General features: G+C 38.9%; 2 protein-coding genes across 2 annotated transcripts; one reads left to right on the plus strand and one right to left on the minus strand.

Moving 5' to 3' along the window:
* The first annotated feature begins 22,133 nt into the window (after window positions 1–22,133).
* On the plus strand, window positions 22,134–24,097 carry LOC122052190 (protein PLASTID TRANSCRIPTIONALLY ACTIVE 16, chloroplastic-like). The gene is made up of 4 exons (XM_042613598.1): window positions 22,134–22,601; window positions 22,678–23,217; window positions 23,309–23,367; window positions 23,456–24,097. Exons 1-4 carry the CDS (start codon window positions 22,194–22,196, stop codon window positions 23,976–23,978), a joined length of 1,530 nt encoding a protein of 509 aa, XP_042469532.1. The 5' UTR covers window positions 22,134–22,193; the 3' UTR covers window positions 23,979–24,097.
* Window positions 24,098–49,080: 24,983 nt separating this feature from the next.
* Window positions 49,081–57,285, minus strand: LOC122052191 (serine/threonine-protein phosphatase PP1). Its single transcript, XM_042613599.1, has 4 exons — window positions 56,849–57,285; window positions 50,980–51,539; window positions 50,693–50,907; window positions 49,081–49,317 (listed from the first exon to the last, which is right to left on the minus strand). Exons 1-3 carry the CDS (start codon window positions 57,024–57,026, stop codon window positions 50,719–50,721), a joined length of 927 nt encoding a protein of 308 aa, XP_042469533.1. The 5' UTR covers window positions 57,027–57,285; the 3' UTR covers window positions 49,081–49,317; window positions 50,693–50,718.
* Between the last annotated feature and the right edge of the window lie 14,804 nt (window positions 57,286–72,089).

The following is a 72,089-nucleotide window of genomic DNA, read 5'->3' on the forward strand; positions in this document are numbered from 1 at the left end:
TGCACATCACCCAACTTCACCTCTATCCACATTGATCATGGCTTTGGCACAACAAATCAATGCTTTAAGTTTAAAACCAACCCATTAATCATGAGATTGCATCTCTATGGTTTGAATATGTTTAATTTCAAGTTGAGCTTGACCTTGGCCAACAACTCAAACAAGAACTTAAACTCTGGTTCTTACCATATTAACGGAAGGTGTAGGTTTTAATATTAAGGGATTTATGTCTCATCTATATCATGCAAAATTCTATCTACTTGACATTACTGTTGGACCCCATGGTTGTTTTGATGTGATCAACCAAGTTGGTTAGGTTTTGCTTTGTGTTTGATCCCTGTGTCTGAGTGTGCAGGAGCTTAGGAGGGCAGGAAGTCAAGCAGAAGACGCAGCTAGCGAGAAGGACGACACAGGAAGGGAGCTGACGGGCTCGGTACGTCCGAAGGATGAGAGAGCTGCGGAAGAGTACACCAGTGGGCGAGAAAAATGTGCACGGTGTTCGAGGGACGTTAAGCTGGGGAGGAATGCTGCTCGAGGAGAAGGCCAGAAATTGGGTTCGAGTGAGCCCTATTTCGGTTGGTCGTAATCACCTAAAAGAACGGAGCTTCAGAAGTCAAAGCGAAGGAAAAAGTGAGCTGGAATTCAAGCTCAAGGCGCCTTCATCAAAGCTTGAAGGCGCCTTCATCTTGAAGGCGCCTTCATCTTGAAGGCGCCTTCAATGCTTGTTGGAGGCGCCTCGGACCTAGCCAAAGTGGTCGTTGAGCTTTCGGATAAAGTTTTATCCGCCCACTCGATGGAGGCGCCTTGAACATCCGAGATAGAATTTCCAGAGGCTATATAAAGGCCCCTGGAGCTAGGAATTAATCATCAATTGTTCAATCAACTCTGTATTCATTCTTAGTAATAGTTCTGAGCTGTTAGAATGTAAAAGGCTTCTCCGCCTTCAGTAAAGGAGACTTTTTCTAGTGTGCTTTTCTTCGCCCTGGATTAACAACTTTCTTGGTTGTAACCAGGTTAACTATTGAGTCTCTGTTTTATTTCAGCTTCTTTATTTCAATTATTTTATTATTGCTATTGCATTTTTGAGTTGAAAGCATGAGGAGGGTATAGTTCTTTTTTCAGCCAATTCACCCCCCTCTTGCCGGCCTCCGCTGAACCAACAAGTAGTATCAGAGCCCAACAGCCTCAGAAGGACTAACCGCCAACTGAAGCACAAAAATCAGGACGATGGCCGGCGTGAATATTCATCCCCCGAAGTTCGACGGAGACTTCGCTACTTGGAAGCGAAAAATGGAGGTATTTTTTAAAACTGAATTTGATATACTTTTAATAATGAAGTATAGATATGCAGCGCCAAAAGATAAAGAAGAGTGCAACTAGACGAAGAAGGAGCAGGCCGATTGCGTGGCCAATGGAAAGGTCGAATTTCACCTGCTCAGTGTTCTGCCACCCCAGGAGGTAAGTCAGATCGGAAGTTAAGACTCCGCCAAAGACCTCTGGGATAAATTCCTGGAGCTCCACGAAAGCACCTCAGAAGCAAAGCTAGCAAGGTGTGACATGCTCCGAACCTAGCTTACGAACCTCCGGATGAACAATGGCGAGAAGGTAGCGCAACTCCAAGCAAGGATTAAGGAGCTAATAACTCAACTAAGCAACCTTGGAGAAGAAGTAACAAACCAGGACTCGATCCGGTACGCGCTCAACGCCTTCCCGAGAACTCCTAAGTGGGCCTCCTTAGTAGATGCGTACTACATCTCTAAGGACTTCGAGGTAAGTACTTTAGAAAATTTATTTTCAACTTTTGAACTTCACAAATCTCGGATTGCAGAGCCCAATGAAGTGGAGAAAACAAGTCAGAACATTGCCTTAAAGGTAAGAACAAACGATAATGACTCCGAAGCCTCGATCGACCAATCGGGAGCGGCACTACTGGTAAAGCGTTTCAATAAGTTTTTTAATTCTAATAAATTTAGATCGCAGACAAAGAGGCATGAGCGAAAGAGAAGAACGGTTCGTAGCTACAACTGCAACGAAGAAGGGCACATCAAAGATGACTGCCCAAACTTGAAGAAAAAGGAATAAGTAAAGGAAAAGCGACAATCTTTCTCCAAACACAAGAACCTGAAAACCACATGGTCAAACTCATCCTCCGAATCAGATGTCGAAGAATTCTCGGAGTTAGCGCTAATGGCTAACCATCAGCTGGAAGAAGAGTCAAGCTCAGAAATGAGCATAGATGAAGGGGGAGGAACATCAGAAGAGGAAAGCTGTAGTGAAGGGGGAGCATCACCACGTTAGGTAAGTCAGGTGCATAATCTTACCCCTACTTAGTCCTTTCGCTTTATTAAAGCCCTTTCTAAAGAGTTAGATAAATTAGAAAAGGAAAATGAACATTTGAAATTAGAAAATGCAAAATTGAAAGATGAAATTGAACAAACGAAGACTGATGCATGTTTTAAAACAAATATCTTTCAAAAGTCAAAACTTAAGATTTATGGAAAATTAAACTGGTATGTTAAACATCATCAAGGTCAACTTAGGAAAATTCCCAAGAATTATATACCCCCTAAGTTTCTGACTAATCTAGTAGGAAGGAACCTCTATTATGTTCCAAAAGCCTTATTAGAATAAATTTCTTTTATTAAAACTTCCAGCAAGAAAATTAAACGTTAAAATTTCTTTATGAAGCTTTATCTAAGGAAGTGGTTGTTGCTCCAATAACCAAGAAAGCCTAGTACCTCACCACGATCTGGAAGCTGAAATATTCAAATAAAATGTTTAATTTCTGAAAAAGAATTAAAACTAGAATTAAATAATGCTTTGAAAGTTTTTCAAATACTTTCTTGGAAAACTCTAAAAATTCATTTTTGCTTAGAATTTTTTTTTGAAAATTCTAAAAAATTCAGTTTACGTAGAAATTTTTTTTGGAATATTACAAAAATTCATATTCTCTTATTTTTTTCTCCGTTTTTGCTGTGATCAAAGGGGGAGAGATAGGTACAAGTTTAGGGGGAGAGAGAGTTTAAACTCTGAGTTTAAAAAAAATTTAAAAATTCTGTTTAAACTCTTAATTAAATAGTTGCAATTGTATTTATTGTAAATTTATGCTTAATATGTTACTTAATTACTTTTTGTCTATTTTTAACCTTAACCTGAACTTGAGTTGATACACATCAAAAAGGGGGAGATTGTTGGACCCCGTGGTTGTTTTGATGTGATCAACCAAGTTGGTTAGGTCCTGCTTTGTATTTGATCCCTGTGTCTTAGTGTGCAGGAGCTTAGGAGTGCATGAAGTTTTGTGGAAGACGCAGCTAGCGAGAAGGACGGCATGGGAAGGGAGTCGACGGGCTCGGTGCGTCCGAAGGACGAAAGAGCTGCGGAAGAGTACACCAGTGGGCGAGAAGAACGTGCACGGTGTTCGAGGGATGTTAAGCAGGGGAGGAAGGTTGCTTGAGGAGAAGGTAAAAAATTGGGTTCGAGTAAGCCCTATTTCGGTTGGTCGTAATCACCCAAAAGAACGGAGCTTTGGAAGTCAAAGCGAAGGAAAAAGTGCGCTGGAATTCAAGCTCAAGGCGCCTTCATCAAAGCTTGAAGGCGCCTTCATCTTGAAGGCGCCTTCAATGCTTGTTAGAGGCGCCTCGGACCTGGCCAAAGTGGCCATTGAGCTTTCAGATAAAGTTTTATCCGCCCACTCGATGGAGGCGCCTTGGACCTCTATTGGAGGCGCCTTGAACATCCGAGATAGAATTTCCAGAGGCTATATAAAGGCCCCAAAAGCTAGAAATTAATCATCAATTGTTCAATCAACTCTGTATTCATTCCTAGCAATAGTTCTGAGCTGTTAGAGTGTAAAAGGCTTCTCCGCCTTCAGTAAAGGAGACTTTTTCTAGTGCGCTTTTCTTCACCCTGGATTAACAACCTTCTTGGTTGTAACCAGGTTAACTGTTGAGTCTCTATTTTATTTCAGCTTTTTTATTTCAGTTATTTTATTATTTCTATTGCATTTTTGAGTTGAAAGCACGAGGAGGGTATAGTTCTTTTTTTCAAGCAATTCACCCCGCTCTTGCCGGCCTCCGCTGAACCAACAATTACACGCATGGCATAAATGATGATATGGCATGTCGCACGCATGGCATAAATGATGACATGACACATCACACGTATGGCATAGCATGACACATCGTACATATGGTAAGATCTAATCACATCACACGCATGACAAAATCTAATAATGTCATAATTAATGCATCTACATCGTATGTATGTTCTCGACATAAATTTACATATGTTATAATTCTATTTTTGAAATAAAAAATATTATAAACCTGATTTTAATAAATCAAGATTTATCTAATCAAATTATGAAACCAATTTTCAAATTTAATTAACATATCTCATCTAGAATCTTTCTATAAATCAAGAATTTTTAATTATTTTAGAAACAAAGTTCCAAATTAATTTCCTAACCATTTAAAAAATAATTAATTAATATTTCTTAATGTATTCCAAATAATTCAAATATGGATTTTTTTGTGATTTTTTAAATCTTTCTAATATTGGCATTTCCTCATAATTTTGGAAATTTTCTAAAAATAGAATATTTTAATAAATCTAAAAATTTTAGAAAATATTAATTCTATAATTTAATTTAGAATATCTCAAATCTATATTTTTTATGATTTTTAAATATTTTCAAATTTGGTATTTCCTAACAATTTGGGAAACTTTCCAAAAATAGAATATTTTAATAAATCAAAAAAATTTTAAAAATATTAAATCTATAATTCAATTTAGAATATCTCAGATCTAGAGTTTTTTTTAAAAAAAATCAAAATCTTTCTATATTTTTGGTATTACCTAACAAATTAGGAAAATTTTCAAAATAGAATATTTTTAAAATTTTATAAATGATAATTTATAAATTAACAAAATATTTCTAAATTTAATTTTCTTAAATTATAACAGAAACTTTCTAAAAATGGAATTTTCTAACAATTTAGGAAACTTTCCAAAAATAGAAAAATCTTAATAATTCTAGAAAAAATCTAAAATTAATTACAACACATATTATGAACCATAAAATAATTTTACTATTATGTCGAAGCATGATAAGGCTCTAATACCACTGTTGGGATATTCTCGATGTGGTGTGTGCTAAAATACATTTCATGAACATGCGCAACAGAAAATAAAATAATAATAATTCCTAAATTATTACATCACACACACCACACATATACAAGGATACAACATGTCAAACATGATCGTATAATTAAATTTTTATGGAGAGTAAATTTACGCTAGGTGTACCTTACGGATGACCTGTAATGAGAAGAGCATCAACCGTAGCGATGTTGTCAAACCTTGCCTCTATTCGTATCCACGCTGAGCTCCTCAAGACAACTCCTTGAGTACAAGTCTCTCCTTCAGAAGTTACTAGCCACGATCGAAGAAGAGGGATCAAGAGGAAGAGGAAGAGAAGCACACAAGGAAGAGATTTCTTCCTTGGGGTGGTCACGGCAGCAAGAGGAAGGGCTTCCCCTTGTTGGCGGCGGCAAAGAGAGAGGGGAGAGGGAGAGGAGAAGAGAAATTGGGTTAAGGTTTTTCAAAAACTTTACAAGCCAATTAATGATCTCATGTATATAATCTTCTCTCAAGCATATCACTATATAGCCCTCATTAATGAGTTAGATTAGAAAGTCCAAATCCAACTCATTATCCCTTAATAAAAAATTAGTCCATTAATCCCTTAGTTTGGTTCACAACTAAACCAAGTTGGTTCATGACTAATTTATGATTAAACCAAATATGGTTCAACTCTTCCATAAGAGATGTGGTCCATCCGTGCTTCCATTGCAACAAATATTTCCATATTTGTTTTATGTATGGTCCAACCAAACATTTATCTCTTGATCTAAGAATCGTATCCTTTAACTTGTTTTACATCTTTTAGAGATTCGTTAGTGCGTGTGACCCAATAGGTTCCCGATTTTTCTTGGTCATCCATAATTAACTACTTAATTATAGAACGATCATGAGTGGCTCCTAGTAGTACATTATGATCTCCAATTAGCCGAAAAAATCATAGTTGATCTTAGAATTAATTCTAAACCCTTCAGCAGCTATAGTGAATCGTGCCTCGTTCTTTTTAGTCATCTTATACTCACTTAGTTCAGGACATGGTCTATGTGGCTTGTCCCCACTAGGTTGACTACATCACACCTAGCCCAAGTAATACTTTCTCATTCTACGGATTCAAATTACTCGTACATGTATACAAGAGTCTCGCATTCTTAACATGTGATGCTTTGGCCAAAGACTTTGAGTAATAATCCTAACGAGTGGTCATAGGATATACGTCTCTTCACAAGCAGTGATGAATCCTCTGTGGGTTATCCAAACACCTTCAAGCACTTCAACTTATACCCAATCATTCCGGGTCCACATCTCAATGAGATACTTGCTTAAGATATCAAAGTATAAGTCTCCATGACCAAGATGACTTGTATACCTCAAGTCAAAGGAAACTTGCACTAGTGTTGTAGTAAGAACTTCACAGACATATCTATATATATAGAGAGAGAGAACCATATAAAGTCTTACAGCGAGTCACTCCAATGAACTATTTACCATAACCAGCATCCATGTTTAACTCTCGACATCCCAATGTCTCCAGCAAGTGAGAAAATAGTTGCTTGGCTGAACCAAAGAGTATAACTCGTGCTAGTCTTACAGAATTAATGCTGTCTAAATACATCAATTTGACGACTAGGGAAATTTCAATATATTTATAATTGTACATGTAGAGATAATCACTAGTTGCGATCCAATCACAAATTCTCTCATACTATAAATTACATTATGGACATTTAGTAAATGAGTTTAAGACAATCAAATATATAATATGCACTTAAATAGTAAATCTATACTTATTAAATAAATAAATAAAATGTAAGAAGATTGCCTTAAGATATCCCTCAAATTGTAACAGGAAGAACACTAAGCAGATGGAACTCTGCTTTCCCATTAGCCACGAAGTCAACTTATTCCTTCTTCGTCCATGTGTAGTCTTCTTTCTCGACTCTATGTTGATCAATAGGTGTTACAAAATAGTATTTTATAATTAGTAATATTTCAAAATTGGTTTTGAAAAATACCTCCATGCGCTTTTTCCACATCGTGAAATCTCCCTCAAATTTTGGTAGGTAGATGTCTGATCCGATCATTTCTTTTGCTTCGGATGGCAGTTAGTCCTTTTGAAGCGAGTCTGGCTTTGATACCACTTGTGAGGACCCTGTGGCAGACAAGAAGGGTTAATTGCTCTAAAAATAAAACCAAACCTTTCTCGATCTTATAGTTTGATTAAGATAATCACTTTATTAAAATAAACTAAAATGCATAAATTAAAAGAAACTATAGATTTTTACTTGGTTTCAACCAAGAAGGTTGTTAATCCAAGACGTTGAAAGTACTAATCAAATTATCCTTTCATTGTAGGTAGAGAAGCCTCTTACAAGCGTTGGAAGTACATAATTAAAGTAGTAGAACAGAAAATAAACTCGTGTACAAGTGATTGTCTGAACTACTGAGACCAGGGCTCTATTTATAACCTACTGGTTGAATCTGACCTTTTGCTTATGTGGCAGCTCAGGGCATTTGGAAGGCCTTCGGGCACCTGAGTGTGGATAAAATTTTATCTACATCGCAACAGCTGCTCTGGATAAAACTTATCTGGTCTGAGCGCCTGGAACAGCTCCGGGCGCCCAGACCGTGTTGACCAACCTTAGAATAGGGTGCATCGAGGAGGCACCTTGGGCTGCCTGTAACAACTCAAATTTCCTCATTTCGAGCCCTAATAGTAATTAAAAATATTTAGAAATGTCTTAGAAATATTCTAGATATTTTTAGAAATTTTTAGAGTATTTTTATGTAATTTTTGGAGTTCGTTTAACATTTTTACCAAGAGGAGGAAGTTTCAAAAAATAAATAGGTTTAGCCGAGGTTCGAACCCGCGACCTCCGACCGAACCAAGTCTTAAGCGAATTCGGTTGACCAAGTGTCCAAGCGGACGATGCTGATCATATAGGTAGCAAAATATATTTAAGGAATAGCATTGAATAAGAACCCTAGTTATAAGAAGAGAACTTAGGTATTAACCCGAGACCTAATTCCTTCTCACCTCTTCTTCCTCGTGTGCGACGGTGGCTCAGGCGGAAACAGAGAAGAGTTTAGGGCATCGTCTCCGGCGGCCGGCGAGGGTGTTCTCCGAGGGATTCTTCACACGGTGGTGATCCTCTCGTCGAGGAGAGTCTGTGGGCACAAGAAGAGGTCAGAGATTTGAGCTATCCGAAGCCCTAGTTACCTCTCGTTCGGTTAGGAGTCCAAGAAACCATTGTAAGTTGCTACTCACCTATAGTAGGATTGCTCCGAGGTTTATTCCTTGTTCCCGAAGCTTTGCATGAAATCTTAGAGCTTGCTTGTAGGTGAATTGATAAGGTATTGTTGTCTCACAGCATGCCTCAAGAGTTGTATTTCTTTTGTTGTTATTCTTTTTGTCAAGTCAGGACAACCCTTATATTTAGCATACGATTTTGGATTCCTTGTTTCTGCCGTGGGTTACATGAAGGAAACGGGAAGGGGGATTATTTAGGTTTTTCTGTTTGTTTCCAAAACATGATGTTAGAATTTTGGTTGCTAGAAATATAGGTTCCTTTTGGTTCATTGCTACTGTAAAGAATGTTTAATTCCAAAGCTTTCTTCTTTGGAGTTTGCTGGAATTTTCGATTTTCTTCCATGGCAGATAGAGAGCATGAAGATATGTTGTTACTACCTCTTTAGTTCCTAGTAGAAAATTCTTCCTCTAGTTGCATTTTTGTATAACAGTTATATTCAAGTGATGACATGCATGGGTACAGATTTAATGTATTTTAGCGTGAAGAATTGATATGTATATGTGTACAGAACTGAGCATGTGATTTTAGATTCAATTTCATTGCTATATAAGGAATAAGAACAATTTTATTAGATTGTTTTGTTTAGAGCCTTAGTTACTGCTGTGAGCTTATATTAGCCCTTTCAGATTCTGTTGGTTATTCCAGTAAGCACGAAGTTTCATTTTTTTCCCCTTAGCTGCAGTTTAGTGTCTTTTCTTTTGTGGCTACCGTGAGCAGGATAGTCCTTGATCATGTTCCAGATTTTGATATATATGCATATATGTGTTCATCTGCTTCTAATAGCTCTTTAAATTGAAGCATACAGTTAGCTTTCCTTGCTATTTTAACAAACATGAGCAGCCATGTATTTTAATGGAATGATTATGTGTTCTATTAAACTGTTTAGGGGATTATGAGTAGCTATAAGTAAGAAAAGACCAAGGTCTTGATAGGATTTCTAAATTTTAAGAATTGGGATCAGCAGCACACCAAGTGCTCAAGAAATGCCAAGGCATTTTATTATAAGAATATTACAAGATAACAAGTATTTTATTTTAAAAAGGCTAGTACCCGACTTCCAAGGTTGTCGTTAAACAAATCCAGGTGATCAATTCCAAGGTCTTGGCCCTGGTAAGACCAAGGTCTTTACCCTCGTAGGACTGGTGACTAGCTACCACAGTCTCTATTAGGGAGCACGCATTGGTACTAAGCCTGGGCCCAAGAAGAGATTGATTATTATTTTGAAGTAATAAAGTATAAGTTTTTGGAACAAATGAAACAAGCTTCACTTATGTTTAGAGTCAGCAAGTTTAGTTCCTTTTAATTCGAAGCATGCAGTATTAGTTTTATTTGTTTCCTGATTAGTTTATTGAGCATGATTAGTCTTGCCTTCCAGCATGCAGTTTTATTCTTGTATATCATGAGTATGCAAATTTTAGTGCTTTGCTACTAGATGAGCATGAATAGTTTTCTTCTTACAGATTCAGTTTTAGCATTTCTGTATTTATATGCACATTCGAGTTTTTGTGAGTTAGACAACGCTTACTAAGCATTTTGCTTATAGTTTGCATTTCCTCTTACTGTAGATAAAGGAAAGGAAAAGCTATAGAAAAGGAAGGCGCTAAGGAGGTGCAGAAGGATGTGTGATGCCAGGACTATGGGAGAGACTTGGGGCATTATTAAGTTTCTGTGTTTTAGTGGTTAAGAAACATTTGAGATTGTACCTTAAGTTCCATGTCATTTGAGATTATTTTTATTTTAGATTGCATGCTAAGATGAATTCAGTTTAGTAAGTACCTTCTTTTGGTGTTTGCATGGAGATATAGTTTCATATGTTTCTGTTATTATGATATATATGTGCATGTTCATTTTTGGAGTATTGTATTGTATTTTAGTCCTGTTGAACTGCATATACTCTGCCGAAATTTTATGTTTTCTGAACAAATTAAGTACAGTTTGTTACACTAGTTAAGTAAGAGTCTATAGTAGTTACGTAACGGACACCTTTAGAGAGTAGTGAGAAGGGTGGTCATTACACTGCCCCTAGGGGGTTCAGGCGCTTGGACTTGGTCCAGGCACTCACACAGTCAACATCTTGTTAACTGTCCGGTTCACCTTCGATCTGGCTCATGTTCGCTTGGGTGATTTCGGCCATCCGGAATAAGACTTACTCGAACCTATTTTTCGACCTTCTCCTCGAGCAACCTTTTGCTCCGGCTTCTCATCAGTAAAAAATGCAGCACGCTTCCTTCTTATCCACCAGCATACTCTTACATAGCACCTCTTCCCTTGGATGTACCGAGCCTGTTGACTCTCTCCTGCGTCGTCCTTCTTGATAGCTGCATCTTTCGCTCGACTTCTTGTGCTCCTAAGTTTCTGCATACTTAGACACAAGGTATTAAATACACACAAAACTCAAATTAACTCGATTAACTATATCAAAACTACCTTGGGGTACCTACAGTGAAATATAGTTAAGTCAAAGTTGGCAAAATGACTAGTAAGGAGAAGTCTAGTCAAGATTGATGACTAGCAGAGGAAGTCCTAAATAAAGGTTAGGTAAGGAAAAGTCCTAGTAAGTGAAACTAGGCTTTGGTGAGTGAAGTTAGCAAGTGAAAGTCTTAGTGAGTGAAGCTAAGCTCTGTGAGTGAAGTCAGAAGGTCAAAGTCCTAGTAAGTAAAGCTAAGCCCTAGTGAGTAAAACTAGGAAAAAGTCCTAGTGAATGAAACCATGGGAGGAAGTCCTAGTGAGTAAAGCTAGGCAGTGGAGATCCTAAGGAGTAAGCCTTAGGTGATAAAGTCTCGGATGTAGTCCAAGCACGAAACTTAGTAGGTCGAGTAGATTTATAGGAGTGTGGTTTGATTATAAGGGATTGACCCTTTGGTAGTGTACTTAGAAGAGGAACCTTCAAGAAAAGGTAAGTATATTAGGTCAAGTAGACTAACATGTAAGTACTCCATGATAGTTTTTATGTGATCAACCAAGTCAAGTTAGGTCATGTTGTCTTTTAATGTCTTGTGTCTAAGTGTGTAGGAACTTAGTGTTGGTGCAATCAACCCAAGTTTGATCGGTATGATCATGGTTTTGATGTGTGTGTCAAAGAGTTTAAGTTAGACTTTCATATGTGTTTGAGTCTTGCAGGACTTGGTAAAACACATGAGGAACTTGGTGCAGCCAAGATTGGAAAGCTTATCCTAGGGCTCGGATCCTTGAGTCGGTGAAGGATGGTGTGGAAGACATTTGATGGACCGTCGGACGAGGAGCAATGGAGTGGAGCCGAGGGAAGCGGACTTCAAGGCAATGTGAAGGATGGCACGGAGAGGAGTCGTGGGCTCGGGTGCATCTGTGGGATGAAGGCCGAGGAAGAGGGCTTCAAAGGCGACTCCGAATAGGATGAGTGGGAGTGAATGTAAGGTACCAGTCGACTGGTACTTAGACCAGTCGACTGGTCCAAATTCACAGAAAGCACAAAATGCTTCTGTGCTCGTCGGCTAAGGGGACCAGTCAACAATGGAAGTTTAAAAAATTCTTTAAAGTGAATAAATTTAATCAAGTGTAGGTTAAAAGAAGAAAAATGAAAGTAAGATGTTATCACTGCAATGAAGAAGGATACGTCAAAGACAACTACCTAAAACTGGAAAAAAAAAAAAAAAAAAAAAAAAAGAAGATAAAGACGAGGACAAAAGACTGACCTTGAAGAAGCACAAGAACCTAAAAGTGACATGGGACGAAACATCAAAATCAGAAATTGAACCCTACGTCAGACTTGCGCTGATGGCAAGTCACAAAGAAGATGAAGAAGCAAGCTCATCCGAGATGAGCATTGTCGATGAAAGGAGAGCAATATCAGAAGAAAGTAGCACTATAGGGGAGCATCAAATAATGAGATCGACAAGGTAAGTCAGGTACGATCTCTACCTTCCGATAAGTTATTTAAATTTATAAAAAAATATTGTCAAAAAATTCTTGTAAATTAGAAATTGGAAAAAAAAAATTTAAAAAGGAAAATGAGAAATTAAAGATAACCTTAGCAACATCTTGTCAATTAGAAGATTTTGACAAGATAAAAATTGAAAAATTATGCATGCTCACATGTTTAACAAATTTGAAATTATCAAAGACTTAATTGCCATTTTAGATATCATATGGGCCAAATTAGAAAATTATCATAAAAAAAAATTCTAAAAAAAAGTCTAATTAATCCAGTAGGTAGAAACCTATATTGAGTTCCAAAATCATGCTTAAATTAAAAATTATTATACATGCTTTATTTTTAATTTAAATTCATAATTTTTGCTTAAAATTGTCTAACATTTGTTTTTTCATATGATCTCTCTTCAAAATTAATTTGATATTAATTTTTCCGAGAAAGAGGGTGCCATTACTTATCAGTATAAAAAATTTTAAATTTTGTTTACTGTTGAATTAATTTTTATGAATTTTTTTAACAAAAATTACATTTTTTTTAATTTAAAAATATATTGCAGCATTATTTTTGTAAACTTTATTTTTTTATGAAAGTTTATTGTGTTCTCTGTCTAAAAAAAATATTTTCAAACATTTTTTTAACCGTTATTGAATTTTCTATGAATTAGTTATCCAAATACTAATTTTTAATATTAAAAATTCCCAAAGATCTATTTTTTAAAAATTTATTTTGTTACAAAAATACTTGCTCTATTACATGAGCACAGATCTCTTGGACCACTTTTTGTGGTCCAGGGAATGTGTCACTCGTATTTGCGATCGGATCGTGGTTGCGATCCGACCGCAAATTGTTGTGATCCCTTCCTAGGTTTACCGCCCCCACCAGGTTATAGTTTTTGTTCGGAGCAGATAGCCAGAGGTCGTCCGGAGGTCTCCGGTTGTGGATAAGTGGTCAGGTTACTGGGTGCCAAGCGAGGGTGTCCTCCGGACGACCTCCAGCCACCCGCTCTGAACAAAAACTATAACCTAGTGGGGACGGTGAACCCAGGAAGGGTTCGCAACCATTTGCGGCTGGATCGTGGCCATGATCCAGCCGTAAATACGAGTGATACATCCCCTGAACCACAAAAAGTTGTCCAGGAGATCCTGCCTCCTATTACATTCTCAAAAAAAATTTCATGATTTTTTAAGCATAGAAACTATTTTTAAGCATTTTTTTTAGAAAATACAACCTTATGTAGAAAATATTTTATTATTACTTAAATCAATTTTATTTTTTTCAAAAATTTTATCACAAAAATTTTATCACAGCTTTAAACATGTCATCTTAACGGTTATAAACTTTTCAAAATTTTTGAAGAATTAAAAATAAATTTAAAATTATTTTTCCAAAACTACTTCATAAAAAGTTCAGATTTTCAAACTTTAAATTTTTTTTTTTTTAATGTTTGTCATTTTTTTTACCCCTACATGTCATCTTAACTGTTATAAACTTTTCAAAATTTTTGAAAAATTTAAAATAAATTTAAAATTATTTTTCCAAAACTATTTCATAAAAAGTTCAAATTTTCAAACTTTAAATTTTATTTTTTTAATGTTCGTCATTTTTTTTACCCTTAAAGATTAATTCAGATTTATTTCTAAATTATTTTATAATAATTTCACTATTTTTAATATGATCAAAGGGGAAGAGTTAGAGATTAAGTTTAGGGAGAGGGTAAATTTTTTTAAAATATTATAAATTACATATTAAGTACTTGTTATTTCATTGTTATTTATTTTTGGTTTACCCTAACTTAGTTTGGATTGTTCACATAAAAAATGAGGAGATTGTAAGTACCACGTGATAATTTTGATGTGATCAGCAAAGTCAAGTTAGATCCTGTTGTCTTTTGATGGCTTGTGTCTAAGTGTGCAGAAACTTAGGAGCACAAAAAGATGAGCGAAAGACATAGCTAGAGAGAAAGACAGCACGGGAGAGAGTCGACGGGTTCGATTCATCCGAGGGATGAGGCACTGTAGAAGAGTACGCTGGCAGACGAGAATGAAACGCACAACATTTACGAGGGACGAGAAGCTGGAGCGACAAGTTGCTTGAAAAGGCCAGAAAAAATGTTTGGGCGAACCTTATTCCGGATGGTCGAGATCACCCAAGTGAGCAAAGCCGAAGCGGACTTCCTGGATAGAAAGTCAACCTTGAGTTGACTGGAGTCCGAGCGCCCGGAGCTATTCTAGGCGCTCAGACCACTTTGGTCCAGGCAGGGGCGCCTCATGGGTGCCCTTGTTTGAAGGCGGCCCGAGTGCCCGGAGCTATTCCAGGCGCCCGGACCAGATAAAATATTATCTTTTACTCATTGTGTAGTCATTTGCGAGGAGATAAGATTTGCCACATTGGGCACTCGGAAAGGATCTGGGCCCCTGGACCGTGTCATTTCAGCAAATGGTCGTTTTCACCCAGTGGACTATAAATAGAGCCATGATCTTCTTATTTTTGAAAAACACACTTTGTACTTCAAGTTCTATTCAGTTTTTCAGTTTTGAGCTTCATTTTTGTGTACAAGGATTCTCCGCCTCCAACATTTTATTCGAGAAGAAGATTTTCTTACTGAGCCTACTTTCCTTGGAGTAGCAATTGTTGGTGCAATTTGCGCTAATGATCTAACTAAGGTTTTGATGAATGCAAGTCAATTAAAGTTAGAGTGTTTTATGAGCTAATTGCTTTACTAAGTATGCAAGAGTTAATGGGTCCGAAAGACCTGACACCAGGCTTAAGACCGAATAGCTAGTGCGAAGTCTAGATAAGTCTATGAGACCTGATATCTAGCGGAAAGTCTAGTTGGGTCCATGGGACCTGACAACTGATCGAAATCCAGTTGGGTTTGTGCACTTGACAACTGGCGGGAAGACCTGGTAGGTCAAAGGCAAGTCAACAAGTTATGTTGGTAAGTAAGATGTAAGCAACTGGAGGAGAGATCCAATGAGGACGCATTCCCGGTTGAGGAAAATATAGGCGTCGGTCCAACTTAAGTCCATTTGAAAAACTTAAGTTGTGACCTTGACTGGATCCTGGTCTCGAGGAGACAAGATCTAATTACTACTCCTATTCTATTAATGTTGTGCTAACTCTATTTTACAAGATAAATATATTTTTATTTACCTGGACTAATTCCTTTTTGCAGGAATTTAAAGGTTGAAAAAAGGGAGTTCGGGCACCCGAAGCTGTTCACAAGCGTCGCCTGGGCGGAGGCCGAGAGTTGGTCCAAGCGCTCAGACCAGAAAAGTTTTCCAGAAGCTGAGTTGGAGTGTGATGACTGGACAAACCCATGTCAACAGTCCAAGTGCCCGGAAGTGGATAAACTTCATGGATGAAGTTTCAACGAGAGATCACTATGTCAGCAATGGTCCAGGTGCCCGAAAGGGTTCCAGGCATCCGGAATGGGCCTATATAAGGGCCTTCAACCAACAACTTCAAATCATCATCTGCTACAACTTTCACTCTTGTGTGATGCTCTAGAGAAGCTCCTACGACACTGTAAAGCTTCTCTGACAACCGGCGATCAAGATCTATTTAATTATTTTCTCTTTTATCGGTAACATTTTCTTATAATTCTTGTACTTAAATTTTGTAATCATTCGAACTATTAGTTGATTGTCCAATGAAAGCACTCGATGAGTGCAAACCTTGGAGTAGGAGTCGCCAAAGGCTCCGAACAAAGTAAAAAACTACTTGTGTTAGCGCTCATTTTTTTTCTTCATATTCATTATTCCGCTATGTAACTCATTTTAATTCATAATTTTTTATGATCGCTACTAACCTCTTACTAAGCTTACTATTCCTACAACAATCTTCTTATTGCCAACCAATTAAAACCTTGCTTGTCTCGTACTTATTTTGATTCTATTATTCTATTTAATTAAGGGTGTAATTGTGTTAAGCCCGATTGTTTGAAAAAGGTATTGGTTTGTTTTATTGTGTAGGGCAATTCTCCTCCCTCTTATTAGTTGCAAGGGATCTACATTACAAGAGTGTGGCTTGATCCTAAAGGATTGACCCTTAGTTGATAGACTTGGAGGAGGGACTTTCAAACAAAAGGTAAGTCTAGTTGGTCAAATATATTTACAGGATTAAGGCTTAGGTTGCTTCTTTGTTGTTATATGATTGTTTTACAAGAACCTAGAGCTGGAAGAAAAACAAAAAATAGACAAATGTAAATGGATGAATCGAACTTAACTCGTGTAGAATCGGATCCAAACTGATTTAGTAGACCGAACCAGCAGTTCGATAGACCGACTGGGTTTGGTCTAGATTGTTGAGTTGCCAAAAATATTGACATGAGATGATGTGGTAAAATATTTGATCCATCTTTATGGTTTGGATGAAGATAAGGATAAGCCAGATGATGTGGATAGAGATAAGGCTTGATCCAGATATGACTTTATTCAGATAAGGATATGATCCAACTTTATAAAAGGAGATGAAGACTCTAAGTTCAAGATCAACAATTCTTCTACCACTCTATTTCTGTGTTCGAAAGAAAAGACAACAAGGTGAAGCTTTGCGACCAGGGAAGCTCCAAGAGGAGTGCACTGCGTTACACTTAGGACTTCTGGATCGACCGCTATCATTTGTTTGTTTTTCTATTTACAAGTTGTGTTTTAATTTATAATATTTTCTTGTGCTTTTTAAACTATAAGACGAGTTTTTTCACATTCGGAAAGTTCTAAAAAGGAGACCACTAATGGACGAACACCTCTCATGATTAAGCCTTGGACATACTGACCTTGGGGTTGGGAACCAAGTAAATCCCATGTGTTCTTTCGTTTCTATTATTTATTTATATTCAGTTGTATACTAACCTAGTAGAAAGAATGAATGATGAAATTGAAAAGAAAGATGGTTGATATTCACCCCCTATCGATGTGCGATCCTACAACTGTGACCATATGTAGAAGGGCACATGACGAAAAACAAGCAAAACTTTCCACCTTAGTTTCCCCTCATCTTCTCTCTGTCGTGCACCCACTAGGCAGTCTACTCATGATAGAACTGGATATTCTATTAGTTCACCATAAACAATCTATGATAGGTTATGTTTGTAGTCTAGTCATTATATCTTGGGAAATAGACATCCAATGTGGCCTCATAGCATCACCGAAGGAGGATGAATCTGTTTCAAGAAAACTACGTCAAACACAAGCCTTGACATCTTCCTACTCGGGTGACTTATATCTTGACTCAGCATCACTTTGTGTCCTCTTGGGAGCACTTGGGAAACACGGCAACTTGGGCAGTTAGATGAGTGGGAAACCCACTTGAGTGACTTGGCACTCGGGTGACTCGGTAGTTCGAGCATTCAGCTAAGTTGACAACCCACTCGGGCAACTTGTCACTTGGGTGACTTGGTACTTAGCTTCTCACTCGATGTCGGGAAGCTTTAAGATGCTCAGACCTAGTGGCATTTGGGAGCACTCTGCATATGGCCAGCGGCATCCCACTCATGCTCGGACAACCTAGCAGCTTGACCTAACCTTCAAAGCTGACGGACGGAGATTATATGATTAGGTCATCTAATAAATAAGTCTGAAGTTAAATTTTTGTAATTTTCAATTTAGAATATCCCCTATAGCTCCAGGAAAAATTATTTAACAATCTCTTCTCTTAACTCGCCAAAAGTGAAATCCTCAAGAAGCTAAAATCTTACATGCAACTCATCAATTGATAAAAAGGCTAAATTTTTATCCAAAATCTTTATACATGTTAAATTTTTGTAAACAAAATATGCACAAATAGAAAGGTACGAAGTTGAGGTTTTAGGACATGGTGAGACTCAGGAGCAATACAGAAATCTCCTAAACTTAGATTGGGTCTAATCAGAACTAGTTAAAGCCATCAATGGATTTTGGTTGAAATTTATTGATGGACATAGAGGATTTAAAATGCTAAAATCTGGTCATAGAGTAGAAGAGAGAATTGTAGAGAATATAGAGATGGTGTGCAACACTACTTCTAATCCTTCTATATGAAGTTATGGTTCTATCTTAATTGGCACACAAATTAAATTTTTATAAATAAGCTCCGCACAAATAAGAAAGTCATGAAGCTGAGACTTTAGAGTATCATAAGAGTAAGAGGTAATGAAAAACCTACTAGACTTAGATTGAGTCTGATCAGAGTTGGATAAGGTCATTAATGAATTTTAATTGAAACTCATTTATAGACCTAAAAAAAATTGGAATAGTAAAACTTAGACTTGAAGTGAAAGAGGGGAGTGTAGAGAAAGTAGAGATGGCATGCAACTTTAGTTTTGAGCCTCCTACATAAAGTTTTGACTCTGTTTCAATTGACACACCGGCCGAATCTTTTTTAAATAGGTTATGCACGAATAAGAAGAATATGAAGTTGAAGACTTTAGGGCATAGTAGGACTCAGAGACAATGTAGAGAACTATTAGACTTGGATTGAGTTTATCAGAGATGAATAAGACCATCAATGAGTTTTTGTTGAAACTTATTGATATACCTAAAAATTTTGAAATATTAAAACTTAGGAATGGAGTGGAAGAGGGGAGTATATAGAGAAATCTAGAGACGATATGCAACCCTACTTCTGAGCCTCCTACATGAAGTTATAAGTTTGTGTCAATTGGCATATAGATTGATTTTTTATAAACATGCTATGTAAGGTAAGAAAGGCATGAAGATGAGACTTTAGGGCATAGTAGGACTCAAGGATTTGGAATACTAAAACCTAGACATAGAGTGGAAGAAGGGAGTGTAGGGAATCTAAAGATAGCATGTAACAATACTTCTGAGTCTCTTACATGAAGTTATGACTCTGTGTCGATTGGCACACAGATTGAATTTTTGTAAATAGATTTTGCATAGATAAGAAGGCCATGAAGTTAAGACTTTAAGACATGGTGGGACTCAAGGGCAATGCATAAATCAACTAGACTTGGATTGAGTCCAATCAAAGCTGGATACAACCATCAATGGATTTTAGTTGAAACTCATTAATGGACCTAGAAAATTTAGAAAACTAAAACTTAGGCATAAAGTAGAAGAGGAGTGTATTGAAGGTAGAGATGGTGTTTAATCCTGGTTCTGAGCCTCTTGTATGTGTAAGATTGAAGAAAGCGCTAGAGGGGGATGAATAGCACGCGTCACTTTTTTTTACTTTTTTGTCAAACTTCGAGAGTACACAACAGAAAAGAATAAACATAAAATAAACAAGCACAAAGTTGACATCGTTTCTTTTTACTTGGTTCACATCCCGATGACTATTGATATAAGACTCACACTCGTTGAATGCTTTCATTGGTCAATTCACTAATAACATAAATGTTTACAAAAGAATACTAAATTATTTAAAGTATTCTCAAGAACTGACGACATAGGGTTTACCCCACCATGCGTCTGATGCCTGTGTACCTGCATGAACCTCCCTCCATATCCGTGGGGCCGACACTAGGGGGGTCGTTAATGTAGTGGATCTACATTGAGATAGTCGTCGAAGTAGCATTTCAGCATTGTAACAGAAGTTTAGAGCAGCTTGGAAGTTGTTTGTTTGTAGAAGAAAAGTGTATGAGATGCTAGTCAAAGCCTTCTTTTATAAAGCATTCCGAGCGCCTAGATCCCTTCCAGGCACCTAGAGTCGACCTAATTTGATCCGACTCTGTCGATGATTATTCATCTCTAGGCTCCTGGATTCCTTCTAGGCGCCTGGGCCGCTGACATGGCTGCACTTCGATGAATCTCTATCCAAGTTGCCTCTATCTATTCCTTGGTACCTGGATCCCTTCTAGGTTCTTGGAGTCTAACATGTGCTAGCCAATCAGGGTATGCCAACTTAGCTACTTGCGTGGCTGGATTCGGGCCATTCTGAGCGTCTGGATTCTTTCTGGTCGCCTAGACCTTTGAGCATCTGGAATGCCCTAACTCCAGCTTTGATTTCCTATATCATAAAGTTAGCATAACAGACATAATTTGAAATACAAGTACAAAAATATTTTTGACAATCTCAGAACTATCCGATTATGACTTTCAGATTACACTAAAATCCTAACTCAAACCTACGCCTATTGTTCCCTTAATGGAGAATGCGTTCTCATCTACTCCTCTTAGGAGAGTTTGTCTGTCGCTAAACATTCGGTCCTCCTGAACTATTTAAACTTTTTCTCAGCATCTGATCTTAACCTTTGAGACTTCCCGCTAGACATCTGATCCTCGCCCACCTAGACTTCTGCCTGATGTTCGTGACCCTAGGGGTTTTAGGGGTTCTGCCCGATGTCCTCGATCTTGCAAGACTTCTGCTCGGTCCCTTCGATCAGGATTTCTTTACCTAACCTCAACTAGAACTTTCTTGTATACTTAATTAAGCTTGTTAGATCATAATAACTCTAAACTTTAAATCTTTCTTAATATTAAAATATATATTTGATTAGCTAGTGTTTTGGTACCGACAACATGAGTATGAACTTATGGCTTTGTGTCATTTGGAGCTAAATACTTTAAAATAGATTCTACCCATATAAAAAAAACATTAATATGGTGGGACTCATGGGTAATGCAGAAACTTAACAGCATTGGATTGAAGGTCACAATATTTTGGTGTTGATTTTTAAATTTAACACCACTATGTTTTTGAGTTGGAGAAATCATAACACTGTGGTGTTAATTTTAAAGGATCTAGCACCATATTTGTGTTGATTTTCAAAGTTCAATATTATTTTGGTAGTTCGAGAAATCATAACACTGTGGTGTTAATTTTAAAGGATCTAGCACCATTTTTTGTTGATTTTCAAAGTTCAATATTATTTTGGTATTGATTTTTAAAGTTCAATATTATTATATTGCTAGGTTTTGGAAATCAGAATATTATTGGATTGACGTAAACGGTTCAACATTATTTTAGTAAATCCTAAAATATGATGGTAATAAGATGAATATATTTATCCTAGCGTTCTCCGTTAACTTATCTTATGGTTAATACAGAGGACGTAAATCATGAATGACTATTAATATTTAAAATAATGACTAACATATAAAAAAAATATTTATCTTAATTATGTCAAAATTCTATTAAATACTAAAATAAAATGAGAAAGAAAATGGACGATTTGACTTTCAAAGAATTTCACTTTGAGCAAAGAGATGTCCAAAGTTACATCCGAAAATTTATTTATTTTTTATCTTTAAAAATTGTAAATGGTTAATTATTACTCAAGTTATATCTAGAAATAAAAAGAATAAAATATCTCTCAATTTTGCAATGATATTTAGAAAGGATATTTTTTAAAATATCTTTTAATCGCAAGTAATTAAATCTCCGGTCATGGAATTATATTTAGTAATTTTTTCCTTTACTTTTTAAAATAAAATTAAAAATTAAAAATTAAAAATATATATTTAATGATAGAATTTAGAAATATTTAATAGGGATCTTATAAATATTTAGTAAAATATTTAATTATAAAATATTAAATAATAAAATATTTAATTGATGACGTGAAATATCCTTACTGTGTATTGTGGATACTAGTCAACAAGAATGATAATTTAGCTTTAAATATACGTGTTGATTAAATTACGATTAAGGATTAGATTAAACGATGAAGTGAAACAACTGTTCATGATAATGAAATTGGGGTCCACGTAATTGGAAATATCAACCACTTTAAAATCCGGATTCGACTCGATCCAACGTCTGGTCTCCATACTCTTCGTGAAGATAACGCTGACGTGGACTCATTCCATTGGCCGATACACTCGCACGACATCTATACACCCAATCTATCTCCCGCCATCGCCGGAGAAGCCCCCCATTCCACCACCATGGCTCCCGCCCTTACCTCCAACTCCTTCCGCCTCTACTCCAAGCCGACGAGGCCTGCCACCGTCGCCTCTGCGCAGCCCCGGCCGAACCTCTTCAGCTTCGGACGGCCCAAGGAAGACCCCTCGGCCCCGGGGGACGAGGCGCCCAAACCCAACCGGTTCTTCGTCGACTTCGGGAAGCTCCCCGACGCAAAGTCGCTCGTCCCTGCCATCGCTACCGGCCCCTCCACCCCCCTCTTCGCCGGCGCCCGCCGCAAGGACCCCCGCTCCGTCTTCGTGGCCGGCGCTACCGGGCAGGCCGGCGCCCGCATTGCGTGGGCCCTCCTCCGCCAGGGATTTTCCGTCCGCGCTGGCGTCTCCGACCTCGCCGCCGCCCAGGACGTCGCCCGCCTCGCCGCCGCCTACAAGGTCCGCCTAGCAAAATACCAACTTTTCTTTTCGATTCCAAAAAAAGGAAAAAAAAAATCTAATTTTTACGCCGCAGATCATCTCGCCGGAGGAATCGAAGCGGCTCAACGCGGTGGAGTCGCCGTCCGACGACGCGGCGGCCATCGCCAAGGCGATCGGCCCCGCCGCCAAGGTGGTGGTCACGGTGGGCGCAGCCGAGAAGGGACCCACGGCAGAGCTGACTACGAACGAGGCACTCGAGGTGGTGCGCGCCGCGAAGCTCGCCGGAGTCGGGCACGTGGCGGTGGTCTACAACGCGGGGCCCGGCGGGTTCCCGGTGCAGTCCACCGGCAACGTGCTCGACGGCGTTACCTCCTTCTTCTCCAACCTCTTCGCGCAGGGGCAATCGCTAACGCTGGGGGACTTGCTCCGGAAGATGGCGGAGCTGGACCTGAACTACACCGTGATCAGGGCGGCGCTCACCGACGACTACGCGGCCGAGAGCTCGTACGCATTGACGGTGGCGGAGGAGGGGAAAGCCATCGGAGCTACAACCGGCGAATTCAAGGTATCGAGATTGCAGATCGCCGGATTAGTCGCAGATGTCCTTTCCAACACTGCCATTGCCGAGAACAAAGTACGGAATCTGCTCTCATCTCTTTCCCTTTTCCTTTTTTTGACAATCAAGAATTTTCTCCAACACTGCCATTTTTGTTCATGATCTTCAGGTTGTTGAAGTCTTCTCGAGTCCGTCGGCGACATCGAAGAGTGTGGAAGAACTCTTCCGGTAGTTAAACTCCTAAAAAAGCAATTTTGATGGTCGATTCTGTCGTTTGACTCGTTTGTTCATAGGAATAATGTGTAAATTTTGTCAGTGTGATACCGGAAGACGGCAGACGGAAGGTGTATGCGGAGGCGAAGGCGAAGGAGGAAGCAGAGGAGGCGGCGAATGAGAAAGCCCGGGAGGCGACGGCGAAGAAGAAGAAGATTGAGGAGGAGGCGCAGAAGCTGGAGGAGAAGAAGACGCGCGCCGCCACAGCGAGCAAAGAGGCCCGGCAGCTGGTTGAGGACGCCGGCGCGTCGCTCGACGGCCTGCTTGCCAGGGCCAAGGGGCTCGCCGGCGGCGAGTTCTCCTGGGACAAGTTGAGCTCGCAGCTGGCGACGGTGGTGGCGGTGACCACGAATGGCGCAGCGGAGGGGAAGATAAAGACGACGACGCAGGTCGCCACCGTGAGGGGACAGGCCAAGGCGCGGAGCCTGCCGCCGAAGAAGGCCGTGGTGAAGCGACCTCCCCCGCCGGAGAAGCCGAAGACTAAGCAGCCGGAAGCGTCGCCTGAGGTGAAGAAGATCTTTGGCGGCCTCTTCAAGCAGGAAACGATTTATATAGATGATGATTAATGGAGAATTTGCGTCGTTTGTACCTCGTAAATCGAAGAGAACAAGTTTATGCTAAGAATTGTTTTTCTCTTGAATTTTGGGGTCCTCTGTGCAATAATTAATGGTGAAATTTGGATGTCCGTTGTCCAGCGTTGCTCGTTGTCGCCTAGGCGTTTGATTTTTCTTCTGTCTGTCGTAGTCTCTTCGATCTCCAAGTTTCAACTGAAGAGAAAACGTAGAAATGCTTTTGGAATGAAAGTCGGACTGTTCCGACGTAGTGCCTCCCATGTTTAAACGGTGGAAGAGAGAAGTAGGAATGCTTTTGGAATGAAAAAGATTATTAGAGAAAATCACCGTACCCAGGGCCGTCTCAAGATTCCTTGAGGCTCTAGGCAAAAAAATTAAAAAAACAAAATTTTTTAATCTATTTTTAATTTTTTTTTTTAACATTTTTCATTTAGATTTGGGACCGAAAATAATAATTTAAAATAAATATTTTTAAAATTAGTTATTAAAAAGAATTAAATATTTTAAAAAAAAAGATAATTTTTTATATAAAATTTAGTTTTCTGACGGGTATTTTGATAATAATTTTATTTTTTATTAATAAAATTATTAATTATTTAATCTTTTTAGTTAGAATGTCAAATAGACTTTATTAATTTTAATTTTAAAAAATTTATTTTTGCTAATGCATTTTACTTTGAATTTTATGATAAAAAAATCTCTAATTCATATTATTATCGAGAAATAAAAAGAAAGAGCGAGGAAGAAATATTATCGACAAAGGAAGAGAAGGACGTTCTCTGCAAGTGTCATCGGTGAGGAAGGAGAAACATGTAAAATCGCTGATGAAAAAAGAAAATGGCACAATGCACTGATGATAAAACTATTAAGATTTTTAAGAAATATTGAGGAGAAAAGAATTCATTAGGTTTTGTAAAAATAGTATTACTAATTGTAAAATAAAATGGGAATCCAAGTAATAATAAAAAAAGAAAGAAATATGTCAATTTAAAAATGAATTATATTTAAGGTAGAATAAAATCTCATATAAAATTATGGTAGGCAATTAATGAGAAAATAAAGATAAGTACAAGGTATAAATAGGAAGTGGAATCGATAATGAATTAATTGACAAGGTGTCATTAATGAAGTAACAAGACATTTATAATTAATTAATATTAATGATGCTAATTTAATTTTTTTTAATATCTTTAATTAATTAATCAATGGGCCCAATGGAAAGTATAAATAGGAAGTGGAATCGATAATGAATTAATTGACAAGGTGTCATTAATGAATTAGCAAGACATTTATAATTAATTAATATTGATGATGCTAATTTAATTTTTTTAATATCTTTAATTAATTAATGGGCCCCAATAAAATTGGGGCCCTAGGCATAGGCCTTAATGGCCTATGCCTTGAGCCGGGCCTGACCGTACCTCGTTGATATGGTGAATAACATAGGACCTCACCAGTAAAATTAAGTTTACTAGGTGACATGGAGGTTAAATTCTAATAAAGGTCAACTTAAGTATCTGGGTTTCAAGCTAGCTCCTGAAGTTCAATAGGACAGACGAGCAGAACCCTAGAAGGGAGAGGGGCGCAATTCCCCCGAGTCTGATCGGATGAAGTCGAGCAGACATTAGACATTTGTAACGACCATGAAGCCCAACGTATGAAGCCAAGCGTCCCAAGTCCTCCGATGAGCATACAAAAAGTTTCATTGACAATACAGATCGGATGGTGTTAATCGGACGTTCTATGGGTCCAATGGGTCTAGCCTCTCTCTGAGACTTTCAAGGGGCATAATTTCCCAAAGTCCGATCGGACGTTGTGTGGCACAGATTTCTTGAGCCGCCAAGTGGCTAAGACATGTCAGGTAGTTGAGTCGTCAAACATCGCTATAAGTCTGTTAAAAGTTCTACCTCTCCACAAAAACCTCACGGACGCTCAACCTCCCGAAGCCGATTGGACATGGTGGTACGCCAGGTCCAATTGGACTCCAACAAAGGTGATTCCACTAGGGGTCCATTAAGACCTCAAACCCCTTGAAGGCCCATCCAAGTTCAAATTTCTCATTTACGGACCCACAAGGTCTTCTTTTAAATGACATGTGTTCACTACTAAAGGATATCAACTAAAGGTCCATTAATCTATTTGGCCCATCAACTCATTATCTCATTTAATGTCACACAGAAGTTTATCAGAAGATTTGGGAAGTGTATCTTTGTAGTCAATATAATATACATCTCTATCATCCCTATGATGGGCTATAATATACATCTCTATCATCCCTACGATGGGGCTATCAGATACCATTTAGGCATAATGGCAGGATGGATTACCTTATTGTGATCAGATGCCTTGTTACATGAGCCAAGAGTAATGGTGTTATATAAGGGGTCCATTCTCCAAGTACAAAGGGGCTCTCCAACTATTTTCACTATACATGACCACTGTTTTCACAGTTACTTGGATTTAATCTTAAAACTAACTTAAATGTTGAAATAACTATGTTGGGGACTCATCCTTGTCTTATGTGACGTGGCAACTAGCTCGGAACTTTAGACTTCCCCACTTCGAGGTCCTCCAGTTCAGCGTGCAAGCCACCTTATCAGCAGAGTCGTAACTTCCATGAGGCCAGAGAGGCAACCGCTTCAGGGCCCAACCCAATGAAGGACCTTTTTTTTTTAATTATACTAAAAAAAATGAGAGACATGGACCTTAAATGGTCGTTAAACCTATTCTCACGACTCCGAGGCACGCACCGACGCATGACTCTTCTTTGCACGCAATTTCTTCTCCGGTGTTGCTCTTCTTTGCACGCGATTTCTTCTACGACGTTCTTTCTACCAAGGCACAGATCTACATAACAAGAGGTAGTCATAATCTTCTTCTTCGATCATCTTCTTCGTCTTGCAACACGTGGCACTAATTGTAACCTAATTGTGCAACAAGGATCATTTGTGTGACTTAATCACGTCGATTCTCGCAGTGGTTATCTCACTTGACACGGGCTGGCGGTTAGCCTTTGCTTGTGTGACCTAATTGCGTAACACGGGGCTGTCGCACGCTATCTCAGTCGCTTGTGCGAACTGCGACCTAATTACATATGGTGGTCACTACTTTTTGCCTTGCTACTGCCTGTGGCCACCGCATTGGTTTCAGTGTTACAGGATACACTAAATGGACTATCAATGTTATTGATTGAGAAAGAAAGAGTTCGACAATTGAATTATGTATATTTAATAAATATTTTTATCTCTAAAATAGTTAGACGAGTAGTGTTTATATAATTATTTTAAATATTTATTAACTTTTTATTGATGTAATATATTTATTTTAAGTTTATTTATATATTTAGTAAATATGTTATTTGTAAATTGAACTTTATTATTAGTTATCGTAGCAAAAGAGTCATTTTTTAGTATACGCTTCAGGTCCTGTCGAACATAGATACGGCTCTGCTTATCAGTAATACATCTTCATCGAATTCAGATAAAAACACTCATCCTCGGATTATTAATCTTCTTTTATATTCTTTACCAAGTGATACGGATATATCCCTCTGCTTAAATTTGGAATAGGAGAAAAGAGAAGGGCAAAGAGGTCTTTTCACATAAAAAGGGCTTTTGTTTTTAAGGAGAGCACTGTTCTTCGTGTAGGGGGCGGTTCGTGCTTTTGGTTGTTCCACCGCCAACACCAGAGTGTGGAGGGGTCTTCTGTCGTCGACACCAGGGCACGTGCGAGGGGGTTTCTTTTCGGCTGTCGGCTCCTCACGATCTCCTCCTTTACCTTCCCCACTGGATGCCATGATCGGGGGCACCATCGAAGTCGTTGTCGCTCCTCTCCTCTCTCTGATCTTCTCCACGCCGACCACGCCCTCGACACCGCCTCTCCTCTTCGACCCAGGCCATTGTCGGCAGAAACCCGTCGTTGCCTCGAGGAAGGCCCGCCGCGTCCTCCTTCATCGGCCGCCAATCGCTGGAACAGAGGCGATGCCTCTCCTCTCACTGGAAGCCTCCTTCGGCGTGGGCTTCCTTGCGCCTAGCCACAAAGGTAGAGGTGTACACAGATGGTACCTTCGCCGCCTCCGATGTCGGTCCTGCCTACTGCCGGCAATCCTTCACCCTCGTACACAGGGGTTCTCTGCCATAGCATCTCCATTCTCCGTCAGTGATCTCACCTCTTTTCGCTCTCACCGTCATTGCTGGTCCTGCAAGCGTCGATACCCCTGTGAGCGTTGTCGCCCTTGCCAGCTGTCGCCATCCTTGGCGTTGCTTCCAACCGCCGCTGCCTAGTCTAGCGGTGGCTACCAACGCTTCTAGTGGGCATTGCCATCCTCCGATGCCACCTCTAGCGATAGCCACCGATCGACCCACGACCTTCATGATTTGTGTTATTCCTTGTATGTTGTGTGCCAGTCATCGAGCCGATGAGTTATTGGTATTATCCGGCCTGCGCGTCGTGTCTCGGCCTACGAGCCGCTGTAGTATTCCAGCTCAGAAGCTGTCATCATATTTTGGCCGGCATGCTGCCTCTCGGACCCATGCTGCATCGGATTCCATATCGTCATCCCCAGAGCCGGCTCCTCAGCTACCTCACTTTCGTCTACTCTGCAGGGTCGCGACAACTCAATCTGCATCGCGACCAATTCACCGATCCATCCGAGGGCGTCTCCCCCCGGGGCCAGGGTACGTCACTGTTTGCATTCGTTTATTCATTTCATCGTCCTACTATTCGGTTGCTTATATATTCGTGGGACTCACCTCGAGCATCGGGGTACCAGGGACCGGGGCAACCCGATCGCTGGTTGCAGGTGGCGTTGACCGGAGGTCCTCCGATGACTTGGTCAACACAGAAGACAGCTCACCATCCGGGTCATGAAGATGCGGTCAACATTCCAGACACGTCACACCGGCAGATTCGTCTTCTCAGCTTCCCGACAGGAACATATTTGGCGTCGTCTGTGGGAACTCACCTGATCTGGAACAAGAAGATGGACGATGCCAGAAAATTCTGCCATATTCATGACCTTGATGGGTTTTGACGAGTATATCGTATTCTCCACACCCCACGGGTATTCGGGAGTCGAGAAATTGAGTCAGATCCTCTGCTGGTCGGCAGGTCAGTTTTTCCGTTATATTCTCTTTCGGTCATAGAATCTAGCATAGTTTCCCGAGCGAGGAATCCCGTGCCGATCAGTTGGGTTTCTATCATATTAGAGCCACAGGCTCATTGTCGAAGACCCCGTGCCGATCGATCGGGATTATATCTGCGCAGGCTCTCGAGTCGATCGGCCGGGATTATTTCTACGAAGACTCCCTAGCCGATCGGTCGGGATTATATTTACATAGACTCCCGAGCCGATCGACCGGGATTATATCTGCCAAGACTCCCGAGCCGATCGATGGGGATTATATCTGCGAAGACTCCTGAGCCGATCGGCTGGGATTATATTTGCAAAGACTCCAGAGCCGATCGGTCGGGATTATATCTGCAAAGACTCCCGAGCCGATCGGTCGGGATTATATCTGCGAAGACTCCCGCGCCGATCAGCCGGGTTTATATTTACGAAGACTCTCGTGGCGATCAACCGGGTTTATATTTTACTAGAGCCACAAGCTCATTGTCGAAGACTCCCGTGCCGATCGACCAGGTTTGAGTTATATTAGAGTCACAGGTTCTAGAAGTCGAGCGGCGACTATAAACCTCAGAGTCGAACGGGCGACTATAAACCCCTATCTTAGAAGACCGTCGAGCGGCGACGTTAAATCCCAGAGTCGAAGCGACGACTATAAACCCTCGCCTTAGAAGACCGTCGAGTGATGACGTTAAACCCCAGAGTCGAAGCGGCGACTATAAAAATCCCGCCTTGAAGAACGTCGAGTAACGACGTTAAACCCCAGAGTCGAAGTGGCGACTATAAAAATCCCGTCTTGAAGATCGTCGAGCGGCGATGTTAAACCCCAGAGTCGAAGCAGCGACTATAAAAACCCCACCTTGAAGACCGTCGAGCGACGATGTTAAACCCCTGAGTTGAAGCAGCGACTATAAAAACTCCGCCTTGAAGACCGTCGAGCGGCAACGTTAAACCCTAGAGTTGAAGCGGTGACTATAAAAACCCTGTCTTGAAGATCGTCGAGCGACGACGTTAAACCCAGGTTTCCACCAACGGTCGAACGGTGACCTTAAACCCGTGTCTCCACAGTCCAGCTTATCAGAGCATCTATCTCCCCCATTCGGGGTCGAGCAGTCTTCACTGGTCACGGACCAGCATGCCAAATATTCAATCTCTCCCATTCTGGGTCGAAAGATTATCACTGGTCTCAGACCAGCTTATCAATGCATCGTACTTCTTATCTCCCCCGTTCGGGGTTGAGTGATTATCACTGGTCTCGGACCAGCTTATCAGTGCATCGTATTTCTCATCTTCCCCATTCGGGGTCGAGCGGTTGTCGCTGGTCTTGCACCAGCTTACCAGATGTTCTATCTCCCCCGTTCGGGGTCGAGTGATCGTCACATCGGATCTTCTATCTCCCCTGTTCAGGGTCAAGCGATCGTCACATAGTAGATATTCTATCTCCCCCGTTCGGGGTCGAGTGATTATCACTAGTCTCGGACCAGCTTATCAGCGCATCATACTTCCTATCTCCCCCATTCGGGGTTGAGGGATTATCACTGGTCTCGGACCAGCTTATCAACGCATCGTACTTCCTATCTCCCCCGTTCGGAGTCGAGGGATTATCACTGGTCTCGGACCAGCTTATCAGCGCATCGTACTTCTTATCTCCCTCATTCGGGGTCGAGTGATTATCACTGGTCTTGGACCAGCCTATCAGCGCATCCTAGTTCTTATCTCTCCCGTTCGGGGTCGAGTGATTATCACTGGTCTCGGAGCAGCTTATCAGCGCATCGTACTTCTTATCTTCCCCGTTCGGGGTTTAGTGATTATCACTGGTCTCGAACCAGCTTATCAACGCATCGTATTTCTCATCTTCCCCGTTCGGGGGTCGAGCGGTTGTCGCTGGTCTTGCACCAGCTTACCAGATGTTCTATCTCCCCCGTTTGGGGTCGAGCGATCGTCGCATCAGATCTTCTATCTCCCCCGTTCGGGGTCGAGCGATCGTCACATAGTAGATGTTCTATCTCCCCTGGTCGGGGTCGAGTGATCTTCACTAGTCTCGGACCCGCTCATCGGATCCCATATCTCTCCTGTTCGGGGTCGAGAGGTCTTCACTGATCACAGAGCATATCGGAGCATTTTATCTCCGCAGTTCGAGGTCGAGCTATCGCCGATGGACACGGACAAGAGTATCTCCACTGGTTTCGGACTAGAATATCTCATGGGCTCTGAGCTTGCCCGACTCACGACTTTCATTTCCGTGCGCATTCGATTTCACGAGCTATGCTCCCACTCAGTTTTCGGGCTCCACTCCTGCCCGGCACTGCTTCGTCGCTCGCACAATATTCACTTATACGCTCACTTGGCGTTCGCCCGAGAGCTTGCCTAGCGGCCACTCGGCACTATTTCTCGTCGCTCGGTCGACACTTTGGTGGCAGCCTAATCCTTCACCCAATCCTCCATCTAGTCGCGTGCTTGTTTCACTCGACATCCTAGTGGTCGCCAGGTCGGCATTTTACGGTCACCATGTCGACATTTCGAGATCGCCCGATCACATCTTACAGTCATCCGGTCGACATTTTTCGGGGTTCGATTTCCATCCAATCACCCGGTCGGTATCTACTCAGTCGCACGCTCGCCATCATCCGCCCTGCATCTATCCACCCGATCGACATCCTTCAGATCGCCTGATTGACATATTCGCGGTGGCGTGCTCAGCATCGCTCGTTCGCTCGGTCTACTCATTGTCCCACGTGTCGCTTGATCTACTATCATTTTATTCGTCGCTCACGTGACATTCTACCACTCGCTTGGCAGCAGTCCGATTGTCGACTTGGTATTATTTCTCGGCATCGCTACCATCTCTCGGGCGACGCTCTCTCGATTACTCGGTTCGCATTTTCTCGATTTCCTGAGCGGCATCTTCTCGATCACGCGCTCGGCTCGATCGCCCGTCTTTCTACCTGATCAACATTATCTCCGTTGCCTGGACCGCACTATTTCTCGTCACTCGCTCGATACTACTTGAGTCACTTGCTCGGCATCGTCATAGCTACTCGTTCGATGTGATAAGACGAGCCCAATGATATAATTTCGAGTTCAGTAGCGATTCTGCTTTGGGCTTGGTCTAGTCAGTCGGACTCACACCTCCTTCGACTAGACTTGAGGGGAAGGCTTATGATACGGATATATCCCTCTGCTTAAATTTGGAATAGGAGAAAAGAGAACGGCAAAGAGGTCTTTTCACATGATAAGGGCTTTTGTTTTTAAGGAGAGCATTGTTCTTCGTGTAGGGGGTGGTTCGTGCTTTTGGTTTTTCCGCCGCCAACACCAGAGCGTGGAGGGGTCTTCTGCTGTTGACACCAGGGCACGCGCTGTTAGGGTCAAAATGTAGCTAGAGGGGGGAGGGGTAAATAGCTCGTCGCGCTCTTCGTGCTTGTCGTTGCTTGCTCCTTGATGATGATGTGCAGCGGATAATACAAGAAACAAAAACTACAACGCTAACGCTAAGGATTTACTTGATATCCACCTCAAAAAGAGGTGACTAATCCAAGGATCCACACACTCACGCACCCTCCACTATGAAAACACTCCTTTACGATAACTACCGAAGGCGGAGAAGTCTTACAAGCTCACAATACAACAATAAGAAAGAAAGAAGTAAAATATGTTGGATCGAGACGCGCTAGAGGGGGGGTGAATAGCGCTCGTGGCTATTTGTTCGATTCGTAAAACGTAAGAATTATCGGAGTAATTAAGCAGCGGAATAAACCAAAGTAAGCACACAGAGACAAGAGGATTTTTACTTCGTTCGGAGCCTTGATCGACTCCTACTCGAAGGCCCGCGATCCTTGATCGCTTCCGGTGGGCAACAACTATAAGCTCGTTAAAAGATTACACTTATGAGTACAAATAAAAGCTATAAATATTATACCGACAACAAGAAATGCTAAATCTGAAGCTTCGGGTCGTCGGACACTTGTAGCAGCACTTCGGAACGTCTTTTGGAGCAGCACGTTGATGAAAGATCACTTGGAATTCGTTGTTCTGAAGTGCTGGTCGAAACCCCCTTATAAAGGGTGTTCAAGGCGCCTTGAAGGTTGTTCAAGGCGCCTTGAAGGTTGTTCAAGGCGCCTCCAAGCTGCCTGGTCTTCCGCATGGATCAAACCTGACCTGGTCGAATTTCATCAATTCAAGGCGCCTTATGGCCCTCTCAAGGCGCCTTCCAAGGCGCCTTCTGCCTGCTTCAAGGCGCCTCCAATGGTGTTTCGCAGCCAGCTCAGCCTTTGCACCCGAGGCACCTCCAAGCTCCATAGAGGCGCCTCGGACACTGTTCATCCGAGGCTTTAGGTTGCTCCTTTGCTCCTGCAAGATACGTTAGTCCCAAACACTATCCTGCAACACAAAGTTAGCACAATAAACATTATTAAAGAGGTATAGACAGTCTCCGAACTGTCCGAGTCTGACTTCGGATTTCCAACCGGAAACCCTAGGTCGACCCGACACTCCACTCAGGAGATTTACCTGTTGCCAGTCGATCCTCCAGATCGACTAGACTTTTGCTCAGCATTCGATGCTTCCGGACTTTCTGCTGGACATCCGCTTCCCCGGCTAGTCCAGTCTTTCCCCTGGTTCGCGACACCAGGACTTTCCACCTTGGGTTACCACCCCCTGGGACTTTTGCCTGAAGTCATCGACCTGCCAAGACTTTCCGCATAGGGTTACTACCCCCTATGACCTAGGGTTACCGCCCCCTAGGGTTTTCCCTTTGCCTAACCGCAGCTAGGACTTTTCTCCACCTAGGGTTACCACCCCCTAGGACCTAGGGTTACCACCCCCTAGGGTTTTCACCTGCCTAACCGCAGTTAGGACTTTTCTGAAACCTTATTCAACATGTTAGATAACAGAGAATCTTAACTTTGAATCCCTTTGTCATTATCAAAACTTAGGTTCAATCGTCGGGTCGGATGCTTCCTGCACCAACAATATACAAGTAAATCTTACAAGATTACAATGAAACCCAAGCTTCTTCTTCTTGTTGTTGTAACTCACCTCTTGACTTGGATGTGCCTCCAAGAACTTTCAAGAACTGGCGGTGAGAAAGAAAGGATCGCTGTGAAGCTTTGCTGTGATTGCCGTAGAGAAGAGATGGAAGCTCTATCGAAGAAAACGCTCGCCAACGTCTATATTTACGCCAACGGTCGAATCCCAATCGATTGGATTGCTCCCAATCAATTGGGGAGGCTTTGGATCGATCGACCGATCGATCCAGAGCACCTCTGTGCTCTCTGGAATCGCTCTGAATCGATTGCCCGATCGATTCAAGGCTTCTCGAGCGATTTCCAGCGCTCCAATCGATCGACCGATCGATTGGAGGTTTCAATCGATCAACTGATCGATTCAAAAGCTTACTGTTCACTCATAAACTCTCCCAATCGATTGACCGATCGATTGAGAAAGTTTCAATCGATTACCCAATCGATTCAACCCATTTCTGCATGAATTCACGTCACCCAATCGATTGACCAATCGATTGAACCTCCCAATCGATTAGCTAATTGATTGGAAAGTAGAAAACTAGATAGAGCTTGAAATTAGCTTCGTTTCGCATCTGAGATCACCTCATTCCGATATCCGAGTCAAAAGTTATGGCCTTCGGAAGTATACTACGTCCGAACTTCCTAGTTCAATGCCAACTCCTTATTGGACTTACGACCGCTAAGAAAACGGTCAACTTTTGACCCATCTGGACTTTCTCTTTGCCAACTTCTCGTTAGACTTCTGATCACCAAGTATGATCCTCCTTGACCCACTTAGATTTACAGTCTCATGCCAAGTGTCTGGTCCTCCATGACCCACTTGGACTTTCACCAGATGTCCGGTCACCCTTGACCCATCTGGATTTCTTCGTGCCAAGTATCCAGTCAATCCTTTGACTTACTTGGACTTTTCAACACCAGATGTCCGGTCAACCTTGACCCACCTGGATTTCCACTTGTCTGGCTTCACTCACCAGGTATTCCCATCTGCTTGGCTTCAATCACCAGGTCTTCCCATTTGTCTGGCTTCACTCACCAGGACTTTCCATATGCCTGGCTTCACTCACCAGGACTTTCACTTCTGCCTAGCTTCACTCACTAGGTCTTTCACCTAGGTTCACTCACCAAGATTTTTCTTCTGCCTAGCTTCACTCACTAAGTCTTCTCATCTGCCTGGTCAACCTTGACCAAAGGAAAATTGTACCAACAATCTCCCCAAATGAACGATTGCACCTGCAATCTCCATTTACTATCAGTTTTCATGTATTGTCAAACATCAAAACACAAACATCAAGACTTGAACTTGAGCCAACTCAAGTTTAGTCAATCTGGTCAACCTTGACCCTAGGGAATATTACACCAACAATCTCCCCCTTTTTGATGTTTGACAATACCTTTAAGTTAGGCTAATCTCATAGCCTCAACTCTCCTTCATGCCAATGTAAGGATGATGGTTTCCTTTATTCTTCTCCTTTACTAAAGGGCAAACTCCCTCTTTAGATAATGAAGGTCTAACTTAACCACACATTCTTCCCCTATTGGCATACATCAAAAACTCTTCCCCTTAAGAGTTACCCAACGTTGTTCACAACACCATTATGAAGGTCTCATACTCTTCATTATCTTTAATGCTCATCCTTGAGCAATAACCAACAAACAGCGAGGATATCTACTCCCCAATGTACTTAAAATGCTCAACCTTGAGCATTTACGCTAAAGAAGGTTAACCACCTTCCAAGATGTATGAAAAATAGTTTTCATATCCTTAAAGAGTAACTCCTCCTAAAGACATGCACGTAACTTCTGTCATTGCACCAACAATGACTTGGAATCCCTAAACATATAGAAAACCCAAATTTAGAAGGTTTTGAGGTTCAAAATTTTAATATTGAAACCAAACCTCAACCAAAACATCTACTTAGTCTTCCTTAATCAATCTATCCTTATTTTCATCATGAAAACTCCTCCTAAATGTATACAAATATGTTTTGAGGGGTAAGAAATGATTACATAGACTAAAAATGCTGAATTCTAGCTTATCCAGTCAAAATCAACATTTCAATCGATTGGAGTTGGGTCTCAATCGATTGAACCCATCTGAATCGATCCACTGATCGATTTAGGTTGTGTGGATCGATCGATGGATCGATCCAGCAAGCTTCTGCTCGCGAGAAATGCCTTCTCAATCGATCGCCCAATCGATTGAGACACTTCAATCGATCGGGTGATCGATTGAAGCTCTGAAAATGCTGAAATTCGCTTTCAGTCAATTTCAGAAATTCCCCAAAAATTCTACAAAATTTTAAAAATCATGAAAATTCATGTAGGCATTCCTTAGGGCATATACTATCAAGGAAAAATATTTTTCTATGAAAATACTTTCTGTTTTCAAAAATTGACATAAACTTGAAAACTTGTAAAAATTTAGAGTTTTCTTACAAATTTGTGCCTAACTATTCAATGATGATTACGATCAAAAGATAGCATTCATCAAGGTTTTCCAAAGTATATTTAAAACTATTTTCAAAATCAATATCCAACCATATTCTTTGGGCTCAATGCACATGACTTGTACATTAGCTTTCCCAATGATTGGAAAACACATAACTGTTGATGCAATCGACCTAGGTTTGATCGGTATGATCATGATTTTGATGTGTGTGTCAAAGAGTTTAAGTTAGGCTTTCATATGTGTTTGATATGCGTGTTTGAGTCTTGCAGGACTTGGTGAAACACACATAAGGAGCTTAGTGCAATTAAGCTTGGGAAGCTCATCCTAGGGCTCGGATCCTTGAGTCGGTGAAGGATGGTGTGGAAGGCATCCGAGGGACCGCCGGATGAGGAGCAACGGAGTGGAGCCGAGGGAAGTGGACTTCAAGGCAACGTGAAGGATGGCACGGAGAGGAGTCGCGGGCTCGGGTGCATCTGAGGGACGAAGGCCAAAGAAGAGGACTTCAAGGGTGACTCCGGAGAGGATGAATGTGAGTGTGTAACAAGGTGCAGTCCAGTCGGTTGTAACTGCACCAGTCGACTGCATGTTTTAGCAGTCGACTGGCAGCGAACAGAAGCATTCTGTTCGCTCAGAAAATAGCTACCAATCGACTACTAGTTTTAGCAGTCGATTGGTAAATGACTGTTGGTGCCGAAAAGTAGCTGTTGGCTACTTCTAACGGTAACACCAGTCGACTGATAGTTTTGTCAGTCGACTGGTGTCGGGGTTTGAGTTGATTGTTGATCAACTCTCTTCTCTTATTTAAGGGATGCTTTGGGGGCTTGAAGAAGATTACTGTGCTAATTGTAAACCTTCTTAGTCTTGCCTAAAGCTTCCAAGTTCAATTCTCTTCCTCCCAATCTAAACTCCATCTTGTAAAGAGGAAGAGATCATTTTGTGAGAGGTTTGCTCCACCGAGAAGGAGAAGCTTTAGTCGGAGATTGCTGGGGACTGATCCACCGAAGGATCAAGGGCTCGTCCACCTCAAGGACACGTCGTGGAGTAGGAGCATCATCTCCGAACCACGTTACATAGAGCGTATTAGTGTTTGTATTCTTATTTTTTTCTAATTGCTTTAGTTTTTGTATTTCCGCTGTGGACTAACCCTCTTGTAGAGAATAAATCGATTTGGGGGTGACCTAGCTATCCAACCCCCCTTAGAGTCGGCCACCGATCCTCCTACAAGTGGTATCAGAGCAAGGACGCTCTTCAACGGACTAATCTCCAAGAAGAACAACATCATCAAATGGTCGGCTCAAACATTCATCTACCCAAATTCGAAGGGGACTTCTCTTGGTGGAAGAAGAGAATGGAGGTATTCTTCGAAACCGATTTTGATATTATGCTAATCATGGAAAATGGTTTCGAAGTGCCTAGGGATCAAGACAATAAGATACTTGAGAAAACAAGGTGGAGCAAGAAGCAAAGGGAAGAACATTTAGCGAATTCTAAAGCCGTACATCATCTACTAAATGTTCTTCCCCAACAAGAAGTAACAAGGGTTGGAACCTACTCAAGTGCCAAGGAGTTATGGGAAAAGCTAGTGGAGCTTCATGAAGGCACATCGGAGGCTAAATTGGCAAGAAGAGACCTCCTCCGAACTCAACTCAACAATGTAAAGCTTGAGAAGGGAGACAAGGTATCTACACTTCATGCCAAAATTAAAGAAATCTTAAGTGGACTAACAAGTGTAGGTGAGACTCTCTCCAACCGGGACATCATAATGAAAGCTATTAATGCTTTCCCAAGAAACTCGACATGGAGCTCCATTGTAGATTCATTCTACATTTCAAAGGATCTAGAGAAGAGCTCTCTAGATGAATTCTTCTCAACAATGGAGCTTCACGAAACAAGGGTTGAAGGATTAGAAGGAGAAGAAAATAGATCAAGAGGAGTAGCCCTTGTGGCAAACAAGGGAAAGGGTAAGAAGAAGAAGTCTTCATCTCCACTATCCTCCGACTCCGAAGAATCAAGTGCCTCAATGGATAGTGATCAAGATGCATATATGGTAAGGAAGATGAGAAAAGCATTTAAATCTTTTTCTTCTAACAAATCACATGCTAGGAGAAGTTCAAGGGGCAAGAGTAGAAGAAGAAAGATCAAATGCTACAATTGTCAAGGAGAGGGACATATGAGAGATGATTGTCCTCTCTTGAAGAAGAAGGAAGGGAAGAATAAGGAGGAGAAGAAGACAAAAGAAAAGGGGAAGAAGGCTCAAAACCTAAAAGCAACATGGGATGATCCTTCATCATCATCGGAGGAAGAAGAGCACCATGTAGTAAATTTTGCTTTAATGGGAATTGATGATGTAGCCTCCACCTCATCCGAGCAAGAAGATGAAGAGGGGAGCTCAAGTGAAGGGGGAGGTCAAACTTCGGATTCGGACTTCTCGGTAAGTGAGGTACATAATCTTCCTCCCCATATTTTAATTAAAATTATCTCAAGCACAAATGATGATTTGTTCAAGGCAAAAAGGAGAAATAAATCCTTGAAACATGATATTATGTGTCTTGAATAAAAATTAGAATACATGTCTTCTAAGGACAATGATATGCATGCTTCTTCTTCTTCAAATTCAAATGTATCATGTTTAGAAGAAGAAAATAGGGAATTAAGGGAAAAGGTAGAATATCTTACCAATGCCCTTAGGAAATTTTAAATTGGCTCTAAAACCCTAAATATGATTATTGGGATCCAAAGGGCAAGTTTTAAGAAAAATGGGCTAGGATACAATGAACCCAACAATGAAAAGACCTACCATTGTCTACTTGCTAGGGGGCAATCAAAAACCAAAACTATAGATAGAAAATGGATCCTCAAAGAATATTTGGTTAACCCAATTAGAAAGAATATCTATTGGGTGCCAAAATCAATCCTCAAGGGTTAGAGGATTTTTGGTTAGTCAACCATTGAAATAATAATTCAAATCTTTGAAAAATGGTTGATTTGAGACCTTAAGGGGGAGCACTTAGCCTTGATAGAATTTCATGATCAAGAGGGCTAAGTAGAAGTTACCTTTATCTCACAATGACTTGCATTACTTTCTAACCATAAATGTGAGATATTATGATGATACAAATAATTCACTTATGCTTATGGCATTTTGATGAGTTATGTGATGTATCAATTTTTAGTGATCATAGGTCAACTATGGGGAAAGTAAATGTTTAATTAATGGACATCTTGCCCATAGATCATAGTTGTACATTTCAAATATTTTGAAAACAATTCTATGTTTTATTTACAGTGGATAGTTATTTTAAAACATATGAATTCAAAACTAGGGTTTAATTTGATACAAACTTGAGTGTTTTTCAAGGTGTTTGAGTTTTTATCAAAACTTCAAAAATATGATGAATTTTCATGAAAACATATTTTTCCTTATTAAAGGAAATTAAAAAAAATATGTGTTCAAAATTTCATGATTTTTCGAATTTTCTAGAATTTTTTATGCATTTCTGAAGTTGACTTCGAAAGGCTGAAATTCAGCTTAATAATGTGCCAGTTGACTGAGACAGTTAGCAGTCGACTGGTACCTGTTTTTCAGCACTGTCAAGAGCTGGTTTTGGGAAATTTTAAGTCCACATTGATGCCTAGGTATATGTACATGTTTGGTACAATTTTTGATGGTGTCAAAGGGGGAGAAATGGGAAGGTTTAAGTTAAAAACCTAATTGTGTGCAAAAATTAAAAATTAAGGTTGAAGAGCATATGTTAAGGGGGAGCTTGGGAATTATGCTTCATGTTTACATATTGCTTTTAATTTTCATGTTGTTATTAATGTCTAACTTAAACATATTGCCACACATCAAAAATGGGGAGATTGTTGATGCAATCGACCTAGGTTTGATCGGTATGATCATGGTTTTGATGTGTGTGTCAAAGAGTTTAAGTTAGACTTTTATATGTGTTTGATATGCGTGTTTGAGTCTTGCAGGACTTGGTGAAACACATATAAGGAGCTTGGTGCAATTAAGCTTGGGAAGCTCATCCTAGGGCTCGGATCCTTGTGTCGGTGAAGGATGGTGTGGAAGGCATCCGAGGGACCGCCGGACGAGGAGCAACGGAGTGGAGCCGAGGGAAGTGGACTTCAAGGCAACATGAAGGATGGCACGGAGAGGAGCCGCGGGCTCGGGTGCATCTGAGGGACGAAGGCCAAAGAAGAGGACTTCAAGGGTGACTCCGGAGAGGATGAGTGTGAGTGTGTAACAAGGTGCAGTCCAGTCGGTTGTAACTTTTAGCAGTCAACTGCACCAGTCGACTGCATGTTTTAGCAGTCGACTGCACCAGTCGACTGCATGTTTTAGCAGTCGACTGGCAGCGAACAGAAGCATTCTGTTCGCTCAGAAAATAGCTACCAATCGACTGCTAGTTTTAGCAGTCGACTGGTAAATGACCGTTGGTGCTGAAAAGTAGCCGTTGGCTACTTCTAACGGTAACACCAGTCGACTGATGGTTTTGTCAGTTGACTGGTGTCGGGGTTTGAGTTGATTGTTGATCAACTCTCTTCTCTTATTTAAGGGATGCTTTGGGGGCTTGAAGAAGGTTACTGTGTTAATTGTAAACCTTCTTAGTCTTACCTAAAGCTTCCAGCCTTCCAAGTTCAATTCTCTTCCTCCCAATCTAAACTCCATCTTGTAAAGAGGAAGAGATCATTTTGTGAGAGGTTTGCTCCACCAAGAAGGAGAAGCTTTAGCCGAAGATTGTAGGGGACTGATCCACCGAAGGATCAAGGGCTTGTCCACCTCAAGGACACGTCGTGGAGTAGGAGCATCATCTCCGAACCACGTTACATCTAGTGTGTTAGCGTTTGTATTCTTATTTGTTTCTAATTGCTTTAGTTTTTGTATTTCCGCTGTGCACTAACCCTCTTGTAGAGAAGAAATCGATTTGGGGGTGACCTAGTTATCCAACCCCCCTTAAAGCCGGCCACCGATCCTCCTACAATAACTATGTATTTTGATGAACTTAAAACTCAAAAGAATGCACTAAATCAACATCTTGAGTTTTGTTCATCATCCTAACATCTCACTTGTATTTAATGTGTACAAAACCACATACAAGTCACCTTATAGTTCTTAGTGAGATGTAAACTTTGGTTTTGCCCTAATCTAGGGATCATGCATATCTATCTAGGCATTTAGAGGTTATGAACATCCACCAAGGATGTTGCTTGTTGATGAATGTCATTTGTCCTTAGTTTATAAGGAATTAAAATAATGCATGATGCGTTATGGCATACATCAAAGATAAATAATTTTCAAAAGAAAATTTCCTATGACTACATGATGTATGTATGACATGACATGGTATTTTTGTATTTTTCATAATAAGGCATGAGTGCAAGAATAAATATGATGTCATGACATATGATGAGCAAACAAAGCATGGTAAATTAGCATAAATAAAGTATCTAAACTATCTATCTAAGTATTCTTAAACTTTAGCTAACTTAAATTTAAAGCCTAGATTACCCATTACTTTCCAAGAAAATGTCAAAACCCAATTTTGACATTTCTTTTGATTTTATAAATTTTGTGCCAATTTAAAATTATATCCAATTTCTCAAATTATGGCACATCTTACTCTTTCCCAGAGTAACTCATTTATTCTTTTCATTTTCAAAGGTTAACAATAACTTTGAAAATGTTCTCCGAGTGTCAACTTCATCAAAGTTGGGTTAACTACCCTTCTAATCAGAGTTGACACTCTCTAACCCATCTAAGGGTAGAGAAAATGCTCCTAGGAACCCAAAATCTATTGGTGCTCCTTGGATGCTCTAGGTATTCACTAGGGATAACTTCCCTAGATACCTTCCTAGTGTCCTTGTTAGGCTTCTTAGAGTCCTTGGTCATCTTTTCTAGGTCAACTCTAGGGATTGCTTCCCTTGTGACCTTCTTAGTGACTTTCTTAGACTTCTTAGAAGTCTTAGTCACGTTTGTTGTTGCAAAAATACTTATAGGGATAACTTCCCTTGTATTTTTGACTTGACCACTAAGCCTAGGGTTAGTTTCATAACTATATGGAGCTCTATGGTAAGAAGACACATCCTCTTTGGTTTTAGGTTTGTATCCTAAACCTCTATGACCCTTGGATGACCCTTGTTGTCCAAAACCTAGATTTTGCTCATTTTGCCCTTTTAGGATATTTTCCATCCTTTTTAGGGTCTTTTCTAATTCATCAAGTCTTGACCTCAAGACTTGATTTTCTCTCATTAAATCCTTAGTTTTTGGTTTTTCATTTAATCCATGAGCAATTTTATTTTTAGGCTTGTAACTAAAATCCTTAGAATTCTTGCCTAAATTTTTATCTACCTTCCTAAACCTAGGTGTGGTCGTTTTAGCATGAAGAGCTATATGTTTTTCCTTAATGCTATCATGCTTCCTATTTCTATGGTAAATAGAATTAAAATGATATAAATTAGAACTAACATGCTTTTTACCATTATTTAAAGGGGTAGACTCAACAAATGATACCTTGCATTTTACCTTGGAAGCTCCCCCTTGAGTTGTGCTTTCTCCTTGAGCCTTGACCGCTTTCTTCCCCTTGGGACATTGACTCCGATAGTGTCCCCTTTGATTGCAAGAAAAGCACATAATGTGCTCCTTGCTCTTCTTTGTTCCGGGAGTGGTCTCTTTGGGCTTCTCCTTGCTCTTTGGTGCCACTTGGTCCTTCTTCTTGACCAATTTAGGGCACTTGCTCTTGTAATGCTCTTTTTCCCTACACTCAAAGCAAATAATATGATCTTTATTATTAACAATTGAAATTGATATACCTTTACTTGTAGGGATGACTTCTTCTCCTTTTGATTCGGATGTAGAGGCTTCTTCTTGATCCGGCAATGATGATCCACGCTCCCCCTCAAACCTAGAGGTGGAGGCTTCTATCTCTTCATCCTCGGACGTTGAGTATCTCTCAACTTCCGAATCCTCATGCTCATGAAATAAGGAGTATACTCCTTTGCTTGTATCTTTGTGCTCCATAGAGGATGGATCTTCTTCTTCTTCCTCTGGTGTTGAGCATCTCTTAACCTCGGAATTCTCCTCCTCTTGGTCTTGATCCACCGAGTCGCCCTCTTTGGATTCTTCATTATTTTGTACAGTGGAGGGGATCTCATGAATTTCGGCCAACTTTCTCCATAATTCTTTCGCATCTTCAAATTCTCCAATTTTGCAAAGAATTGTGATTGGCAATAAGTTAACCAATAATTTGGTTACCTTGTCATTCGCCTCGCACCTTTGAATTTGTTCTTGACTCTATTTGCTTTTCTTGAGGATCTTGCCTTTTGAATTTCTTGGAGCTTCGAAGCCTTCCATGAGAGCAAACCATTGCTCTATCTCCATCATAAGAAAGTTTTCGATTCTAGATTTCCAAGAATTGAAACTCGTGGATAGATATGGTGGAGGCACCCTCGTGTCGAATCCGAATCCATCTCCGAATTCCATTTGAAATTGAGCTTGATGATGAAGTCTTTGACTTGATAGAATTTGCTCCAACTTCTACACCCTCTAGCCTTGTTGCCCCTTCCGACGATGATTCCGGTGAAGAGCGGCCTCGCTCTAATACCACTTGTTAGGGTAAAAATGTAGCTAGAGGGGTGAATAGCTCGTCGCGCTCTTCATGCTTGTCGTTGCTTGCTCCTTGATGATGATGTGCAGTGGATAATGCAAGAAACAAAAACTACAACGCTAACACTAAGGATTTACTTGGTATTCACCTCAAGAAGAGGTGACTAATCCAAGGATCCACACACTCACACACCCTCCACTATGAAAACACTCCTTTACGGTAACTACCGAAGGCGGAGAAGCCTTACAAGCTCACAATACAACAATAAGAAAGAAAGAAGCAAAATATAAGTAAATCTTACAAGATTACAATGAAACCCTAGCTTCTTCTTCTTCTTGTTGTAACTCACCTCTTGACTTGGATGTGCCTCAAAGAACCTTCAAGAACTGACGGTGAGGAAGAAAGGATTGCTGTGGAGTTTTGCTGTGATTGCCATAGAGAAGAGATGGAATCTCTATCGAAGAAAACGCTCGCCAACGTCTATATTTGCGCCAACGGTCGAATCTCAATCAATTGGATTGCTCCCATTCGATTGGGGAGGCTTTGGATTGATCGACCGATCGATCCAGAGCGCCTCTGTGCTCTCTGGAATCGCCCTGAATTGATTGCCCGATCGATTCAAGGATTCTCGAGCAATTTCCAGCGCTCCAATCGATCGACCGATCGATTGGAGGTTTCAATCGATCGACCGATCGATTGGAGGTTTCAATCGATCGACCGATCGATTGGAGGTTTCAATCAATCAACTGATCGATTCAAAAGCTTACTGTTCACTCAGAAACTCTCCCAATCGATTGACCGATCGATTGGGAAAGTTTCAATCGATTACCCAATCGATTCAGCCCATTTCTGTACGAATTCGCGTCACCCAATCGATTGACCAATCGATTGAATCCCCCCAATCAATTGGCTAATCAATTGGAAAGTAGAAAACTGGATAGAGCTTGAAATTAGCTTCGTTTCGCATCCGAGATCACCTCATTCTGATATCCGAGTCAAAAGTTATGTCCTTCGGAAGTTTACTACATCCGAACTTCCTAGTTCCATGCCAACTCCCTATTGGACTTACGACCGCTAAGAAAACGATCAACTTTTGACCCATCTAGACTTTCTCTTTACCAACTTCTCGTTGGACTTCTGATCACCAAGTATGATCCTCCTTGACCCACTTAGATTTACCGTCTCATGTCAAGTGTCTGGTCCTCCATGACCCACTTGGACTTTCACCAGATGTCCGGTCACCCTTAACCCATCTGGATTTCTTCGTGCCAAGTATCCAGTCAATCCTTTGACTTACTTGGACTTTTCAACACTAGATGTCCGGTCAACCTTGACCCACCTGGATTTCCACTTGCCTGGCTTCACTCACCAGGTATTCCCATCTTCCTGGCTTCAATCACCAGGTCTTCCCATTTGCCTGGCTTCACTCACCAGGACTTTCCATCTGCCTGGCTTCACTCACCAGGACTTTCACTTCTGCCTAGCTTCACTCACTAGGTCTTTCACTTAGCTTCACTCACCAGGATTTTTCTTCTGCCTAGCTTCACTCACTAGGTCTTCCCATCTGCTTGGTCAACCTTGACCAGAGGAAAATTATACCAACAATCTCCCCAAATGAACGATTGCACCTGTAATCTCCATTTACTATCAGTTTCCATGTATTGTCAAACATCGAAACACAAACATCAAGACTTGAACTTAAGCCAACTCAAGCTTAGTCAATCTGGTCAACCTTGACCCTAGAGAATATTGCACCAACACGCGCGAGGGGGTTTCTTTTCGGCTGTCGGCTCCTCACGATCTCCTCCTTTACCTTCCCCGTTGGATGCCATGATCAGGGGCACCATTGAAGTCGCCGCCGCTCCTCTCCTCTCTTTGATCTTCTCCACGCCGACCACGCCCTCGACACCACCGCTCCTCTCCTCTTCGACCCAGGCCGCCGTCGGCAGAGACCCGTCACTGCCTCGAGGAAGGCTCGTCGCGTCCTCCTTTATCGGCCACCAACCGCTGGAACAGAGGCACTGCCTCTCCTCTCGCCGGAAGCCTCCTCCGGCATAGGCTTCCTTGCGCCTAGCCACAAAGGTAGAGGTGTACACAGATGGTACCTTCGCCGCCTCTGACGCCGGTCCTGCCTACTGCCGGCAATCCTTCACCCTCGTGCACAGGGGTTCTCTGCCATAGCAGCTCCATTCTCCGTCAGTGATCTCACCTCCTTTCGCTCTCACCGTCGTTGCTGCTCCCAGTGTTGGTCCCGCAGGCATCGATACCCCTAGGAGCGTTGTCACCCTTGCCAGCTGCCGCCATCCATGGCGCCGCTTCCAGCCGCCGCTGCCTAGTCTAGCGGTCGCCGCCGATGCTTCTAGCGGGCATTGCCATCCTCCAATGCCACCTCCAGCGACAGCCAACGGTCGACCCACGACCTTCATGATTTGTGTTATGCCTTGTATGTTGTGTGTCGGCCATCGAGCCGATGAGTTATTGGTATTATCCGTCCTATGCATCGTGTCCCGGCCTACGATCCGCTGTAGTATTCCAGCTCAGGAACTGTCATCATATTTTGGCCGGTATGCCGCCTCTCGGACCCATGCTGTATCGGATTCCATATCGTCACCCCCAGAGTCGGCTCCTCAGCTACCTCACTTTTGTCTACTCTGCAGGGTCGCGACGACTCAATCTGCATCGCGACCAATTCACCGATCCATCCGAGGGCGCCCCCTCCCCCGGGGCCAGGGTACGTCACTGTTTGCATTCGTTTATTCATTTCATCGTCCTACTATTCAGTTGCTTATATATTCGTGGAACTTGCCTCGAGCATCGGGGTACCAGGGACTGGGGCAACCCGGTCGCTGGTTGCAGGTGGCATTGACCGGAGGTCCTCCAGTGACTTGATCAACACAAAAGACAGCTCACCATCCGAGTCATGAAAATGCGATCAACATTCCAGACACGTCACATCGGCAGGTTCATCTTCTCAGCTTCCCGACAGGAACATCAAGTAACAACTAATAGTTGTCGACCTCTATTAATGGCCACCTTCTCATAACCGTCCTAATGTTCATCCCTCCGTAACAATTAACATTAGTTATTACTGGTCACCTTCATTATTGATCGGCAATTCTTGAAATGTTTCATCTCTAAGTCAAGCCCAAATTCACAAACATTCCTGAACTTCTCCATGTCCGAGTTCTGAGTCCCAAGTCCCGAGTGTCGAGCACCAAACAATCTTGAGCTCTCGCATACTTGTGTCCCAAGTGTCTGTTTGGATTGCAAGGTTACAAACATAGTCCCACATTGAAAACACATGAGAAAGATCATGAGTTTATAAGAGAAAGATATCTCCATTGGTATGAGGTCTTTTGGGTAGAGCCTAAGAGCAAAACCATGAGGGCTTAGGCCCAAAGTGGACAATATCATGTCATTGTAAAAATATCTAAATTCTTTTCGATCCAATAATTGGTATCAAATCCCGGACAGTCAGAAGGATTAACCACCGACTGTGCACAAAAGTCATGGTCCAATCGAACCATGTGGGTGGAATATTAACCTCGAACGAAGAAGTAGGGGCTCCCGTGTCTGGATCAAGAGGACCAGACACTAGGCAGGAAGTCCTAGTTGCGGCTAGACAAGGAAGTCCTAGTAGGTCGGGTGGACCGAGGGGCAGGAAATCCTAGTAGGTCGGGTGGATCGAGGGGCAAGAAGTCCTAGTGGGTCGAGGATCGGACGTTAGGGAGTATGTGGTCCTTTGTTTGAGGGGGGGATTGTTGGGGTTGTAAGGTTGCAAACATAGTTCCACATTGAAAATACATGAAAAAGATCATGAGTTTATAAGAGAAAGATATCTTCATTGATATGAGACCTTTTGGGTAAAGTTCAAGAGCAAACCCATAAAAACTTAAGCTCAAAATGAATAATATCATGTCATTATGAAAATATCTAAATTTTTTTCGATCAACAAGTCAAACACCAAATCTTCCTTCTCGTGGACTTGGTCGACTTGCATTATATTCTCTGATCATTTCACGAAGATCACAAAAATATACAATTTCTTATCCATTACTTTGAGGGACCGAAGGCCGGGTTGTTTACTTTGCTAAAGAGAGGCGAGAAGATGAAACATGGTGGAACAACCCTCCTCTCCCTCTAGTTTTTTTTTCTCCTTCATGCCCTTTCCTTTTCATTTCTTCCCTTTAATTGCCAACCAATCGATCGAAGCAACCATAAACAAAATGAAAGGTAGGAGAATCCAAATTCCATCTTCATTGCTTAGCTTTAGAATTTCATCGCCACTTAAATCGCCTAAGACATCTAGGCCGAGACCTTTACATCGCCTAAGAACCCTAAATCTCAAGAATGACTAGGCAAATACCATACTTGTTCTTTCGACGTGGCGTTGCCGCCCTGCCCCTTGGATCAGTGACCATCCATCGACCCACAAACTTCCTCTCATGAACACCAAACGTGGAAGATAAGTTCCGATCAGTTGTTCATCACTGTAAAGCACAGTCAGGCCAGCCACACAGGAACAATGCGCCGACACTTACAGAGCAAGAGAAGATTACCCAAAAGTCCAAAATGAATGACATTTTCATCTGCTACCTAACCCCACAACAATGGATCACATCAAAATCTCGCACTCAAGACTGCACCAACACGCGATCGGACAGCAATCTTGCATTCAAGACTGCACCAACACACGGTCGGACAGCAGCATTGTCTCAGGAAAATCCAGCAAATTGACTGACTCACAAATCACATATCCAAGTGATTAGTCTTTTTAAAGCTACCAACTATGATTCAAACATCTGTTCAAACTAATGCATTTATGTTGTTTAAATTTTTAGCCATGATTTTATCTTAAAGAAAAGGAAACAAACATCGCAATGCCGTTCGAGACAATGAACTAGAAAGTGTAGAAATTACTTCCGTGTGAATATACAAATACGGTTCCCAGCGTAGAAAGAATTCTTGAATTTGAAACTTGGGACATAAATGGAGTTATAAAAGGAAGTCGATTACAGCCAATAGCCATGGCGACATGACATATTATTACAGCACCTCTGCACCTTTAAAGTCACTGTGGTCGACAACATTTGCTGCCTCATCATCTCATTTGGTGCAGTCAAATTACCTGGAGAACAGATTTGGAGTTTAGTCGATGAACGATGAACGGGGGCAGGTAATGTCATCGCAAGCAGTAAAAATGAAGCGCAAAAATTGGGGTTATAATTGTCTAATAGGTTATGTTATATGCGATCAGGAAAACATTACGTACCACACATACATATGAAGCAACAGGTTCGTATGATCTTACCATAGCAACGAGTAAAAAGGCGCAAATTTGGGTTAAGTATCGTACAACAGGTTACTTTTCATATGAGCCGGAGAAGATTACATACTGCAATTCCACAATGATCGGATGAAATAGTGGACTATTGAATCAGTGCGTGCAGATACTTTTAGCTTCAAGGTGACCATATATATGAACACGCAGGCAGGTTTATGTGATCTTATCATAATGAACAAGAGCAGCAAATAATCCCATTGTAACCAAGAACATGTTGCTTTTCCTATGATCTGGAAAAGATTGCATACTGGAATTCCATAGTGATCGATGAAATATTCAACTATCATACCAGTGTGCAGATACTTTTAGCTACAAATTACCACATATGAACCAACAGTTTCCTGAGATCCTATCGTAATGAACAAGAGCAGACAACAATGCCGTTTCAACCAGGAACAAAGCACAAACACTAAAAAAGGAAGAGCAAAAATTGGTGATTTTATTGTCTGAGCTTACTTTCCATTTGATCAAGGAAAAGATTACAAATGCAATTCAACAGTGATCAGAGAATATCCAATCGTTGGATCAGTGCATGCAGCTATGAGCCAACAGATTCGTATCATAATGAACAAGAAAATACCATAGCACAAAAAAACGAAACAACAAGCAATAAAAGGTAAGAGTGAAAATTGGGGCAATCATTGATGATCGAACAGGTTACTTCCCATTTGGTTGGAAAAGATTATTGCATTCTGCAATTTCACAGTGATCACTAATCAGATGAAATATTCAACTATTGAATCAGTGTGTGAAGATAGTTTTAGCTTAAAATTTCCATATATGTGAATTAAAGGGCTCATATAATCTTATAGCAGGCTTAGCTCCATGATGTCCGACTTAGCTAAGTTTAGTATTTTTAGATTGGTATTGAAGTTTATATTTTACCAAGTTCAAGTTCCGCCTTTGTATTTTTTTCATACGGTCTGGTTTAGGAATCACTAGACTCGCACAGCAACAATCTTATATAAATGATGAACTCTCATAGATTGTAGTTCCCTCCCTATTTAACAACTTCATGCTTGTACATTCAGCTTTAAATGCCAAATTGAATTTCATTACAGGAACAGTATAATAGTGGGAATGCAATAAGCCCTTGAAAGTTTTGAATGTTAACACTGCTGATCAAATAGAGATAACTCAGGAGTGATATTCCACTAACCTTGATGGCAAATCCATGGTTGATTATCAAATTCTTGTAGAGAACATGGCTTTTGGCTTCTTTTCAGCAGGTTTGAGAATCTGGAAGGAGCACATCAATGTCTCATCGACACTCATCATGGCTCCCGCATTATCAAACTCACCACAATAATTTGGGGCTGAGAATATTGTCACAAGTTGTTTGTCAGCAAAGAATTCATACCCATCCTCCACAACCTGAGAAAACATGGATAAAATTTATTATATACACAAGGAAGAGAGATCATATTTAACATATTAAGATATTACCTGATGTGCCCTACAGACGAGATCAAGGTCGTGTCTGGCTAAGAAGTTGGTAACTGTATCTGCACCAAAAGTCCAAGAGACCCCCCTGTCATTTTCTCCCCAACCTTGAACTTCTCTACCAGGATCAGCCCAGAGTAAGTCACAAACTAAACCACTTTCAGGGACATCACATGGTCTATGTATACTTTTTATTTGATCCAACCTCGTTAAATCAGGGGACAATCCTCCATGCATGCACAATATCTTGTCATCAATTAAAGCAGCTACAGGAAGGCAATTAAAACAATCACTAAATACCTTCCATAGTCTCACACTAAACCGGCGCTTACATTCGTCATAAAATCCATATATTCTATTAATAGAAGCGCATTCATGGTTTCCACGCAGAAGGAAGAAGTTCTCCGGGTATTTAATTTTGTATGCAAGTAGTAGGCATATTGTTTCCAAGCTTTGCTTTCCTCGATCCACATAATCGCCTAAGAATAAATAATTAGCAGATGGAGGGAGGCCTCCATACTCAAAAAGCCTTAAGAGATCACTGTACTGGCCATGAATATCACCTGAAAGTGAAGAAAGGTAGAATCAATCTATGAAGCAGTTCAAACACAAAAATCATGAAGAACAATCAGCAAAAGGTTGTTTTCATCAACCAATTCTAATCACTAAAAAGGAGAACATTCGGCTCTAAATTTAATAGCTGCGCAAAAAATACTGAACTTAGGCATGCGGCTAACAAACAACAATTACTTCTGTGGGTCTCATCCCTTGTGCATTTTTTCGACATCACAAATCTTCTTTGGCAGGGATCATCACTACTGGACACATTTCAGTTTTTTTTTCCCACTCCATGTCCTACCGTTTAGAATCTGATACTGCTTTTTCTCCATTCCCCCATTTCGTCTTCTGTGTTTCCACTTCTATCCTTGCTTGCTCGTTGAAGCCTCTCCTTAATGCCTCTTCTCCACTTCCTTCTCCCTTTTTCTTGCTCATTTCCTCTTTATTTTTGTGCTCACTTCTTTCTACTATCCTTTCCGTCATCCTCGCGATGGTATCGACACAAACTCTTGATTGTGCTGACACAACTCATATGAATAAGATAGTGTATTGACACACTCTTGATTGTATTTGGGTACTCTTTCTAATTGTATAAACTAAAACATCTATCAATTGTATGGAGTGCTGAAATGAAATAACATATGGAATTGTTTTGTTTAAGAATTGTCTTATGAAGTTGGAACATTTATCAATGTTGTATATAAAATAATGAGCATATAAAATATCTCTCTAAATCAGCAGACAGACATTCAAAACAGTAATTAGTCAAACCACAATTAATTAACAAACCAAACTGAACCCATTTCATAGTTTGAGGATAAAATTCTATCTGAAACCTTCTTTTCAATCTGGGATAGATCACTACCATCATAGAAATTGTGCCATACATTAAAACGTATGCTTACCTTGATTCAATGCAAATCATAGGTGGATAAATCATAACCAATCTATGGTTAGCCACATTAGCCATAGTCCAACTAAAATGAATCTAATTGCAGCAAAATCCAAACACAAACACTTGATAAAGGTTAGATTAAGGAGACACTTGTCGCCCATGGCATGGTTAAAGGACTTCACTATGTTGTCACGACTTTATCCATTCCAAACCATCTATATAACAACAGCCACAACTAGAGCATTCAACCAAATTTGGCAATATTTCAAACTAAATTGGCATGTTATCTTACTCCAAAACACCATAGACATATATCTTTCAAAAAAACCATGCAAGTCCAAGTGTTGGCAATATTTAGAACTACATTGCTAACTCCAAATTTATGGACTCAACCCAAATAGAAAAATTAACTAGTGCAAAATGATCCTTATTACTGTAAGGGACCCTATAACACAACTTCACCTAATCTTTGTAAGAAACTAATCACAATGCAGGTTTGGCATACTTTGCTAAGTATACTCTCTTGCAAAGTAAGGTAATTAGAAAAGAACAATTAAACAAAGGTCAACTTAAATAAATATGAATGTGAGTGGTCAAGAAAAAACGTTGAACGTGCACAATATATCAATAGAGTAAAACGCTTAACAACACATTACATCATCAATTACTAACATTAGGGGTGACAAAAATGAACCCGACCCGAGTCAATCCGAAAAATATCGGGTTAGGGTTGGGGGCTTTCGGGTTCGGCTTGGGGGTTTTGGGGTTGTGTTAGGATCAGGTTGGGCTCGGATTGACCCGGATTGATCTGAATTTAGGGCTTAGGGATTTTTTTAGAGTTAAATCAAATTTTATTTTGAAAATTAAGATGCTTTATGTACATAATAGCAGAAGGTTAGTATGATAATGATAAAGTACTAAGATAAAAGTGAAAAATTATAGGGAAAATAGTAAAAAAAAGTCTTTTTTATTTGGGTTGGTCGGGTTATTTGGGTTCGGGTTCGGGTTTTCGAGTTGTGTTCGGATTCGGATCGGATTCAGGTTGGGAGTTTTTTTGTAATATGCTTCCTTCAACACCACTCGAATCCACCCGACCCACTCGAATTGACACCCCTAACTAACATAGCAGTAGACCCAGTGTTAAAATGGATGGAAGGGTCCAACACAACCCAAGTGAATGAAGTAGCAACCTGTACCTACTAGGATGTGGATACATCTACGAACAAATGGAGGCCAAACAGTCGTAAGGCCTAGTAAATTCAACAACTAGCTAATCCCAAAAGAGAATTGCTATCTCACCAATTAACAAGAAACCCCCCAAAAGGTATAACGTATACAATAGATTGTCTTACATAATTCGTAGTAGCTATGCAAACATGTTACCAAACATAGTATTAGATGTTACAGTTGACAAAACTTATGATTCAAAATTTGTACTATAGAAACGATATGATTCACATGTAAAATAATCCTGTTTTTGCATATGAATCAGAAATGAAAAGAAACAATTTGGTTTGATTCAATACAATTTGATATGAATATCATTTCATATAATTCTAAACATAAGAAAGAAACTCTATTAAAAGTCAATTTTGCAACAGAAATTAATCCTGATTCACTAAGAAAGTGAATTAAACCCAACATAGGAAAAATTAAATCTAAATCATTATAAAGAGAAAGAATGGTTTTTTATGCCTAATAGTAGAAAGATAAAACTTTAAGAGAGGAACCTCAAAATTAATGATGATATAAAAGAAAAAAAAAAATCAAGCAAACATGAGTCGATAATCTAAGGTAAACAATCTCTACACTTAACAATGACCGTGAAAAATATGTCTTGTAGCATCAATACAATACAACAATGGTTGCAATATCAATGGTGACTTAAATGTGCTATAATATCAAATTTGTATTCTACTTGAAAACCATGAATTTTTCATGTCAAACCCATTTAATGAGAGAAAAATTTCTATTTCTCATTTCATTTAATTTTTTAATGAAGTATACAATAATTTCCACATTGTCATCATTATAAGATATGAATTAAGTATACTTTGTTATATAACGCGAGAAATCAAATCGACTTTCCTATATACTATTATGCTATTAAAATGGAATGTTTATTGTTTTATTTATTTTAGATGTCAGAACTAATAAAGTAAAATTATTCAGTATAAAAAGGGAGGGTCTAGAGATTGTGGGCAAAGGGGGGACTCTAGGAGCAAGAGAGGACAAAACACAGATGCCAAAGAGCTCAGCTTGATTGCAAGTTTTCAAGACGAAGGTCAAAATATCAACTAACTCCTCCTCATTGGGGCAAAAGACAAGTAGTTAGGGGACGAAAAAGGAGGCATATCATTAACTAGCGTACTTGGATACTTTGACTAAGATCAACACCATCATCATCAATGTCAAGGACAACACTCATGCCTAAAATGATAGTGCCAGGCAATTAAATAGAAGCCAACCACAGTAGAGTAGGTAACAAAGGCTTGAACCTAGATTGACTAACCTCCTAGCCATATCCACAGTGATGGGTGGCTACTTATGGGCCTAAATGGTGAACTACTATGTCTCTCTGTATACAAGATCTTTCTATGTAGAATTGATGTCAGAAGGAGGCAAGTAGAGAATGGAGATTGTGAGGCAGAGGCAAGAGAGTGGAAGACACAAACAAAGAAGGTAAAACTTTCACATACAAACAAACCTAAATGCAACAAAAGCATACCTCTAAACATTCCAAGACAACTACTTCATAGTCGCAATGCCCGTAATTGGATTTGAAATTTAGATGCAAAAAGAAGATGGAACAGATATGGATGCAACAACGTTTTAACTCGAAAAAAAAACAGCAGAAAGTGGGTGCAATTCAAATAATTATGTTGGAAATGAAAAGTGGAGCTAATGATCATTATCAACTTATATTTGTCGAAATTATTTGGGTCGGCTACATGAGTCTTACTCTCCATTGGATTCAATTCAAGGCTATATTATTAAAATCACTTAAAATCGTTTTTTCTACATTAACTAACATTTTGTTTAGTCTCCATCTACCCCTTGCATATTCCACTTTAATTGATCCAATTCTTCTAAATATAAAATACATCGGCCACCTTTAAACAACTACACCATCTCCACCTATTGTTTTCTAGTCTTTTTGGCCTCTGTTAATTATGAGGTGGCAACAGAAAAGAGGAACGAGGCTTGAAAAGTCCCCTTACATATATAGGCAAAGTAAAAGAGGATAGTTCCCAAGAAATTAAAGTCACTCTTCATAGCAATAAACCATCAGAATACTTTTTGATCCTCAGTAATCAATAGCATAACGACTATAGAAATGTCAAGAAATAATGTTTTCTATAATATCAATTTCTCCCCATCATCACATAGAGATTTATTAAGACTTGCTATATACTTGTAGTAAATACAAAACAAATTAATGGAAATCAATAGCCATATACAATGTAATAGCAAGAAACATTGCTCCAAATAAGTTGTTTAAATCAATGCTGAATCAATTTCCTTTTAAACGCTTTGTGAAGCAGCACGGTCATCTTCGTACTTCCTAAAATTCTAGTTTGCTTTCCTTTTCCCAAATTAAATCAGGACCTGCAGTATTTAGTTCCCTTTTTTTATCTGTAGAGTTAATAAATCATTTGAAGCAGGTGATTAAGTATTATCTTGAGTTCAACAGGTTAATAGAAAGAACTAAATTTTCAATTTCCCATCAATATATAACAATTGAATATTCCAAGAACAGGAATCAGTTGATTTTGTACTGGTTCATATTGAAACTGGAGATTTCCTAAACCTATCTCCATCATCAACATACATGATCCTAATCGGTTTTCATTAAGGCTTACAGGTTTCATTTTCCATCAGAATTGTTAGCAAGATGCACCAAACAAAATAGTCCTTATCCAGCAGTAACATCTTCTAATAACACAGAGATATAATATATTTTGCACACTCACACCAATTAAAAGACTGAAATTGATGAAGGAAAGAGTTAAAGTTTGAGCAAATTGCAAGCAATCAACCAACAATTATATACAATGTCCCCAACTATTTTGGCAGTTAAATCAAACTTGGCAATCTAAGACCCCATCGGGAGTAAACACGGTAAAGGGAAATTTAGAAGAAAAGAAAAAACAAATAAAGAAACTCCATAAGTATGATCAAAACCAATACTTTCATGACTTGAGGGCTACCTATGTAATAAAAGGATACCCCCATCAAAAATCAAATTTTCTAGACTAACCTCCTAACTTCAGTTTATAAAGAAAAAAAAAAACATTTTCCTGGAAGAACACGATGCAGATAGATTAAACCCACAAAAACGAAAGGATGGTAGAGTAATTTTACAAATCCAAAAGCGAATCACGTTAAACCAAGGAAAGCAAAGGGAAGGAAGCTGACCGCAGATCTTGATGGGAGCTTCAAGCTCCAGGAGGTTCGGCTGCGCGAGGAAGATCTCGCGGGACGCGACGCAAAGCTGGTGGATCTCCGCCTCTGTCAGGCGGACCAGAGTCCCAGGCCTCGCCGTCCGTACCTCCAGCAGCCGACTGATGATGCTATCGAGCACCTCGCCGTCCATCGGACCGATCGACCACGATCGATAAAAAAAAAAAATAACACAAGATAACAAGAGGAAACGCTTCCTCCCCCTTTTATCCCTTGTCTGCACGATCCCTGTCCTGTTGCTGCTGCTGTGGCCAGGCGAGGTGACAATAAAGAAGGAAACTTTGGGTGGGCAGAAGAGAAACGATAGAGCGAGGGGGGCACGCGGAGATCGCTAAGCGCCGACGAGGCGGCGGAGGCGCCGATGAGATGGGGTGGGGTTTGGGGTGGGCTTGGAGCAGTCGGCACCGCGCGTGGCTTTTACTTGAGAAAAGTTTACTTATTTGTCTCTAAATTATCAATATTTCACCAAACTACTCAAATTTTAAAATATCATCCGTTTCTCTAATTTAAAATCTTCAATAATGAAATGGAAGTATGGAACCAAGAAAGAGGACGGAATAAGGTGAATTTCATAACTTTATGGAGTAAACTGTATGTTTTACAATGAGTAGTGAGCCAAAACAAATATTTTAAATTTTGAGAGTAAAGTGAAATTTTCTCTTCCTATATAAAAAATATCCAACTCGTTCTTCGTGGACGTGGTGTCCCTAAATAATTGCTTCCATAGGTGTACTCAGTAGTATATCCCACCGAGTGCTCCTCCGACGTGGCACACGGATGTTTCCCTTGATTCGTTCCTTTTGTTGGGCTCACGATCTTGTAGGGTCCAACTCGGATGAGATACATGAATATTCACCTTTTATGTGGATTACGTATTTACGTTTTGGCCATATCAAGATGAGACCGTGATCAATTGGAACCATTATTAAAAAACAATAAAATATATATCTTTACTATTTTAGAGAATCGAAATTTTTTTTTACTAATTTTGATGAAACTTCAAATAAAATTATGTTAATTTTTTTTTTTGCTTTTCCTACTAAAAATAAATTTAAGATTTGTAAGTAATTTTTCTCTGCTTATTATTTATATAAAAAATATGTACTGTAATGATTTTTTTAATTTTAAGGGTAGAAAATTTTCTATAAATATCTTGAATCGATAATATTATAAAACATATCTTTCTCAATCTTTTGAATAAAATTAATTATAATAACTATTCTTATCAGTTTAATATTTAATATAAAAAATTAAATTAATTTTTTTTGGGAGAGTTTATTACTCTAATGATAATGATGATAGAGTTCACAAGTACAATTTATGAGTCGGTTTACTAGTTTGAACATTAAAACCCTCTATTAATAGTATTATATTCTTTTTGATAATTTTATTAATAAAAAGATTCTATAATACCAAACACATAAATATCTTTTAAGTTGATTGTAATAAGTTCACTCAGACACTTTAACAACTTATTTTTAAAATAAGACCTAACAACTTATAAGCTCCTAAAACAACTTATAAGTTATACGAGCTTATAAGCTGCTTTTAATAAGTTTAGCCAAATACTCTCTAAAATATATTATAAATTAATTGTTTTTAAAAACTATATTAATATATTTTTATGTAAATTGTCGAATATATCTATTGAGGAATCCTCGAATAATGATACAGTAGTATGAGGGTTGCTAATAGATCATTCACGCTTTTTTATTTATCCTAATAATTAGTGAAAAAAATTATCCTAATAATTAGTGGAAATTTTTTGTAGGTTTGAATTAGTCATGTCAGGATTAGTCAATATAAATAAGATATCCACATAAGTTTTTCATCCACTACTAGGATAAATCTAAAAGTCCAAGTTTTTCATCCGACAGCTAATGTTTCAAATTTGTTATTTCACTAAAGGAAATTATCATACAGTGCATCGTAGCTTAGATTTAAATCGTGGATGTTTGGGCACTGTTGGAGCATTTTTGATCTATTTTATTAGAGTAAAAGATGATATCGCTCACTCCAAATAATCTAGTATTGTTAGTCCCATAATATATAAAATATAGATAGATAAATTAGATAGTTATTTTACCCTATTGTAGTGATCATTGAGCCAAATCATCAGGTGAAAAGTTCAATGGACTAAAAAAAATTAGAAGAAAATATTAATTGTGAGATAAAGATTATTTCTATACTTATTTAAATCCTTTTTCTATTTATTAGAGGTAAAATTAAAATTTTATACAAAACATTGAGTTTCAATTTTTTTTTGGTATAATTTTTTTTTTCTTTATAGCTATTTTTAGACATATTTAATCCTTTAAATTTTGTTTTTACATAAAGGTAAAAATTAGAAGAACATCCTTTTAAATATTGGAATAGTAAAAAAAACATTATTATTTCTTATCAAAATAGTGTCATATCCTACCAACTATTAGGGGGCGTTTGGTTAAATGATAGGAATGACTATGGGTATGAGTTTGATAGTAAGGTGTAATGAGAATGGGAATGGAAATGAAACCCACCTAGTTATATGGGTTTGGTTGATTCCCATAAATCTAGAAATCATTCCCAAATTGTCATTCCCAAACCCACAATCCAAACACCATCTTTTACTATCATTCCATTCCCTCATTCCCAAACCCATCAACCAAACACCCGTAACGCCCACCCTTCTTACCCAACCAAAGGTGGCGCTACGTTCTTATACTACTTACGTACATGCTTTAGTTATAACAGCGGAAGAATAAAAATTTTAAAGAATTTAATTTATTAAGCATAATATCACATATTCTGATTTGTTCAAATGTGCATATGTTGATTCTATAACTAATCATATTAATTTGTCCAGATCGTTCTTTGCCGAGCCACCACCACACACATCACTATCTGCTCCTCCTGTTGCTCCTCTAGCTCATCCAGCTTCTTTATCTGCGGTACAAGGAAAGTAAGCTATGAGCACTCATGGCTCAGTAAGTTCCTTTCCTACTCACTAAAACCGAATTCATATCATTGCATATCAATATCATGCGAGGTATCATAAGCATACGACATACAAGGGTATCATATTCATAGTCATATCATAATATCACGTGACATAATATCTAATCATCAGATAATTCAAGCACATATGTAGGCAATGCATCATGAATTTGAAAACTTATACTAATAAGTACTTGAAATTAATATCATCATTAAGGGGATCCCGGTTTGTACCACATACATAATGCGTAGGTCCAAGGTAGCAAGTCTTGAGCCCTACCATGCATACATACTAGGCCCGAATCTTACTCCATCGACCTAGGGCACTCAAAGGCCCATTACTGACGAGGCCCGAGTCTTACTCCATCGACCCCGGGGCGTTTACGGAGCCCACCCTTGGTACAAACCATAAAAATAACTTATCATGCATAACTATCATATCATGTCCTTAACAATCTTTCATGCATTTATTCTTTTTCATTTCTTTTCATTATGTATAGCATTTTCTATGCTATCACATATCATAACATAACTTTATTTCTTTTCATTATGTATAGCATTTTCTATGCTATAACACATCATGGCATATTTCATAATATAACTTCATTATGCATATCATTTCGTAACTAAAGCAATCATGCATTCCAACTTATTATCATATCATTTTCATACAGCATGGCATAGACATATTTAGTTTTTGTTCTAGGGTTTCTAGGGCATCTATCCCTTCATGGCCGAACACATAATGATTCATTTAGGTCATACAAACATGTATCACATTCACACATTATCAAGTTTTCATAAGAAGTACTTTTAACCCCTTAGGTTTCATTTCCAAGGCCTCTAGGTCCTTTAAACCTTACTTGGCCGAAATTCATAGAATATAAACTTCCTTTAAGTGGCCTAAAGCATGGGAAACCTAAGTAAATTTCATAGCAAGATTTACTAAGAACATCATACACAAGGTTGGATCATAAACAAGCTAGGACTCTTGTGATCTTACATGTCATAAATCATGTAACTAATTTTCTACATTCTAATTAAACATGAGAGCATTAATCGTCTTTCATAACATAATATCACAGAGGTCATTGAGCATATTAGAATTTTGTTTAAGCTTCTCTAAACTATCACCTTACCATGGCCGAAATATTAAGAGTAAGGTTCATGAGTTTCTTTCAACATACAAGTATACAACTCTTAAGAACTTTATATCATGTCATATAAGCATAGTTATTTTAAATTCAAGGTCCTCCTAACCCTAAATTCTTTCTTGGCCGAAACATGAGAGTGGGGTTCTTTTGGTTCCAATCAACTTCCAAGCAAGAAAACCATAGGAAGGTCCTTAGCATTTCATAGAGGGAAACTTGCACTAGTTTGGTTAGACAATAATTTTCCTAACCTATTTACAATATTTTTGATTAAAATTCTAGGGTTACATACACCTCTGATCATGCATCATATATGTATACAAACATAGGGGGAAAACTTTCTTTCAAGGCATAGAAAAAAAATCCGAAAATCACATGAAAGCCTTGTACCACAGGTGAGGGGAAGCTTACCTTCTTCGCTTAAGTTTCCTAGGTTTGAGAACTTGCTTGGGGACCTTTCTTCCTTGCTTGTTTGCTCAGCACCAATGGAGGAGAGGAGTGGCTAGGTCTTTTGGTGGAGAGGGGAGGAAGAAGAGGCTTCTTCCTCTTTGTGTTGCTCGGCAACAACAAGAAAGAAAGAAGAGGGAGGGAGTGAGAAGGAAGAGGAGCTTCCTTCCTCTTGTGTTGCTCGGCAACAAGAAGAAAAGAGAGGGAGAGGGAGGTCTCGGCACAAAGGGAGGAGAGGAGGATGAGTGGGTTGAGGATGAAGTTGAAGCCCCCCTCCATGCCTATTTATACTAAAAGGAGGGGAGGGAACTTGACTTGATTCATCCTCCCTATTCATTTCTCCCCTTAAATGACAAGAATATTCTAGAGATATGCCTCTTGAGTTCTCTCTTTTCTTTCCCTTAATCTCTCTTTTTTTTCTCCTTTAATTAAAATTCCTATCTCTCCTCTTATAATATTCTCTCCTATCCCACTTGGTTAATACATGCATGCATCCACAAGAGAACCAAGGTTCAAAACTTGGTTATGTATATTTTTATTTCTTTTTACTTCCTTTTTCTTTTAAGTAAAAAGAATCCTTTCTTATTCTTAACTACTTAATCCTTTCTCTCCTTATCAATAATTCTCCTATCCCCTTTGGTATCCTATACATGTTCCTTACAAGAGGTCCAAGGTTCAATCTCTCTTCTAACATTTTATTTTCTTTTGTACATAATAATTCGTATATTTCCATATTATGCATTATGCATAAATATTTCATACATGTACATATTATCTCATATTTCTTCCTTTTGTCTACATTAATTCCATATATTTTAAATCATGCATAGATGATTATATTCTCAACTTTATTTTTCTTTCATAAAGTTTTAATCATCTAAATCCATCTTAATATTTAACTTAGAATATTTACACCTTCTTTTCACTACATTCGTACTCTCATTACCCTTACTTTCTTATCTAGGCTTTCTAGGGGTGTTACAACACCCCCTTATTTTCTTCAAAAATATTATTGGTTAATTACTATATCATGAATACTTCAACTCTCTCGTCAACATTAATAATAATATATTATAATAGATACCGTTAATAGTTATTAGCATATGAGCACATGATTACCCATCAATATTATATTATTATAGTTGATATTATATAGATAATTTATTTTTAGCAATCCTAATCACATCTTCCGTATATTTTGAATTAAAATTCTTATTTCTTAAATTCAGTTATTTAGAGCAAAGTTACCATATCTCCGAATGATAAACATTGCTTTTCCTTTGTTTTTGGTATAATATACATAGCTATTTATATTTTATAATATATTTAGATTATATATGTATATATTAAATATAAATGCATAAGTATATAAAATACTTTTGTATTAAAAAAATATGCATCCGCTATATTAATGATTCTCCTAGTGTCAACCTCATGAATATGAAAGAAGGTACATGTAGGTACACAGACGTCAAGCACGTGGTGAGATAAATTTCAAATCGTCAGTTCCTGATAATCAATTCCTGACTATTACATCAGAGATGTCATGCACCCATGATCTGTGCTACATCCTGGGAGCAGTACTTATGTATTAAATCTATTATTGTTTCTTGCATGTCTCTTAAAAGGCAAAGTAAATGTAAGGGGGCGTTTGGTTCTTTCCTAGGAATAGGAATCGGAATGAGAATCATTGTATACTAGTAGAATTTTGACTTTTTACTTCGTATATTCACCGAAGTCGTAGATAGATAATTATCGAAGTAGACGCACGTGAAGTAATAGGGTACTATATTAATTCATCGTTTTACCGAAGTCGTATTCTGGAAAAAAGCGAAGTCTTTGACCGGTTCAAGGAGGCAAAACCGGTTCAAAGTTGGACCGATGCTGAAGTAAAAAAACATCTTTTACTTCGTTTGTTTTGTAAAGTGCTGAAGTAAAAAATAATATATAACTTTACGATTTAAATGTATTGCTGAAGTAAAAAAATATCTTTTACTTCATCGGTTGTGTAACGTGTTGAAGTAATAGATGACATGTAACATCACGGTTTATATTGATTGGCGAAGTAAATATAATATATAACTTCGCCATATTTTTTATTTATCGAAGTAATTGGTATTATGCTACTTCATAGTTTATATTTATTAACAAAGTAATTGATTACCAAGACTTTATTGTTTTGTATTATACTGAAGTAATTGATAAGATATGACTTCGCTATTACTTCGGCACAATTTTAATGTGATGAAGTAAAAAAATATTTTTCACTTCATCAAAATTAAAATGTATTAATTAGATCCACAAAATGACAAATACCATAACAATCTAGAAATTTATCCATCAATCTACAAGTATAATATATATATATATATATATATATATATATATATATATATATATATATATATCCATAAATCCGCAAGCATAACTAAAAAATACATCCACAAACCAAAAGTGTATCCACAGGTATGTATGTCCAAAAATCCATAATGTAAAATAAAATATTTATCCTAACATACATGACCCATTTAGGCACCTAGATACAAGTAGATGAATTCGCTCCATTCACTTCTGACTTCATCATATTGAGATTGGTTCTAATATTGATTCTTGATTGTTCCTGCAAACTTTTATGTAAAAAAAAAAACAAAAATGCATTAGATTTATAAAATCTACAAAAAAAAATACATTAGATTTATAAAATCATTACATTCATTATATATCATAAAGAAGAAACTCATCATTTTCTCCAACTGTGGATTTTCACATTCAATTATGTCTTTCATGTACCTCATCACACAATATCTGCATTCAACAGAACCACTTTGTTTTAGATTACCCTATAATGTAATCAAAAAAGTAATACAACAATTACAATCCAAATAATAAGAACTATCCATTTATGTCTTAATATATACGTACAATACATACCGTCAATTGCTTAAAACCTGGTGCTTTAGCAATACCCTTTGAGGCATTGTACATCTTGACCCAACTACATTTTAAAAAGTAAAAAAGTTGTATTTTTCATATTTATAAGTGAATGCATTCAAAATCAACACAATCTACTACCTACTTGGTCACGATAGTATTCCATGCATCGTCTCGGTTTTTATTAGACATAGATCCCAATAAATATATCATATTTTTATCTTCATTGACGATAGTCAAGATCCAATGGTACTTGCAAAAATAAAAATATAACATTGACTAAAATTATTATATCTGAAATAAGCTTCCAGTCTGATATGAAATAAGCACAATTTAGTTGGCCTAACCATGATGTTTCCGTTGAGTAATGATGACAAAAGTAAAGGAAATTGGATACAAAGAAAAGAAAAAGATTACGCATTGCTCTGGTTATATATTCAATATAGTGAATTTAAAATTTAAGGAAAGACAAGACATGGGTTACCTTGCTACATAGGAACGGAGAAAACATTACTTCCAAAAGCCATGAACTCTAATGGTGGCGGCATGTCAAATGTCCACATGAAAAAATACTATTGATTTAAATTAGTAGCACATAAAACAATTCTATCATGATTCAATCATTATTTACATAACTAAATATTGCATAAATTACATGATTGACCATAATAAACAAACACCTATATATCTGCAAGTTATTTATATCATCCTCATCATACTTTATCCAACAAGACAACAAAGTCATAAGAGAGGAATTGTGTTAAGATATTAACATATGGCTGCCATGATTCAAATTGTTGGATTGTGACCTAAGCTTTTGTTATGTGCTTCTTTGCTGCATCAGAAAATAATTATAGACTTTTTATACTATAGATTCTGTTCTAATGGAAATTAGTTGTAACAGTGAGTCAAACCACCATGACTAAGTTATTGGAGATGTTTCATTTTAGAGTAGCTTATTTTCTTTGAAAGAGGTACACAAATAATTTTGCATACAAAATTTATATGTACACAAGTTTAAACAAAATGATCCTCTCTTTCTTGTTCATTCTTCAAGACGATATGGATTCTCCTCTCAAAGAATCAAAAGAGGTTTTTTTGCATGCTCTCCATTCGTGGAAGCTAGTTATCATCACCTCGATACCCCCATGTTGTTCATCACAGTCTATGGTTCAATAACTAAAGTCATTAGCATATGACTAATGCTTCCATTGCATGGAGGAATTACAGACCCAAAGTTATTATACTACTATAGTACTTACTGGCTCATATTAAAACCGCATACAATAATTTAATCATGATGAAATTCTTATTTGCCGGAATTTCACATAAATTACAAGGTTTCATGAAAGTACTAAATGAACACCTATGCACATCATGAAACCTTTATACTAAATACAAACACAAAAAATCATTTGGAATATTGATAATTAACGCACTGGTTATGAGATACTATTGGTTAAATAATCTTCGAAATTTACTGTAGGAAATTAAAGAGACCCTAAAAACTATTCTTGATGGGAGGGTTACAAGAGTCCCTCTCACCGCTCACTGTATGCTATTTTTTTAACCTACCTTTCCAAATCTAGACTCGAAGGGAAAAAAAGTACCTTTGGAGAGGAAAGAAGATGACCCTATTCCTCCAATGGGAATTTCATTCGAAATTTGCTAGTTCTGATTAAGTAAAACACCAGTGAAAAAAAATGAATTTGAGTTATCCGACTCTGACGCGTACCTTGAATTTCCAGATCTCCACCAAAATTGAATCTTTCCACGGTTACCTCACCGGTTCCACAAAACCCCGTCGAACTACGTCCAATACAGTCCGACACCTAGTAAAGTGAAGAATCTACGTACGTCAAGAGACGTCACAAGAAGCTACTGCGGCACCATTTCCCTCAGTTCACCAGATCCAATTAACAGCAGCAGCCCAAGAGAAGACGAGCCGAGAAGTCGGAAAGCCACAGAGGCTCAGATCTAAGCCGTAGTGGATCTTCCTCGGTTTGGCTCCTTCCTTGGTTCACTGATTCCTTGAAAATCGAAAATGATGAACTAGAAATTAGTCAAAGTAAGAACTTAGAGCAGATTTCTAGAAACATCAAACTAGATTTGAGAAAGGGCGGTAGAAGACTGACCTATAATGTAAGACTGAAGACGCAAAAATGGTGGACGGAGACGCACGGCTGGAGACGCACGGCTAGAGACGCACAGCTAGAGACGCAAAAAATCGAGAACGGAGACGCAAGGATGGAGATGCAGGCTGGAAACGCAGGCTGGGAACACGGAGAACGAAGATGCAAGGCTTGAGATGCGGAGGACGGAGACGCAAGCTAGAGATGAAAAAACGGAGGCTCGATGGAGATGGAAAAACGGCGAGGCGCGGTGAAGGTTGGAGACACAAGCTCGATGGAGATGGAAAAACGCGAGGCGCGGTGAAGGTTGGAGACGCACGAGTACTGCTAGGGCTTGGAATATTTTGGAGTGGTTATTTATTTTAGCAATTATAATGTTAATTAAGACTTGTAAAAATTAGAAGTGAGATGGAAATTATATACGTCTAATTAATTCTCATCTGGTTCATCTTTTTACTTCACACAACAAATTTTTTATATATATTTTAAATTTTTTTTACTTTATCAAAATTAATGTACCGAAGTAAAATATTATTAAAATTAATAATGAAGCCCTTAATTTTTAAATTTAGAAGTAAAAATTAATATTTTACTTTGCTAGTATTATTAATGAAGTTGATTGTTATATATTACTTCATAATTAACAATCGTCGAAGTAAAGAGTAGCGAAGTAAAAAGCCAAAATTCTACTGTATATGTAGGTACATATAGGTACACAGACGTCAAGCACGTGTCGACCTCCTAGTGTCGACCTCATGAATATGAAAGAAAGTACATGTAGGTACACAGACATCAAGCACGTAGTGAGATAAATCTCAAATCGTCAGTTCCTGAGAATCAATTCCTAACTATTACATCAGAGATGTCATGCACCCATTATCTGTGCTACATCCTGGGAGCAATACTTATGTATTAAATCTATTATTGTTTCTTGCATGTCTCTTAAAAGGCAAAGTAAATGTAAGGGGGCGTTTGGTTCTTTCCTAGGAATAGGAATCGGAATGAGAATCATTGTATTGTGGAATGAGAATGAGTATGAACATGGATATCACTCTTAAAAACAATGTTTGGTTAGTTGCATATTTTCTATCGGAATAAATCAAAAATTTCTTTTTTACCCTTAAAGGAAAATAAGAGAAAAAATTAGATGTGAGAGAAAGATGAATGTGAGAGAAAAATATGATGAAAGAGAATGATGAGAGAGAAAGTATGATGAGAGAGAAAGTGTGATTAGAAAGAATGAAGAGAGAGAAAGTGTGATGAGAGCAAATGAGAAAAGAGAGTGTGATATAGGAGAGAGCATGATGAGAGAAGATGAAAGAGAAAATATGATGTGAGATAAAATATGATGGGAGAGGATGAAGAGAAAGAAAATGTAATGAAAAAAATGAGGAGAGAGAGTGTGATGAGAGAGATTGAGGAGGGATAAAGTATGGTGAGAGAGAAAGTATGATGAGAGAGAAAGTATGGTGAGAGAGAAAGTATGATGAGAAAAAAAAGAACAATGAGTGTGACGGCCTAACGGGAGAGATTGAAAAGAGAGAAAATATGATGAGAGAGAAAGTGTGTTGAGAAAAAAAAAAAAGAGTGTGATGGGAGACATTGAGGAGAGAGAAAGTATCATGAGCAAAAAAGAAGAAAGAGAGTGCGATGAAAGAGATTGAGGAGAGAGAAAATATGATGAGAGAGAAAGTGTAATGAGAAAAAAGGAGGAAAGAGAGTGTGATAGGAGAGATTAAGGAGAGAGAAAGTGTGTGATAAAATGATGAGAGAAAAAATATGATGCGAGAGAACCAGGAGAGAGAAGTGATATGAAAGAAAAAATAAATAAATATATTTTGATATTTGATATTAAGGGAGAAAATTTTAGTTTTAGGTTAAGGGTATTTTTGGAATAAGGGGATATTTTGATTGATGAAAATAGGGTAATGGCTCATTGAAGGGGAGGTACATGAGAATGAGTTATTACCCAATTTCAAAGATTCATTCCCTTATTTGTATTCCTATTCCTATAATCCAAATATTAAGAATGGCAATTAATGATTTCCATTCCCATTCCCCACTCCTATTCCCTTAAACCAAACGCTCCCTAAATTCTCTCCATTTGTGACCTGTAATAGATTCAATATTATGGTATAGCAGTTGCCAGATTGTAGTTACGACAATTGTTAGATTGCCAAGTGATTTGAAATTTAACTATTTTGTCAAATTAGTCTAAGTTAGATTTTACTTGTTTCACTAACTTTTATATTTAAGTGTATAAAAATTTAAGAGAACACATAGTTACTCGATGACTCAAGTTTCGAAGAAGTACAATGAAAAATGGTATGAGACAATCGAGGGATTGGAAAAGACTAGGAACATCGGAGACGACATATCTTGGTAGAAGACATAAGCGAGCTTGAAAGATGACACGAGAAAAGAATCGATAGGTTCGATGCATCTAAGATGCAGAAAAGTACTTTGACATTCAGACAATGAGAAGTCGGGGCTGAAAAAAGTTTTTAGGTCAATAAGAGCAATGATTCGATCAAATCAATGCATAGGATAAATGTTATCTATCTGCAAGTTATTGTTGTAGCGAGATCTTCGACGGAACTAAGAATATCCATGGCCCATGGGTCGAATTCAGGTCAAATTTCATATCCTCAATTCCACTATTAGAAAATCTTTATTCAACAATACTATAAAGATAATGATTTTATAAAAAATTATTATTTGTTTTCTTTTTATAATGGTTGTAAGAAAAATTGTCTTTGAATAATTATTTTTAAAAATTACTATCTATCTGCACGATAAAATCATATGTGCGCTGTTTTAAATTTTTTTTTCCCCTTTAGCATTTTTTTCATTCACCATTTTTCCCCTAGCGGTTTTTTTTTTTTTTTTTTTTGTTGCCGTTGCATTTTTCGTTCCCTCTCCTTAAATTTGTATGCCAAAATCATTGTCCTTGTAATGTCTTCCCTTCTTGATCTCTTCACGCTACCGAAACCCTAAGCATCTCCGTCCCCCGCGGCTACTTCTCATTGAACATTCCACAGCCACTCCCCTGCGACACCTCTGTCGGAGGATGCCGCACCTCTAGCTTTGTCGCCTCTATGGAATCTGGTGGAGTCAACATATCAGAGGTCTGCCTCTTCCACAACGTGTTCACTGGAGATGCTCTCTCGGCCGGAGAAGGAGAAGGGATCCTCTCAACATAGATCCATCTCGTCTGCATTTGAATCTGGGTATCAGTTAGGGGAGGCACTATCCCCAGCGGATGTGAAGCAGATCAATGCATTTCTTAGTGGGTAGAGGAAAATGATTGGGAGGATCTCTCATGGAGAAGTCCTATCCAAGGCCAAGATCATCCTCTCCAGATCGTCAAATGATTTATGTAAATTCATATAAGCTCCTTTTCTCCATGCCATTCAATCATATCTACCAAATTTCTCCAATTAGGGTTTTGTTTCTTTGTTAGGTACGATGAGTGCGATGGTGGCGACTATATGTTATGCATGGTTACTGCAGAATAGAGAGGAGGAAGATGTGGTTGTGATGTCAGTGGTGAACATTGAGAGAGGGAGGATGAACAAGCATGAAGAAGTTGCTTGATTTTTTTTCCATGTTGGCATTGATATTTCGACACTGCTCTTTACCGACGAGGCAACTCTCATCAAGTTTTACTTTCTAGATCTACTCTTTCTTTACAACATTACATGTGTGCTTGAGTGCTTCCAAACATGTTGGCGGTTCCAACCTTTTGCAGCTTGAGTGCTTCCAAACATCGCTTATCATGTCTGTTGGTGCCAATCTTCATTTCCTAGCCTCCATGGCTCCATGATGCATAAGGTCGATATCTCCTTTGTGATCAACACTAAAGTGATATGCTTGAGGCCTCACTACTCTTTTGTATGCTTGTATTTGCAGTGACAGTCAAAGTTTTTGATTCATGATATTCACTATTATACCTTTATATCCAAAGAAAATTACATTAGTATCTTATGCTAAGGATGTTTAATGTAGTTTAAAATTTTGTAATTTATTGTTGGTAATCATTTGTGTTCATTTCTCATGACTATTTACTTGTTTCATGTGTTGGTAATCTTGTGATGAACAAACAATTAAGTATGCTTGTTATTGGACAAGGTGTGCTTAAGACTAAGAACAAGGTGATTGATCAGTATTTGAAAATTTGAGAACAGAACCATTTGTTTATAAAATTCTCATGCATTCTCTCTTGCATAGGTGGGTTCACTGTGCACAATTCTCACAAATAATTACTGTGAAGAAGCCCATGATCTATTTCAGAATCCTAAGTTGAAAAATCTATTGGTAAAACTCACAATTTGAGTGATATTTATTGTTGATTTCGCCCTCTTTTTTAAGTTCCAGTGATTATTGTTCTATCTCCAGCTTGCAGGTATTCTCTTAGATACACATAATCATAATGTCACATTTTCTTTTGTTACAAGGAGAGATGCCGAGGCAATATGATTGCTTTCAGTTGGTTCTTCTCCCGACTACAAATATGAATTGTTTGAGCAATGTAATCTTTAATTATTCATATTTATTTTGACTTAATTATTAACTCTTTTTTGAGTTTGTTATCTTCTCGCCATCTGTTTTCAACTAGTGATGCAAGATCACAAGGACAGTTTATTTCTTAAAGCTCTCAAAAAGCATTATGGAAAGGTTACTCATGACGGTAAGTTATGCAAAATTATTATTTTTATTTTTTCTAGGCCCTATAGAAATTATTCTCTTTTCGTAAATTATTTTCATTTCATCATTTTCTGAGTAATCTTGAATTATGGTGTCATTGTTTGTTTCTTCCTTAAAATTGTCCCCTGAAAGTTTAATTTTTGTTTACTTTTGTTGAATGTTTTCTTCAGGCTTACTACTTCTCCAAGCTAAATTAGTCTGAACATGTTTTAATCTCAAATATTAAAAGTTTATCACTATACTAGATGAGTGTTCATTAGAGAAAATAAATACAACATGACCATTAGTGAATTACTATGAACTAACAATGAGCCACTAAAATGCATCAGACACAAATGCTACTAACACAAAATTAAATGTTGTCCACTATATATAACTCTGGTAAGTGTAATATTCTCCCATTTCTATTTCTTCTGTCTCTAGATAACTATCTTACTACGCTTAGATTAAAACACAAAATGTATCTGATAACCATTTTCCATGTATACCTATATATTCAGCAAGTCTGCCTTACTTGCCTCAAAAAAACTTGGATAAAGTTCAAAATATAGTACATGCTTTTGGTTTTGTTTCCGACATAGCATATACTCTAAGAAATTTCAATTATGTGCAGAGCATAGTAATGTTGTTTCTCTTTTGGTATATACTTCAGAAAATTTTAGTCATGTATACTGATTTTTAAATTTATTTCAATTCTAGCACATATGTTAAAAGTTCTTTTAGTTATAGCATCTGCGTATATTTTATAAATAATTCATCTATTTTAGTTTTGGAGGAACAAGAGAGATGCAAGAATGAATTGACTTTGTTTCAAGATCTTCTTACTAATGTGGAGAAGGCATTTTGCACATC

The sequence above is a fragment of the Zingiber officinale genome, chromosome 3A (assembly GCF_018446385.1).
Source record: "Zingiber officinale cultivar Zhangliang chromosome 3A, Zo_v1.1, whole genome shotgun sequence".
Taxonomy (NCBI): domain Eukaryota; kingdom Viridiplantae; phylum Streptophyta; class Magnoliopsida; order Zingiberales; family Zingiberaceae; genus Zingiber; species Zingiber officinale.

Bases quoted from the DNA above. Each gene is read 5' to 3' on its own strand.
- LOC122052190 (XM_042613598.1), top strand. From the start codon at position 22,194: ATGGCTCCCGCCCTTACCTCCAACTCCTTCCGCCTCTACTCCAAGCCG. The intron at 22,602-22,677 runs GTCCGCCTAGCA...TTTACGCCGCAG, and splicing joins GCCTCGCCGCCGCCTACAAG to ATCATCTCGCCGGAGGAATC. The intron at 23,368-23,455 runs GTAGTTAAACTC...AAATTTTGTCAG, and splicing joins AGTGTGGAAGAACTCTTCCG to TGTGATACCGGAAGACGGCA.
- LOC122052191 (XM_042613599.1), bottom strand. From the start codon at position 57,026: ATGGACGGCGAGGTGCTCGATAGCATCATCAGTCGGCTGCTGGAGGTA. The intron at 51,540-56,848 runs GTCAGCTTCCTT...CTTCACTTTCAG, and splicing joins AGCTCCCATCAAGATCTGCG to GTGATATTCATGGCCAGTAC. The intron at 50,908-50,979 runs GTAATATCTTAA...ATGTTTTCTCAG, and splicing joins TCGTCTGTAGGGCACATCAG to GTTGTGGAGGATGGGTATGA.